Source organism: Hordeum vulgare, chromosome 2H (genome assembly GCF_904849725.1).
Source record: "Hordeum vulgare subsp. vulgare chromosome 2H, MorexV3_pseudomolecules_assembly, whole genome shotgun sequence".
Lineage (NCBI taxonomy): Eukaryota > Viridiplantae > Streptophyta > Magnoliopsida > Poales > Poaceae > Hordeum > Hordeum vulgare.
Genome location: NC_058519.1, coordinates 79,507,747 through 79,579,249, shown reverse-complemented (window position 1 = coordinate 79,579,249; position 71,503 = coordinate 79,507,747). Strand labels below are relative to the sequence as shown.

The 71,503-nt window shown below is 47.8% G+C and overlaps 2 protein-coding genes and 2 non-coding genes across 5 annotated transcripts; 1 reads left to right on the top strand and 3 right to left on the bottom strand.

The window, feature by feature from the left end:
* Positions 1-21,464: 21,464 nt before the first annotated feature.
* On the bottom strand, positions 21,465-21,582 carry LOC123433646. Its single transcript, XR_006624985.1, has one exon. It is a non-coding gene; the product is annotated as a U5 spliceosomal RNA (small nuclear RNA).
* Positions 21,583-34,827: 13,245 nt separating this feature from the next.
* Positions 34,828-34,947, bottom strand: LOC123433642. The gene has a single exon (XR_006624982.1). It is a non-coding gene; the product is annotated as a U5 spliceosomal RNA (small nuclear RNA).
* A 608-nt stretch (positions 34,948-35,555) lies between these two features.
* On the bottom strand, positions 35,556-40,286 carry LOC123425161 (DEAD-box ATP-dependent RNA helicase 36). The gene is made up of 6 exons (XM_045108843.1): positions 39,495-40,286; positions 37,300-37,622; positions 36,744-36,947; positions 36,553-36,634; positions 35,921-36,019; positions 35,556-35,765 (listed from the first exon to the last, which is right to left on the bottom strand). Exons 1-6 carry the CDS (start codon positions 40,191-40,193, stop codon positions 35,643-35,645), a joined length of 1,530 nt encoding a protein of 509 aa, XP_044964778.1. The 5' UTR covers positions 40,194-40,286; the 3' UTR covers positions 35,556-35,642.
* Positions 40,287-40,541: 255 nt separating this feature from the next.
* Positions 40,542-43,237, top strand: LOC123425162 (lysine-rich arabinogalactan protein 19-like). 2 transcript variants are annotated; one of them, XR_006621789.1, is made up of 3 exons: positions 40,542-41,242; positions 41,847-42,204; positions 43,000-43,237. XR_006621789.1 is itself a non-coding variant. In XM_045108844.1 (2 exons), the coding sequence occupies exons 1-2, from the start codon at positions 40,664-40,666 to the stop codon at positions 41,832-41,834; spliced, it is 669 nt and encodes a 222-aa protein (XP_044964779.1). In that variant the 5' UTR covers positions 40,547-40,663; the 3' UTR covers positions 41,835-41,840. The 2 variants fall into 2 exon arrangements, 1 of the variants encoding a protein (XP_044964779.1); XM_045108844.1 differs by lacking the exons at positions 41,847-42,204; positions 43,000-43,237 and adding an exon at positions 41,745-41,840 and having other exon boundaries at positions 40,547-41,242.
* The last annotated feature ends 28,266 nt before the right edge of the window (positions 43,238-71,503 follow it).

Sequence of the window (71,503 nt, the reverse complement as noted above, 5' to 3'; positions counted from 1 at the left end):
ACTTCTTTGCACCATATACTTAGTGCCATGAATATTTCCATTATTGCATCATATCATTCATGCACTTTTGCTTCTAATTATTATGTGTAAGAGAAGAGACCCATCATGCTGGATGAAGTGTTTGTCTACCATGCACATACATTACATCCTTTGTTGTGTGTATGTGTAAGATACTTTGATTACTCGTCAACCTCACAATCCCATGAGTTGATGAAAAGAGATCTTGAGAGAAAGACATCTTGGGATTCATTGGAATGTGTCTCCAACCATTCCCCTTGCGCAAGGACTATGCGCACCTCTTTTACTTGGTTCTCACATGACTATGGGCTATATACCACTTGTTATCTTATGCCCATCTTTTCGTGTTCACTTTGCATGTTATGCCTCTTCCTATGCTTTTGACATGCTATTGTGACCCTTGCTTGCTTTTACCCATGAGTCACCATTGTACTAATAGTGTGTGTATTTGCATGCTTGGTGGAGATCCTAAGTGCTATTACCATGTTTCTATTATGAACTATGCTATTGTTGCATCTTGTGTTGGGAGAGTCATGATATTAACTTGATATTTACATAGGACTTATTGCCAATACAATGATGATACTTTTCTCATATCTTGTTTTCATGCTTGTGATATGTCATGTGCATTATATATGCCCACTATTTGCACACATGACATGATTGCCATGATTACATCGAGTATGTTGCATCTTCGCACTACTAGTTATTATGCCTTGATTACTATGATTACTCGCTTTGTTGCATCGCACATGATACATAATTGCTCATTTCATTGGGTTTATGGCATACATGTTCATGCCCCTCACATGATTTTTTTGATCACTGTCACGTGTCTCCATAAGATGCCTCTCTCATATTCACTTGTAGTGAGGACAACCATGTTATGATTATTGATATTGGAGACTTGGGCATATTACTTGTGAAGCATGTTTGTTTGAATGAGCTTCACATCTTTGGTTGCATTTGCATCATATGCTTACATACCATGCGGCATTCTCTTGTTCCTTCTTATGATAAAAATGACAACAAGACTTATTGGGTACATTGCCACCTGAATGATAGGTTTTGCATGCATGTTAACCTCATTTTTTCCGAGTATTTGTCATGTTGTTTCATTTTGAAGGATTCACAAAGTGGTACCGTCATGCGACACATTGATCATGCGAAGATGTACACAATGCGCGATAACAAGATCTTCAAGAACCTTCCACGGTGAATTCTTTCCCTTTGTGTCGTTTGCCCATGCATTATTTGAATGAGTCACATTTCCATTGGTGTTTCCTCCTTGTTGTTTACATGATATATCTCATGGATGGATAATCAACATATCTTGTGCATACGATTAGACTTGGGTACTTCCCGGTGCATTTGGAAACTTACAACACACTTTCACATTTGTTGTCCAATATGCTAAATGGAAACATACTTTCAACAAGAAACTTTCTCATTATGAATGGATTGACTCATATTTGGATTGGCTTCATGCTTCTTGTCTTTCCATCTCATACTTGATATATGAGCTTGTGCACTTTCTTAGAAAATTTGTTGTGATCTACCTTGATGGACTGTTTATACATGATGATCATTTTGTCCAACATCAATTGCATGATAACACAATCATTATGAGCCATATTTTTCGTGTTCATGATTTTGATAAATCTTCTCTCTATAATATCATGCTAAATAATGATAGAATTTGTCACTTCGTGCACAACAAACTTGATCACATGAATGCTTTGCATATCATTCTCATTCATTCTATTGAGCTTCATGATACTTGTCATGCTAGTCCGACGCACTCGTGCTTAATTGATGGACACCTTGTGTCTGCTAACCAATGTATTTCCAAGTGTACCTTGTGTTTGATCTTTTTGCATGTACGCCATCTCGGAGACATCTTGGAGTACTTTTCTAGCACCATGACTTGCACTCCGTCCAACTACAAGTTTCCAAGGTGATGAGGTTTTTGATCCAAGGACGGATCTTTCCCAGGGGGGAGGGGATGATGCGGACACCCTACAGACATCACCATGGAAAGAGTCCATTTTTCCAAGTGACACGTGCTACATTTGCTTCATACATACAAAGGTGAATCGTCTCCATTACACGTGTCAACTTGTGCCCTTCGAGGATGGTATACTACATGACCCCTCTCTCGTGTGCATGCATAGGTGTGAGCGGAGATACACACTCATAGAGAAGGAGTCCAAGCTCAAGAGTACGACTACACCATCCACGAGGGAAGCTTGGAAGCGGAGACAAAAGAAGACGGAAATGTGGAAGTCTACAGCGGCTGGACGCCCAGAAGCCACCGGACGTCCCACATTTTACAACGTCCGGACGACCGACGCCCTCTGGACGTCCGACATACTCCGGCCTCCGGACGATCGAGCCACTCTGGAAATCCAGAGCGACCATACCCGAGCAGAAATCATCGGACATCCAGCCTGCTCCGAACATCTCGTCCCTTGAGAGCCGTAGGATGACCGGAACCACCTGCGCGGATTTCAAGACCCCTTCTAAGGATGATCCATCGCGGATTTAAGACCTCATATCCCTTTGGGATTTGGGATGAACTTCACCATGTATCTTTGTTTCCCTTTGTTGTTCATGTACCTTTGTGGATCTTGTGTGTGGTGAGTCTAGTGGATGTGTGATTGGACTTGTTCTTGAGTATTTTATCTTATGATTTCTCCGTGTTTTTCCTCATGTTCTTCGTGTTCTTGTTGTTTCCCCCTCCAATTCGTGAAAGATCGACACCTAGGCGTTTTACCCCTTATCACGTCGTTTCCAACGGTGATGGTGGTGGAGGCATAGAAGAAGTCCATGTCGTGTTCATCACTTGGGTTTCCATTCCCACCCAAATCTTGGTGGGCTCCTTCCATTCGTACCACGGCTGATGCAAACGAAGGGCCCTCGTAAACTTGTCAGTGTTGAGCACCGTGAACCCAGCGAACTCACGAGGTTGACAAACAATCTCCCAATCCACCTTGCATTTTTTTTCGTTGTCTTCTCTGATCCACACCAAAGGAAGGTCCTCTCAAGCTTGTTTGCGTTAAGGAGGATGGTTGGCAGCATGACCAAAGGGACTAAGGGTAGATCACTTGGGAGGTGATCACGAACTTGACAAGGGTCGTACGACCGATGGTGGTGGTGTTTAGGCCATCGTACGTTGATGTAGCAAAACAGCCTCGAAATCCAGGGGGTTGTTAGCCAAAAGCAAAGATTAAACCTGATCTGAATATCTAAACACTTCTGCTTCGATACACCCCCACCCCTAACACAATGACGGCCGAGATGAGCCGATACCTCTTCATAACAAAGGGCAGGATGGTCCTTCGAAAATGTCGGCGACGTATAGCCGTCGGGGTGACGTGTCGTCAGTGCGCCAACCGTCATGACGTGGCACATCCACGTCATCTCGCGACGGTTCCAGTTCGTCTGTCGGTTCCCGAGGCCGCCGCCTTCAATCGCGCAGCCGCGTCGCCAGTTCGTCCCGTCGTTTCGGGGGAGCAGTTAATACCTACCCGCGTCAGTGCGCCCCGTCGTTTTGCCGTCTCCCAAGGGCGCCATTAATGGCGGCAGGATCGTCAGTGCCTCGGGCGCGTCGTTTCGTGGCGGCACCGCCAGCTGACCGTCGGTCTCCGCCATCTCCCGAGGCGACGCGGGCTATTGACCATGGGTCCGCCGCGTTCCCGAGGCCGCTGCGCTCCCGAGGCACCGCGTTTAATCCCCCGGAGTAACGCCGGCCACCTACCCCGTCGCCTCCCCTCCCCCCCCCCCCACTACGCTATAAAACCCGGCGCCCCCAGCACGTCAGCCACCATCTCTTCCCGACGTCCTCTCCCCCTTGCTGCCCGACGTTCTCCTCCCTCCCTCCTCCGACGATGCTCTCTGTCCGACGTTCTTCTCCCTCCCTCCTCCGCCGATGATGGCCCACGCCGGCGGGAGCAGCTCCGACGGCGCCTGTGCCCTGGAGAGCAACTAGTCGAATAGCCTCGACCAGCCGGCGACGGAGGAGCTCCACCGGCTCGGGCTCCTCGTCCCGCCAGGCTGCCGCCTTGCGAAGCCGTGGCGGATCAGCAAGGACGCCTACCCGACGAAGGGCAACCCGCCGACGGCGGAGGAGCTTCGCACCCACCGCGGCAGCCGGTATAACGCCCGCGGCCATCACGCCTTCTGGGACGGTAAGAGTTACTACACCGTCATCGCGCAGCTCCGCCCGAGGAGGCGGGCGGCCGTCCCCCAGCCCCCGTCGGCGGCCCCGCCGATTCCCGAGGAGTTCGACCTGCCGTCGGAGCAGATTGTCCTCCGTGAGGACGGCGACCCCGACGACACGCCGGGGCTGCTCGTCGCCCTGCGCGCCTCTCAGGCGGCGGCCGCCGCCGCCGCGGCAGCGGAGGCGGCGAGAGAGGAGGCGGAGATCGCGCGTTCATCCAAGCGGCGCACGCCATGGGAGAGGCGGACCCGCAGCCCGTCGCCGGCGACGACGACGACGACGGCTCGGACGGGGGCGGCGCGGGGGTTGGGCAGGACGGCGTCTACGTCGACGAGTCCGATTAGTTTTTTTTAGTCATTTTAATTAAAATCGAGTTATATACGAATGTAATCGTGAACTATGTTTTATTAAGTTATGTATCTAATTTTATTATATTATCTAAGTTATCGAAGTTATTATGTATTATTTTTCGTAATATTTAAATTTGTTTGACTATTTTTAAAAAATTAGAACTTCCATAAATTATTAGAAATAAATGAAAATTTTAGAAAACGATAAAAAGAAAAAATAAACAGATTATTAAAAAAATCAACAAAGGTGGCAAGATGAAGGATTTGCTACCCCACGTGACGCCGTTTTAGAGAAGTCGATTGTAAGACCAACTCCAAACGATCTCAAAATTGGATACGCCGTTGATGTTGGTATTTTAGGTGTGCATGCCAAGCGGGTGCACGAGTTTCAACAAAGGTGGCAAGATTTGTCACGTTCGGTCGTTTTTCGGTCATTTTAGAAGAAAAATACAAACTCATTGAAATTTTGCATGCTTGGTTTGCATGATGGTGTAGGATGTTTGTAAGGCTTTTCCTAACATGTTGGAGGTGTAATGAAGCAGTTGCTACCCCGTGTGGCGACGTCTAGGGGGGTAGATGGCCGGGGGACATTTCTGGGATTTTTGTACAAAATAAAATAAAATAATATGTAACTGGTGTAAAAAGTTGTATAGAATTGTGCATGTGATGCTGTTTTCATCATGTGAGTCTGTAAACAAACATGGGGTGATGTCTTGACTGTCGAAAAATGAAGGTGCTCCAAGACGGAGCCTACAAGGCTAGTCTGAGAGACCCGTTTTAGAGAAGTGGGTTTTTCGACCAACTCCGAACGATCTCATATTTTGGTAGGCCCTTGGTGTTGATATTTTTGGTGTCATGCCAAGTTTGAACGAGTTTCGACAAAGTTTGCAAGATTTGTCACGTTCGGGACTTTTTCAGGCATTTTAGACGGAAAAAATGCAGAAAATGGATAATCATTGCAAACACATTGAAATTTGGCATGCTTGATTTGCACGATGTAGGTAGTCACTATAAAAAATTACACATCATTCTGAGTCTCTGAGGATCCAGTTGCTTCAGAAAGTGAAGGGTGCGGGAGAAAGGTTCATGCGTACACTACGGATTGATCGGAGTGAATACACGGTAATGCTCACATTGATCATCAGGATAGCATGATGGTGTAGGATGTTTGTAAGGCTTTTCCTAACATGTTGGAGGTGTAATGAAGCAGTTTCTACCCCCATGTGTCGACGTCTAGGGGGGTAGACGGCCAGGGGCCATTTCTGGGATTTTTGTACAAAATAAAATAAAATAATATGTAACTAATGTAAAAATTGTATAGAATTGCGCATGTGATGCTCTTTTCATCATGTGAGTCTGTAAAAAACATGGGGTGTTGTCTTGACTGTCGAAAAATGAAGGTGCTCTGAGACGGAGCCTACAAGGCTAGTTTGAGAGACCCGTTTTAGAGAAGTGGATTTTTCGACTAACTCCGAACGATCTCATATTTTGGTAGGCCCTTGGTGTTGATATTTTAGATGTGCATGCCAAGTTTGAATCAGTATAGACAAAGTTTGCAAGATTTGTCAGATTCGGGACTTTTTCGGGCATTTTGGACGGAAACAAATGCAAAAAATGGATAATCATTGCAAACACATTGAAATTTGGCATGCTTGGTTTACACGATGTAGGTAGTCACTACAAAAAATTACACATCATTCTGAGTCTCTGAAGATCCATTGCTTCAAAAAGTGAAGGGTGCGAGAGAAAGGTTCATGTGTACACTACGGATTGATTAGAGTGAATACACGGTAATGCTCACATTGATCATCAGGATAGCATGATGGTGTAGGATGTTTGTAAGGATTTTGCTAACATGTTGGAGGTGTAATGAAGCAGGTGCTACCCCCATGTGTCGACGTCTAGGGGGGTAGACGGTCGGGGGCCATTTCTGGGATTTTTGTACAAAATAAAATAAAATAATATGTAACTAGTGGAAAAATTGTATAGAATTGTGCATGTGATGCTGTTTTCATCATGTGAGTCTGTAAAAAACATGGGGTGCTGTCTTGACTGTCGAAAAATGAAGGTGCTCCGAGACGAAGCCTACAAGGCTTAGTGTGAGAGACCCGTTTTAGAGAAGTGGATTTTTCGTCCAAATCCGAACGATCTCATATTTTGGTAGGCCCTTGGTGTTGATATTTTAGGTGTGCATGCCAAGTTTGAACGAGTTTCGACAAAGTTTGCAAGATTTGTCACGTTCAGGACTTTTTCGGTCATTTTAGATGGAAAAAATGCAAAAACTGGATAATCATTGCAAACACATTGAAATTCCGCATGCTTGGTTTGCACGATGTAGGTAGTCACTACAAAAAATTACACATCGTTCTGAGTCTCTGAAGATCCAGTTGCTTCACAAAGTGAAGGGTGAGGGAGAAAGATTCATGTGTACACTATGGATTGATCGAAGTGAATACACGGTAATGCTCACATTGATCATCGGGGTAGCATGATGGTGTAGGATGTTTGTAAGGCTTTTCCTAACATGTTGGAGGTGTAATGAAGCAGTTGCTACCCCCATGTGTCGACGTCTAGGGGGGTAGACGTCCGGGGGGCATTTCTGGGATTTTTGTACAAAATAAAATAATATAATATGTAACTAGTGTAAAAATTGTATAGAATTGTGCATGTGATGCTGTTTTCATCATGTGAGTCTGTAAAAAAACATGGGGTGTTCTCTTGACTATCAAAAAAAGAAGGTGCTCCGAGACGGAGCCTACAAGGCTAGTGTGAGAAACCCGTTTTAGAGAAGTGGATTTTTCGACCAACTCCGAACGATCTCATATTTTGGTAGGCCCTTGGTGTTGATATTTTAGATGTGCATGCCAAGTTTGAACGAGTTTCGACAAAGTTGGCAAAATTTGTCACGTTCCGGACTTTTCGGGAATTTTATGAAGAAAAATAAGTAGGTTTTTTTCCAAACGTCGGCTGTAACGACGTGGTCGCATCGGTTTTCGTCGGGTCTACCGACGTGTCCGCATCTTTGGGGATTTCCTTCCCTTGTCGGGTCTAACGACGTGGTCGCGTCGGTTATCGTCGGGTGTACCGTGATTGTTGGGATTTCCTTATCACGTCGTGTCGCCTCGACCCCTCACCTAGACATACCCTCCCGCGAGGTCGCAGATCCATCTGAGCTGAGGTAACGCCACCGCCGCCGTCATAGGTAAACCTAACGCCAACGTCCGTCCGTTTAAACCTAACGTCCACTACCGTCCCGACGCGTGTGGGCACGTTAAGGTTCACCTTGGTGTTCTCGTCACGTGGTCGGGTGTGTCGCTGCCGCGCTGCTTCACGGGGGTCTCACCGAGCGTCATCAGTACTGACGTCGGGGTCTCGTCACCGCGCTGCTTCACGAGGGTCTCGCCGAGCGTCATCAGCACTGACGTCGGGGTCTCGTCACCGGGTTGCGTCACGTGCGACGTTGAGTCGCGAGCCGGGATCGGCGCGTCCCCGTCCGTTGGGGTTTCTGCCGCAGTGACGTACGACGTCGACGCGCCGTGATAAACTCACCGACGGCATAAGGTACTAATTTTCAATGTTTGTTAATTTTTAATTTTCTGTAATTTCTAAAAAATATATTATAAATTAGTAATATGTACTATAATTTTGTTTGTGTAGTATGGAGGAGCACAATGCAATATATTGTTTGATTGAAAAATGGTGTACATTAGTGGAAAAGTTGAATCCGAAGCAACGTTTGCGGCTACGTGGTACTAGCTTACAAAATATGTTGCGTATTCCTAGTGTGCTTATGAGAAAGAATCTACTTCAATAGTCGATTAAATCGTATGATGTGACTAAAAGAAGCTTTGTTTTGCAACCTAAAAAGGTTGAGATGACAGTACGGTCCGCTGATGTGTTTCACATTTACGAATTAAAAAATAAAGGCAAAGATGTGATAAAACATTTAGCAACACTAGAAGAGGGGTCAAAAGATTATGTACCAAGTAGATTCTTGAATGAAAAAACTGGTACAATAGTCATAGACGAGTTGATCGATCACATTGTTAAGTCTGGATCATTTGATGATGATTTTGTGAGGAGGACCGTACTCGTTCTTATTGGCACCGTCATAGCACCACACTCCACGAAGACTGTTCCTCGTCACTTGTATTCATTGGTGGAGGATGTAGACACTATCAAGTTATATAACTGGAATGCGTTTGTGTTACACGTGTGCATTGATGGAATAGCAAAGACAGTTAAAGATCAGCACAAATTCAAATGGTCGGTCGGCAACTTATCGCTAATTCAGGTATTTTATTAATGCATTTTAAATTTTGTTTATAAACTTGTAATAGTGCTAATATTTTATGTACCATGCAATACTCATACTGAGAAAAAGTGCAGCCGACAGGTATAGACGAACCTTTGTCATATGAGTATCCACTAGTGCTTAATTGGTCTGAAATTAAGGCCAAGAAGCATGACGAGTACGACTGAGAAAACGGGTGTGGCCATGGGAAGGTAATAAGTTATGCCTTATTGTCAAGTTATCTCTTTTGTTACTGTTTATGTCATTTAATTGAGTGTCTTTCGACATTATACAGTTCGATGATGTAATTGGGAAAGATCACAGAGAAGCGAAGGTAGCCAAAGAAGGAACACTTTCGGAGGTGGAGGCACAGACATCAAAACGGAATGAAGGTGCAAGTGGAGTCATCAATATCATGAAACAAATTCAGAAGGATGTTCTTACCCTTCCCACAAAATATGCCGAGGTAAATATTGCATCATCACTTATTAATTGTAAGATGCCATGTACTGAAGGTGTTCAATTTATACAAACCTTCCTTCAAGGACATCAATCCTCAAGAAAAAGGTGTGGATGAAAGTGAGATTTGGATGAAGAGGAAGTACGCTCCCAAATATTTTCCAGAAGTTGACTCATCTCCTTTGGGTGAACGTCGGGAAGAGAAAAATAATGCATCTTTCACGAACATACCTATTGATGAGGAGTTGAATGATGACACCGGCGCACGCATCAATGGATCGGGGATAGGTGCCCCAAATGATCCTTTCATTGTTAATGGTAACAATTCACCTGTGAGATCGTCATCTTCGTTACCAACAAATGAATTCTCTAAGGTTACACGAACCACAGAGAATGGTGGCATTTTAATACTGGATGATATGCAAAATGATGTTTCTCCAATGGGGTCTGAGGCTACCATTGACAAATTAAATGAGGATGTACACGATGCCAAGCGGGTGCGCAAAGCTTCGAGATGGCTACAGTTTCCTTATGAACAAATGGATGGGCCGAAACGTGTAAAGAAATGTAAGTATTACTTAAATTACAATTGTTAGTTTTTTCATAGTTTTATGTGACTGTAACTAATTTGTTATGCAGCTTTGTTTGGAAATTATGTTGTTATGGTTAGTACGGAGTACCTGGATGCAGAGCACGTAGAGGCTGCAAATGCTTATATTAACACTCTCATAGAAAATGGTAAACATAGGGAAGATTTAGAGGTTAATATACCCACACCAGATGTAGACATTTGTACCGCAGATATGCTTGGAGACATCATAAAAAAGAAGTGGTTGTGTGGCGCTGTAAGTGCTACTACTTACAATTATTTTTCGGTTCGCGTATGACCATGAACTTATAAGTTAATATTGCATTGTTTTTACAGATTATAAATGCTTATTGTAAACAAATTAAGTAGCGTTCTAAAGTAACAGATCGTCATATATTATCGACATGGGTGTCGAAATGGCTTCTAGACTAAGCAGTTGGTCGCGTGACAGGCAGGAATACCAAGATGGAGCTTTTGGTAAAGAGAACAACAACTATCACTAGAGTCATGGACGAGTATTTCAGCACGGACAAGGTATTGTTTTCTTAATAAAGTTAACATTTATTTACAAAGTTAATATGATTTTTTTTCGTAGGCTTATTTTCCTATGAACGTCATGCACAACACTACGAAAGAGTTTCAAGTTCTTGATTCACTTGGTCCAATAGACAGAAATATTCATAAAAACATTCACACTCCGGTATGTTTTCTTTTCTTCGTTACATACTTTCTACCGTGTTGCAATATGTATCATGATAACGTTAAATTTATTTTTATCAGAAAACACAAATTGCTATAGATATTGCGGCCGCCAATAAACAAGTTAAAAGTAATTTTCCTGATGTCTCTGCATGGCCTATTGTGGAGTATGAAATGCCAAAACAAACTGATGGGTAAGTCATAAATGCTATGACACTTTTATTGTAATAAGCTTAATTCAATCATTACCTAACATAACGCTTTTTTAGAGTTTCTTGCAGGTTGTTTGTTTTAAGATGTATCGAATATTGGGATGGAGAAAAGTGAACATCTACATTTGACCACGACAAAATTAATGAATCAAGGAGTAAAATTCTTGCTGAACTTATATTTTCAGAGGACAACATTCTTGAGAAAGTGAAGCACAAAGTATTGAGACTTATTTCGCAAGCTTAAGTTGTAGAACACAGAGGGGTTTTGTCCCGTAGAAGGTTTCCCTGATGTGTTCGATACTTATTTGAATTGTAATGATACAATATGCTTTGAAAGATAATTTGTTTGGTATTCCATGAAATAAGTTCGTATTGATTTTATGGTCGTCGTTGTGCCGTTCCTGCCCCTCTAGCGACGATCTGCGCCAGCCCCGTCGTTGTGTTGTTCTGGTCGTCGCTGTGGTGTCCCTGCCCCTGTAGCGACGATCTGCGCCAGCCCCGTCGTTGTGTTGTTTTGGTCGTCGTTGTGCCGTCCCAGCCCCTGTAACGACGATCTGCGTCAGCCCCGTCGATGTGTTGTTCTGGTCGTCGTTGCGTCGCTGCGCCGTCCCAGCCCATGTAGCGACGACCTGTGCCAGCCCCCGTCGTTGTGCCCTGTCGCTGCGTCGTTGTACCGTCCCAGCCCCCTGTCGCTGTCCAGTCGCGCTCCCCGACGTCATGTGAAAAAAATATAAATAATCCGTCGCGGGCGACGGCTGGAGTCGACCCGACGACCTCGCGGTCCGTAGAAAGGCACTGGGCTACCGCCGTTGCGCCAGCGAGCATGTTTATATTAACATCGCGTCGCGTCGTACATAACGGTGGTCCAGCGGCCTCGCGTCGTACATGACGTCGGTCCAGCGGCCTCGCGTCGTAAGTAACGTCGGTCCAGCGGCTGTAGCGACGGACCAGCGGCTACAGCGACGCTCAGCGACGGTACAACATAATATCAACACTATTAATATAAATCAGAACATCATAATCAAGAAAACACCTCAAAAATGTCTCATAGATAAATATAAAATAGATTTTCAGTACAACGACGACGCACTGTGATGGTACATTTCTCACATCATACAAAATATAATATTTCAAGTACAACGTAATTTTATTGATATAACAAATGTCTTATATTGTCTTCTTTTAACAAATGAAGCATCATGTTTACCGTTCGTACCTACATAATAAATATGAAATATTTGTTAGAAAATAAAGTCAATAAAATACATCATTTCAAAAACTTAATTTGTGTAAAACGTACCTCTTGCTGCATGTTGCCTTGTTATGACCCGGATTGTGACATAGGCTACACAAAGGACCACAATATTTTTCGTTAAAAGATTTTGGTCTACCATTTTTCGTAACTTCTGGACCACCTTTCTTGGTTTTTTAGGTGCACCCTTGGACCTTATATTCGCAGGATCACCAATAGTAGCTCCACTTTCTTCAGGTGCATTTGCAATCATCCTCTTATACCTTATGTGGCCTATTATTTCTTCAAGTGGGATCTTTCTTTGTAATATTATATTATTCAGACACTTCATCAAATCATCGAACAAGAAGGTATCATTTGATGCAACATGGAAAGCTTGTGCGCCTCTTATGCTAAGCCTACTATACTGAGAACGTTGTTCTTCCCCTGACCAACCCCAGCCAAACAGATCACTCTTGCGCTACGCAGGCAATCCATGTCTCGCATGTTTCGTCAACCGACGTAGCACACAACAATTTGGTATTTCAGACAATTTAAGAACATTCACCAGCACAAAGAAAATATGTTTGCAAGGCAGCCCTTTTTGAACCATCCTTCCACAACTACATGATATCGTTTCATCTGAGTTACTTGGTTCATATATAAGTAGACCGCTGAACTCCCACAAGCGTCTCAAATATCTCCAATTCTGCTAGCTTCAAAAGATCTTTTTGCAGAATATAAAAATTAGCTGGAGTGAAAACAAGGGCAGCATGATCCCCAATAGCCTTATATGCAGTAATTGATGGTGGAAGTGACTGATTAGCAGTGCAATCATCTTCCACCTCGTTCTCACGTAGGCGATCTAAACAGTTCTCACAATGTACTACCAGATCAACAATAGTCATACCATAGTCCAAATGGAGATGAAGGGAGGAGTTCAGACTTTCGCTTCTCTGATTGCTACGCATACCAAGAAAGAATCCATCTGAAAGATATGATGCTGCCCATAGTGTCTTCTTTCTGTACATCTTGTTAAGCCAATGTTCAGTTTTAGGTGTCTGCCACCTAACAATGAAAGCATTCCATCTCTTCTCAAAGTTGGCTGGCGAGGTCGCATAATAAATCAGTGATTTGAACTCCATAAATGATTTGTGATAAAGGTGCCTCTGCATATTTTTCTCCACATGCCATGAACAAAGTCGATGGAAAATATCCGGAAGAACAGTACGAATAGCTCGAATCATTGAAGTGTCTCCATCTGTGATTACTGATTTCGGTTTTACCTGACAATTTGCTTTCAGAAAGGTCTCGAGCAGCCACACATAGGTTCCTTCGGTCTCGTTGGACACAATGGTGCAAGCAAACACGGTGGTGCAACGATGATTATTAACACCGACGAATGGGATGAACGGTATACCGTATCTGTTCATCTTATACGTGCTATCAAACACAACCACGTCTCCATAATCCTGATAGTCTCGCCTAGACTGTGTGTCACACCATAACATGATCTTCAATCTCCCCTCTTTATCCAGCATATACTCAAAAAAGAAGTCTGGATCTTTCTCCTTTCTACTCCTCATTATGCCAATCGCCGTGTCAGCGTCACCTTTAGCAAGGAGCTTCCTTTTATCTCTGCAACATAGGTTGTACACATCACGCCACACAAGTCCGCATTTATCATACGAACCGTGTCTGCTGATAAAGTTATCAACTATGATGTGCTTTCGGATCCCCTTCCCTGATAGCGCTAAAATCTCCGCCTTCTGGAAATCATCTATCCGTCTATGTGACCATAAAAATGGCACCTCATCGGGTCGAGCGAGGTCATGGTTGTGCTCATCAAAAAATGCCGCGACGAACCAAACTCCACGGGCTTTATCCAGTTTCACCACCAAGTGTGCACCGCAATCGCAACGAGTCTCCCCCCTTAATCTGCGGGTGCGGCCATCCATGGTTATGAATTTCCTCCGCCGTCTTCCTGCTCTGAAGCAAACAAACCGCATGAAGCTTATAATTCCTGCAGGACTTTTTCCTCGTTTCACCTTCTCTTTCCTGATGCCGAACCCACGCTCTTTCGCGTGATTCTTGTAGAATATGTACGCATCCTCTTGAGATTTAAATGTCATTTCCATAACCTTACAATGCGTATCCAGCATCTTTTCTAGCTTCTCAGTCTCCGCAATGTCAATCTCTACTTCACCGTCATCATCGATACAATCATTTATGTCCTCCTGAAGAAATACATAAAAAACCATGTGAGTTATGCTCTATCATAATCTAGTTCACACTACTGGCTACCGTACAAAAATGATTGAACATACCTGATTTACATTATCGTAGAAAGAGTCATCCTTATTATTTTTCGCATTCTCAATATCCACATCTTCCTGTACAATAAATACACACATGAAATAAACATTGTGTTGTATTTTACAAACTTCAAAATCTAAATATATATCACTTACGTTTTCAGTGCATGTATCATCTTCATTATTTTGAAAATCCTCCGAAGGTAAATTATCATATGAAGACCATGATTCATTGGCGCTATCATAATCATCATCATTAATAGAGTTGTTATCAGTTGCATCACCGGTATCTATATCATACTCATCCTTTGAATAACCAGTGTACTCCTCCATTCAAACACGTCAAGCACTATACAACAGTAAAGATATAAAAAATTACAATTAAATATTTGTATAAGACTCGGTTTTATTTCAACAGCTTAGGTCGCAAACCTACGATGACTCCGGCGGCAGGGGATGATCCTTGACGGGGCGGCGGCTTGGTGATCGGGAACGAGGTGGCGCAATGGCGGTCGGGAACGGGGTGATGTCGGCGGCGGCAGAGTGGTTGCCTGGAACGGGGCGGCGTCGTAGGCGGCGATGTGTAGATGGGTGGTACTCGCGAACGCGTGGACGGACCGGCGACGGGGTGATCCGCGACGACGTGGTGGTCCGAAACTGGGCGGTGTCGCCGTCGGCGATGTGGAGAAGGTGTGGCGGGGGCTGATCGTCACGGGCGTCGGCGGCGGCGAGGTCAACCGCGGGCGACGTGAATTAGGTCAAGCGACGGGTTGGCCCAGCATGAACGACGAGTCAACCGGGGTCGGGGGCGTGGGGTGCGACGTGACGACGCGACGGTTTTCCACGTCAGCGGTGCCGACGTGGCGGCGTACGTATATACTGTACACAAATACGTTTGAAGGAAATGACCTTCCTATCCTTCTACGTTTTGTGGGAGGTGTACCGAAGCGGGGCTCATATCTAAATTATCATAATCCACTTCGATGCCAAACACAACCTTAGTCTGAATAAATTTGAAATCGTTTTGTACTTCCTTTTATTTGGGGGCCTATTTGTTATTTTATCTTTGATTTGACCACTGAAATCCAAAGCAGAAGTAGACAAATTCCCACTTTATCAAGCTCCCACTTTGTCAAGCTAGCTTATGAACATGAATCGATCTAACATATCCCTATGGCCTGCTAGTTTAATGCAGTGCACACAATTATTTTGCACAGGTCGATCCAGATCAAGCAAGTATCCGTGGCATATCTGTAATGAGGCTGTATCACTGTACAGGTGTACGTAGCTCTGGCCTATGGGTACGAATTATTTATGGGAGTTGGTTCAGCTTGATGCTGTCGTTGGTGTGGTCCTCTCTGGTGGCCAGTTGTTCCGGCTAGACGTACGGCCACGGAAGATCCGGGCGCGTCGTCCTTGCACTCGCAGCGCCGACGAGTTCAGGTGGATCTTGAGTGGCACAGGAGTTCTTCATCCTCTACGTCGCACGCGCATTCCTTTATTTCCTGGACCAGGGGGAGAGAGCAGACGCCGTATATTAAAGACTGGCTTCTGCGCCTCCCTGATCATCAGTAATACTAGTAGAAAATTGCCACTCTGAAAAGAAAATGGGAAATTGTCCGGCTCTCGTGGAAACTAATTATTATTATTTTGCACGAAACTAACTATTTTTTAGACAGATAAAAAACTATTCATGTGAAAATCCTGGAAGAAAAGTGTAGCTCAACCTGACGATCAAACAAATCATTCGAGGTAAGGTAGCTAGACTAGGTGTGGATGGAAGGTCAGGAACTTGACGCGTGCGCGCGGTGGTCAAAACCCAACCCAAGAGGCAGATGTGTAGATGTGTTGGTCACCTTTGCAAAGACGATGATGAGTTTGAGCCTGTGAGCACATGAAACAGCAGATCCGAGCTGGTGTTCGATCCAAAGGCCAGGGTTGAACAAGTCAAAGCTCTCGCCGTACCCACCGTGGTACTTGCACGTACTACCCACCTAGGCCCGTACGACCAACCGGCGACGTACGTGGTGCTGCAATCGTGCGGATGCTCGATCTGGCCGCAGGCGCAGCTGGAAATCACGTTGCATCCCCGTAGAAAAAGTTGCAGTAAGTCACTAAAGCTCAGCTCCTGGTAAATCAAAGGGAAAGAGCACAGGTTTCCCGGACCTTGGGAAGACTTCTTTTTTTGAGAGAGAGAAATTCTCAATCTATTCGTCGTCTGTAAACAATAATAAACATAGTAAAAATTACATCAGGGTCCATCCACAGCCTAGTTCAGTGCAAAGAAATAGTGTCTCAACTCTGAGCACAATTTGATGTAGGATCTTTTTTGTAAGGAACATGTTTGTGTTTCTAATCGCATGCAATAATTCCTGGAGAAACGATATATGCATTGATTTGGGCAAAATTAAAGAAAAACGTACTCTAGAAGGTACTTCCCTTTATAAACTAATATAAGTATGTTTGGATCATTAAAGTGGTAATCTAAACGTTCTTATATTAATTTACAGATGAAGTAAGTGTTTAGAGGACTAAGTTTGTTTTCCTAGTCACACAATTGTTTATTCATGAAATTAAGTCTTTAATGGTATGTAGAAAGTTTGTGCCCCAGATTATTCATAGTTCTTAAAATAGGGTTGTTGATTATCTGGTAAGGTATAGTCACTTTGAGCGAGCCACGGTTATTGGATTGACAGAAAAAAAAACCCATCTATTGAGCATCTCATGCCTATGGATTGTAACTCTATCATCTTAAAATAAACTACCATTGATCTCGCAAAAAAATATGAATGTCTTTATTTAAAAAAAAAACAGGTTTTGAATTTATTGCTCGGATACGAGCATGTGAGCTTGGAAGCCAAACATTTTCCTTGGGACCAAGTCAGGGCCAGACCTAGTGCGACTAAGGCACAATGACCTTAATAGAGTAATGTATGTACTTTCAACAACATATATTGTGTATCATGAAAAATATGAAGGTATAAAACATTAAAAACTTAATTTTAGTTAGCAAATAAAGTCTCAACACACAATTTATATGTGGTTATATGATGCAAATATTGTTCAGAAAAGGTCAGAAAAATAGCACTGAAGCCTCTCCCTCTCTCTTATCTTTTGGGGTTGTCTGGATAGGAAGAATTAATTTCCATGTGTGTTTACGGCTGTAACAAACTTTATAAGATAAGTGTACTCAATTATAAATAATTATTGAATAAACACAACATGGTGAAGTGCATTTGGGGAGGGGGGATATGACATTTGTCCATGTTGATTTTATTTTTGAAAAACATGTATTTATTTATTTATTGAAGTATGTAGACATATTGCACACTTATTTAAGATGGGCCCTAGGTCGTTGCGCCTTTTTCCATGCCCTAGGGTCGTCCCATGATCAAGCAGATATTTGGGTTCATAATATTGAAACATACTAGTCTCAACATGTAAAATCTCTTGGCAAAATATGAGAAAAATTTCACCTTTCATATTTTAGAAATAATATCAGAGAAACATATGAAAGTGGGTAATTGCTAAATTCATGCCCATGTGAATTTTGCTTAAAGATAAAATTGTTAGCGAACGTTCAAACTTGATGTAGAAAAATTTCATCTTAATATGGATAGCATGTCCTATTGCAGATACTCATTTTATGACTTCTGCACAACTCACTAAAATGGTCATGTGTTCCAACTATAATTTACATGGACAACCCCACAAAAAATGATATAAGTGTATCATGAAATGCAATGCAACTATGGTATGCAGATGTGTGTATGTATGTGAATTTTCTATGAAATTGCTATGAATTTTTATTTTGAAGGCTGCAAAGACACTTTACATTCCAGCCATGAAATTAAAATACTCCCTCCGTTTCAGTTTATAAGTCCGGCACGTGTATCTAGGTCATCAATTTGACCAACTTAATAAAAGGCATATATTACAAAAAATATATAATTAGAAACTTTAGATGTTCTATTTTATAATGATATAATTTTTATGTTAAACAATATATTTTATATAAGTTAAATTGATGATCTAGGTACATGTGCATGCCTTATAAACTGTGAAGAAGGGAGTATATGAGATTCTACATTAGAAAGCGTGTGCAATACTAGCCAAGGCGGTTCATGGTCAGAAAACTACCTTCAGTGAGAAAGTAAAAGCATGTGGTTCTATAACCGCATTCAATACCCATGACTAACATGCTTGGAGGCGAGACTCGAAACCACTACAGGTTATTGTCTGAAAATCGTATTCAATGTTCTCGGTTCTCGTAGTAATAGCTATGCACTAACAATTCATATACTCCTATATGGTCAACGAGTACATAGGGTCGAGGCTTAATCTCTACAACTATTAAATGGAAGTTTTTGGTTTCGCTTCCACTCCTTTCATTGATAAATGCTCCCTTTCACCGATTTTTTGAAACCACGTGATAACCCATAATATTTTTATTTTTCAAACGACGCCCACCTCCTCGTTTCTAGGGAATGAAATCTCATAATTGTAAGTACACGATCCCAATCACATCATGTTTTTCCTTACCTTTGCCTATGAATTCCCTTCCCACGGTATATCTCAATCTCAATCTAATCAAAAAAATAAATGTACGTCGAACTGCTAGAATAAAGCTGCTTCCGTTGCAACACACGGTATATAGCTAGTTAAGACGAATGTGCACTGTCATTTTATAGCAGTCATATTTGTTTGGATTGTGGGTTTTTCGGGACCATTACATACGGGTTGCTATACTATGATGTGGCAAAACAGCCTCGAATTCAAGGGGGGTTTGCCAGCCAAAAGCAAAGATTAAACCTGATCTTACTATATAAAATATCATAATCCACCTTATTGCCAAACATAACCTTAGTCTGAATACATTTGAAATTGTTTCGTACTTCCTTTTATTTGAGAGTTATTTTATCTTTGATTTGACCACTGAAATCCAAAGCAGAAGTAGACAAATTCCCACTTTCTCAAGCTAGCTTAATGAACATGAATCGATCTAATATATCCCTATGACCTACTAGCTAGTTTAATGCAGTGCACACAATTATTTTGCACAGGTCGATCCAGATCAAGCAATCACCAGCCACCACCTCTACACAGTACAGCTGGGAAGGCAGCTCCAGCATTCATCTCCAACCCACTGTTCCAAGATATGGGTGCCTGATCTATGCATGCATTATCCCCAAGAACTAGCATATACATATATATATATATATATATATATACACTAGCAAAATAGCCCGTGCGTTGCAGCGGGAGAAAAAAATACCACACGCTTTTAATCTTTTTATAATTATTTTGATTTATTAAAATAATAAGCTAACTAACTAATGTAGTTAGTCCTATCCTATTTTGTTGAGAAATCAACCCGTCCATTGTTAATTTCAACATAATGAGAAATTGAAGCGCGGGTTGAATAACAAAAATACAGGGGCTTTTTTATAAAAATGGTGTGGTGGGTTTTCCGACGGAAGCAATAGCCGCTTTATTATTAGGTATAGATATGTGTGATGTTAGGTTAAAAGTACACCTCTAACGCCTTTGACTTAATAATACACAAAAGAACACAATTAAATCCCAGATGAGTAGGCAGGCAAGAGAGGGGGATGTGGATTGGATTGAGCCATGGGGCCTGCCCTCTCCATGAACTGTTTCATTGGGCGTACGAGTTTAATTAGTCACCACCACCACTGATAACAACTGAAAGTGGTATTAAGCAACTGCATGTAGTAGTAGTATAGGAGCATGATTAGGCGTTAAGAATGGCGTGTGTACGTGGGGATCAAGAGGCTCCAGCTTGGCCAGCGACGAGTCCAGCTGTGGGCACCATTAATCAACGATTAGAAGCCCCTTCTTTTCTCGAGCCGTAGACTAATCGCAGCGTGCAGTACGCAGTTTGGATTTATTTATTTCGCGGAAAAGTAGGCATTTGGATTTTGGGGCGGGGGGCAGTGATATCCTAGTGACATGTGCAGCGAGCCTCATACGCTTCCCAATGTTATTCTCTCTTGGGAGACGACCCGTGTGTAGAAAACGCATTAATTCCCCGTGAGATTCGTATGCGTTGTTCCGATCATCCTTTGATTCGGTAACACATACAAAATCATGTGACTATATATCCTTGTCTACGGATCGATCTCGTACTACGTATAATACTGGCTACGTAATAGGAGTATTATACTTTGGCTTGATGCCGCCGTACACGCCATCGAGAGTCTGCCTGTGGTTTAGAAGTACGGCCTCTGGAATTCCCTTGGCAACAGAGCATTCTAGACCGGTCCATCGCCTAATTAAAGATCAAATGTACAATTACTGGAAGAAACTCTTCACGCTTAAAGTTGAACGCTAACTCATCAGCCTACCTGTCTCACTCTCACACCGCAAGCATCACGTACGTCGGCTTCGCGGATAAATCAACCAATTAAGCCGTCCTGTCTCACTCTCACACCGCAAGCATCATGTACAATAAGTAATGTGACCGGCCTCCATCAACAACCGCGTTCTACGATGGATATAATGGTTGAATTTGCCAAGACGAGGCTAGAAATTCGCATGAGGTAAGCAGATGACAGCGACCCTCATCGCATTATCCTCTGCATCTTGTTTTGTCTTTCAGGAAAAAGCTTATCCTTTGGCATCGGAGACGATGGATGGATGCTAATGGGGCAACTAAACGAATTGACCGAATCTCTCGTCCGATGAACGGCATAAGCAGGGTACCCGGTACCCTTTTAGTTTGAATTTTCATAATTCACATTTTAGTTCATTTGGTTGACCCTACCTGCTGGCTTGCTGCTCTAAGACCCGGTCAGAAGAGAGCTGTCCAGACGAAGAACCAAGTAAAACTTCGGTGCTTCTTTTCAACTGATAAGCATAACATTAAACTAGTAGGAGTAGTTTGCTTGCCATCCCTCGGTCAACCATCCAATTTGTCCAAATATATAACAAAAAAAATGAAACTCAGATTTGGAGGGGGCTTCTCACAGAGAAGGGACCATTCACAAAGTTAGCTAGTTTCGTTCAAATGAACCAAGGAACAAAATTTAAAATTCATAGTACTTGGTGGGGCCTTCTCACAGAGAGGAGACACCCTTCAAAAATTAGCGTATGCTGCTTAGTATGGCGTGCACACGGTATTCTTTAGTAAAAGGCGAAAGAATAGTTCGCTTTGTGCTCACCACGCAGCTGCGTGCCTATCAACCCATGCGCCACCCGCTCTTATGTAGCCCACCTCCCCCGCACTCTCTCCCCTAGCCAGCCGAGGTGGGACTAAATGAAACCATTTGTGCATCCACTGCTTGCCCCCTACCCGTTCCCACGAACGCACGAGCAAAGCCCACGTGGTCTTGGCCATTCCGGGTTGGCTGTCAACCCAGGAGCAGTGACGCAAACGGCCCAAAGCAGCTGTCCATGACGGCCTTTTCACGATCGTGCGACGGCGCTTGCGCGTGGAAAAAAATCTGTCGCCGCCTCTTTTCGTCATGCACGCTGTGCTTTGTTGTGTCGATGGTGCAGATATGTTCATGCTTATTGTGTTCATCATGCAGAAACCCATGCACCGATCTTGCAGGAAAGAAAAACATTCATGTGTAGCTATTCACCTTTTTGGTCAACAAGAATTATTTTCTGTGTATAGGAGAGTTGAGCTTAAAATGCAGAAGCTGAAAATAAGATGACAGCATTTCAGCTTGGACAGTTTGGATCCTTTTTTGTCGACCAGACTTATGTGCTGTTCTGCTGACAGCATATACCCCAGCCCAGTGTTGCCCGCAACGGATATGCAGAGTCATATTTATTTATGCGCTGAATAATCTAGTGCAGAAGTACAGAATCACACACACAGTTTGACATATCTTGCTGATACATGACGGCAATCTTCTCTACATAAATCCACAGATAGCACGGTCCACAAAAGGGATAGCAAACTAGATCACCGCGTGAAAGTCTCTTCTAAAACCCCGAGCAGAGCTAGTGCCACTACTGGATTTCAGAATTTTACCGTCTGCCTGGCATTTGCGCTGACGCATGGCAAAGAGCCGTCAGGTGTCACAGTGCTAACGAAAAAAAGGTGGCTGATGGCAAAAGTTTATTTTACCGTCGGTCACCTCTTTACCGTCCGCTGGCGAACGACAAAGAAGCCATATGCGGACGGCAAGGCCCCCCCCCCAAACGAAAGAAACCCCACCCCCACCCACCCCTCCCCTTTGCCGTCTGCCTGGGGGGGCTTTGCCGTTCGCCTGGGAGCACGGCGGACGGCAAAGGGGACGGCGGTCCACCAACCCCACCCCCACCCGATGCCTTAACCACCCGGCCCCTTTGCCGTCTGCCTTGCAGGCCTTTGCCGTCTACGTGGGAGCACGGCGGACGGCAAAGGGGCAGCCCACCACCCACCCTCACGCCCGCCCCCTCCAACCGACGCTTCCCACGTAGCCCACCAGTGCTCGAATCCCCCACCGCGTCGGTGCCTGCCGACGTCCCGCTGCGCCGCGCCGCCTGCCGACGTCCCGCTGCCCCGCGTCGTCTGCCGTCGTCCCGCTGCCCCGCACCACCTCCTGCCCGCGCCGCTGCCCCGCACCACCTCCTCCCCGCGCCCCCTCCTCCTCTACGGGTTGTCCTCCGTGCGCCGTCCTCATCGCCCGGCCGCCCCCTCCCGTGAGTCCCTATTTTTTCCTTTTTCGTATAATTCGTTAATTAGGTTAGTTGTTAATTACCTACTGTTAATTAGGTTAGTTGTTAGTGGTAATGCACATTCAAATTTTGGATCTTGTTCGTGTTAGTCGTTAGTTTGTAGGTTAGTTAATTAGTAGATTTAGTGGTAGTTTAGTTAGTTGGTACACTCTGTTTAGTTAGTTGGTAGTTTAGTTAGTTGTTATATTTAGTTAGTTAATTAGTAGATTTTTTATACCCAAGGCCGACAGCATACAAGTTTCACTACGAAGCTCCCCTACACTTACCCTAGCTAGCTTATGCGCGGCCATATTACCCGAACGACAAATCCAACTGACCTTGAACTCATCAAAAGAATTAAGCATTGTCTTGATATCTTATATCCAAGGCCCGACAACAGACAAGTTCCTATCTGGATGATTAATCTTCACCACCAGTGCCCTGCTATCCAGTTCCAAATGTGCTCGTTGGATGTTAGGACCAACAGCCACCTATAGTGCCCTTTTGCACGCCAACGCTTCTACCGCTTCGGGATCAGCAATGCCTGGGAAGAAATGGCTAACTACGGACAAGAACATCGCATTATGATCCCGGAATACTGCCCCACCACCACTGTTTGTTCCTTGCTTCGAGACCGCGCCATCGGAGTTTATTTTTACCCATCCATTGACAGGAGGCTCCCATTTCTGGATGGTTTTTGGCTCCGGCTGTGACACCCTTGTCCCGTTCGCTGCTTTCCAATCTGACAGTTGCACCTTCAGAGAATCTATTATTTCATGTGGCTGCTGCAGCTTCCGCCCCTCCCTTGTGTTGTTTCTGGCGAGCCATAGCCCGTAAGTAGCCTGTAGCATGAGCTCCTTCTCATGGTCAGCAGCGGCAGCGACCATTCAAGCAACCAAGATGAGAGAGCCTTCTGGGAGGTCAAATTAACCGGTGGACTAGCCACCATCACGCCCAGCTCCTCTTTCATCAGTTGCCAGAATGTGACCGAGTGTTCACTAGTGGTAGATTATGTTAATTAGTAGATTTAGTAGGTAGTTTAATGGTAGATTCTGTTTTGTTAATTAGTGGTAGCTGGATTCTTTTTTAGTTACTTAGTGGTAGATTCTGTAGGTTAGTTAATTAGTGGGAGGTCAAATTAACCGGTGCACTATGTTGTGGTGTGTGTGCTTTCACCGGACAAAACAATGAAATTTTGAAACATCCCTCTCAACCATAATATTCTCAACAACCCCTGACGCCACTCACCCTCGACCCCCGACCCCCGACGCCACTGACCCCCAACTCCCGAGCCCCGACACCTCTTCGGCCTCTTGTTGACCGAAAAGACCCCAACCCCCGACGCCGGTGGCCCTCGACCCCCGACGACACTGACCCACATAGTTATGAGTTAGGTCACATAGTTATGTTAATTATAAAAACATCGTATTTGTGTTGATCGTGTGAATTTCAATGTGCAGTTGTTCGATGACCTCCACGTGCGTTGGACGAGCTCCTCCCTTGCGTTTGTTGGTGAGCACAAATGACTTCTCCTCCTACCCCCTTAATTTGCTTTGTCCCGGTCTTCGTGTCGATGAAACTTGCTAGCTATAGGTTTCTTCAATCATGAGTATGCTTGACCAGTATGTGTCTCCCGTTTGCATATTTATAACCGCCATCCTTTCGAATTGTCCAACATTATCCATGGACAGTCCGAGTATGTGTAGATTGGGTTCGTTTTCCCATATGTTGTGCTCTGGATCCGATGCAGAATTTCGTCAGTGCCTCCCTGTTGTTCTCCGGGTACACATCCTCTCTGCTTACTGCCGAGACGTGTATCAGGAGAACAACGGGGAGGTGATGCCGAAATTCTGCGCCGCATTTGGAGTAGAGCATGGGAAAACGAACCCAATCTACACATACTCGGGTGGGATTAGGACCTATCTTTACCTATTAGCGTGTAGGTTGCATGGACGTAATAAAACTGACAAACTTTATTAGCGTATGAATATAGATGATGAATTATATATTTATTTCTTGTGCCCCCATAGGTAGCTAGGCAACATGAGTGATCCTGCTTGGATGTACACTGGTCACCCTAGTCAGAAAGACATGACCCATGAATGCTTAACAAAAACCAGGGGGTTTGTGAGAGCCGCATTTACAAATGGCCAGCAAAAAACATGGTGCCCCTGTCCCAACTGCGACAACTGGAAAAAGCAGACAGAGTTTGAAATGGGTAAACACCTGCAGAAGTGGGGTTTTACGCCTAATTATACGGTGTGGACTTTTCATGGTGAGTCTGACCAACGTGCCAGAGCTGAGGTGATTCGTCGTCGCACCGACGAGCATGGTACCGGGATTGAAGACATGGTGCAAGACTTTGATGATGCTCGGGATTCAGACGATGAGATGGAGGAATCTGCAAAGGCCTTCTATGAAATGTTTGAGTCTTCAAAACGTCCTCTCCACGAGCAGACTGGGCTTTGTCAGCTGGATGCCATCGCGCAAGTAATGGCTCTGAAGGCTCAATTCAACCTAGGCAGAGAATGCTACGACGCGATGATGATGATATTTGGACGCTTTCTACCCAAAGGCCATGTACTGCCTACAAACCTGTACCAGTCAGAGAAAATCCTCCGTGTACTTAAGATGCCCTATGAGAAGATACATGCCTGTGAGAATGGATGTGCCTTATTTAGGCTTGAGTATGCGGCCTTGAACTATTGCCCCATTTGCAACTCTTCCAGGTATATTGTGGTAGACAACGGTATGGGTGAGAAGAATCAGACCAAAATCCCCATTAGTGTTCTTCAGTATCTGCCAATCGTACCAAGACTTCAACGTATTTTCATGGTCGAAGAGACGGCCAGACACATGACATGGCACAAATTGGGCAAAAGAACCGAACTAGATGCGGATGGGAACAAGATGCTGGTACACACTTGAGATGGTTTTGCGTGGAGGCACTTCGATGCATTACATAAGGATAAATCGGAAGATCCAAGGCAACCTAGAGTTGCCATCAGCACGGATGGGTTCAATGTGTATGGTATGACGGCATCACAATACAGTTGTTGGCCTGTATTTGTCATTCCACTAAATTTGCCACCCGGAGAGATTATGAAAAGAAAGAACATTTTCCTGACGTTGATAATTCCAGGGCCCAACTATCCGGGGAAGAATATGAATGTGTACATGCAGCCGCTTAAGGATGAGTTGCAAGAAGCCTGGGATAATGGGATAAAGAGCTACGACGCGGCTATCAAAAAAAATTTCAAAATGCATGTGTGGTACATGTACTCGACGCATGATTATCCGGCGTTTGCGCTATTCGCTGGCTGGTGTGTGCATCGAAGGTTCCCGTGCACCACATGCAAGGCAGCTCTTCAGTTTCGTTGGCTGCAGGCTGGTCTTAAGTATTATTGCTTCGACATGCATAGACAATTCCTGGATCCTGGCCATAAGTTCGGAAAAGACAAGAAGAATTTCATCAAAGGTAGAGTTGTCAAAAACACTGCACCAGCTACGTTGACAAGCCAACAGACCCTTGATCAGTTAAACGCTCTCGAGCCTGATCCTTTGCGTCCAGGATACTTCAAAGGGTATAATACGGAACACGCCTGGACTCACAAGTCATACTTATGGGATCTGCCTCACTTCAAAGACCTCCTTTGCCCACACAACATCGACGTGATGCACACTGAAAAGAATATTGCGGAGGCCATTTTTGGTACATTGTTCGGCATAGAGGGGAAGTCAAAAGATAATCCTAAGGCTAGAATCGACCTCGAGGCTCTATGTGATAGACCGTTGCAAAACTTGCGAGAACGGAAAGGAAAGCAAAGCATAGCGAAGCCAAAGGCATGGTTCAATCTTGAAAGGCCAGCTATGAGGGAAATGCTATTGTGGGTGAAAATGCGGTTGATGTTCCCCAATGGGTATGCTGCGAATCTAAAGAGGGGAGCGAGTCTTGAGAAACTGAAAATATTTGGTCCCAAGAGTCATGATTGGCACATATGGATTGAGCGGGTAATGTCGGTGATGTTGCGTGGCTTTATCCCTGAGGATGAATGGCTAGTACTGGCAGAGCTGAGCTATTTCTTCCGTTCTCTTTGTGCGAAAGAACTATCGCCTGGCTTGCTAGATGAAATGGAAGAGTTGGCGTCGGAGTTGATCTGCAAATTAGAAAAGATCTTTCCACCGGGCTTCTTTAATCCAATGCAACATTTGATTTTGCATCTCCCGATCGAGGCAAGAATGGGGGGCGTTCAAAATCGATGGTGCTACTCAACTGAGAGGATGCAGAAGACACTTCGAGCTAAGTGTAAAAGTAAACATAGAATTGAAGCATCGATGGCCGAGGCATTCATTACTGAGGAGGCGGCAAACTTCGTGACAGCACACTACGAAGCCAAAAATCATCATTTGCATAACCCGAAGCCTCGGTGCAATGATGGCGATCCAAAAAAAGTTCGATCCAACCTCAGCCTATTCAAAGGTAAGCTCGCACCATCCGGTGGTTCGAAAGGGAAATCGTTGGATGTCAAAGAATGGTGGACCATTTCATTGTATATCTTCACCAACCTAACAGAAGTGCGGCCGTACATCGAGTAAGTTCTCGGTAAATTATTGTCCCGCAACTTCTAATTGCTTTGAACTACTCTTATTCCCGGATATTTGATATAGTCGATACGTGCCGAATTCTCGGATGGAGCGGTCATCGAAAAGGATTCCGTCGAAGAGTATGAGCTTCTCGCAAAGCATGGAGGCGACTATCCCGGTTTCATCTCTTGGTTCAAACAAAGGGTAATTAATTACCATTAAGGGCCCATTTGATTTCTTGGTCTAATTTGCGGCTAATGCATCCATTCTTTCATATTAAACTTGTAGGCTGATGCAGAGTCTATGGACGCCGAGTTGAGACAAGTCGCTAATGGTTTTGCGTCTAACAGGGCCATATACGAGCTCTTCGTGATAAGTTTCTTCTTCATGTTATTTCAAATCTTGCATTTTAATGTTCGTTTCATTAATAAATAAAAAAGTTTGACTTGTCGAAACCAAACGTACAGTCTATGTGCGAGAAGAGCGGCCAAGTCCCTCCGCCGATGCCAGTCATTAACATGGCGGCAACGGTGAGTTTCATTTGCGTGTAGTGATCTTAAGAGTGTCCTCATGCTAACGACACATTGCAAACGATGTTTGGTGCAGAATATCTCCCGAAACGCATCGCACGACCCTTCTACAATGGGGCCTTCTCCAGGGCAACCTTCTCCAGATGAAACAAGCCAGAGCCACCGTGCTTCACCGTCGTGATGACGACAATGGTATGTTATTTCTAGTGTTTTAATAAAAAATTACATATACTTAGCTAAGTTCTCTCCTAAATGACATAATAAGGCTTAGGTAGCTCGAAGATGACCTATTCCCCCTAACTTAGGTATTAAATGGCCTATAATTAGCTTAGCTAGATCCAAAATGGCTTAATAAGCATAGTTTGCTCCGGAATGACCTAATTTACCCAAATTAGCTCCGAAATGACCTATAGTTAGCTAGGCTTCCACCTAAATGACATAATTAGCTCCAAAAAGACATTCTTAGCTAATTTAGCCCGAAGAAGGGGACAAGAGGAGAAGAAAGAGGAAAAATGAAAAGAAGGAAGAAGAAGAAGAAGAAGAAAAAGAGAAGAAGAAGAAGAGAAGAAGAAGGATAAGAAGAAGGATAAGAAGGAGGAGAAGAAGGAGAAGGAGTCCTTCTTCTCCTTCTTCCTCCTTCTTCCTCCTTCTCCTTCTCCTTCTTCTTTTCTTCTTCTTCCCCTCTTCCTTCTCCTCCTCCTCCTCCTCATCACCCTCCTCCTCCTTCTTCTTTTACTTCTTCTTCTCTTCTTGCTTCTTCTCTTTCTCTTCTTCTACGTAGCTTAGACTCATTCAAGAAAGACTAAATTGGCTAATTATCCTACAAAATGACATAATTAGCTTAGTTAGGTGAAAACATCATAAGAACCTTGGTTAGCTCATTAAAATGACCAATTTAGCTAAAAATGAAATAATAAGCTCAAAATGGCATAAGAACCTTGGTTAGCTCATGAATATTATATACTTAGCTTGGCTTCCACCTAAATGATATAATTAGCCAGTTTAGCTCCAATATGGCTTAATAAGCATAGTTAGCTCCAAAATGACATTTTTAACCCAAGTGAGCTCCGAAACGACCTATAGTTAGCTAGGCTTCCACCTAAATGACATAATTAGCTTAGTTAGCTCCAAAATGACCTATTTAATAAAAAATGACCTATAGTTAGCTAATTTCTCTCCTAAATGACATAATAAGGCTTAGTAGCTGCAAGATGACCTATTCCCCCTAACTTAGGTATTAAATGGCCTATAATTAGCCTAGCTAGATCCAAAATGGCTTAATAAGCATAGTTTGCTCCGGAATGACACATTTTACCCAAGTTAGCTCCGAAACGACCTATAGTTAGCTAGGCTTCCACCTAAATGACATAATTAGCTTAGTTAGCTCCAAAATGGTCTATTTAATAAAACATGACCTATACTTAGCTAATTATCCTCGAAATGACATAATTAGCTCCAAAAAGGCATTCTTAGCTAATTTAGCCCGAAGAAGGGGACAAGAGGAGAAGAAAGAGGAAAAATGAAAGGAATGAAGAAGAAGAAGAAGAGAAGAAGAAGGAGAAGGAGGAAGAAGAAGAAGGAGAAGGAGGAGAGAAGCTCCTTCTCCTTCTTCTCCTCCTTCTTCTCCTTCTTCTTGTCCTTCTTCTTTTCTTCCTCTTCCTTCTCCTTCTCCTCCTCCTTCTCCTCCTCCTCCTCCTCCTCCTTCTTTTTCTTCTCCTTCTTCTTCTCTTCTTGCTTCTTATCTTCTTGCTTCTTCTCTTTCTTCTTCTACGTAGGTTATTTTCCCCAACAAAGACATACTTAGCTAATTATCCTCCAAAATGACATAATTAGCATAGTTAGGTAAAAACATCATAAGAACCTTGGTTAGCTCATTAAAATGACTAATTTAGCTCAAAAATGACATAATAAGGTCAAAATGGATTAATAATCATAGTTGGCTACAAAATGACATATTTTATCCAAGTTAGCTCTAGAATGACCTATGCTTAGCTAAGTTCTCCCCTAAATGACATAATAAGGCTATGTAGCTCCAAGATGACCTATTCCACCCAACTTAGCTATTAAATGGCCTATACTTAGCTAATTTCTCTCCGAAATAACCTATATGCTTCTTCATATAGTATTATTCTTCTAACTTTCTTATTTGTCATTTTGCAGATTACATTCACTTCACGGGAAGCTTGGATTATATTGATGGAATGCTTGAAGATGATTTCTTGTACCATGGCTTCACGGAAGCTTGTATTGAAACTATTGTAGTATATGGATATATATGAAACTTTGTATGCATGTGGATGAAACTGGTGTAATATATGGTTTGGTACGGATGGAACTTGCATAATATGTATGTACTATGGATGAAAGTTATTTTAATATGGTTATGAGTACGGAAACAAATTTATTTTTGTCAAATATATATATACATATCCTGATTATTGTAAAAAATGCTGGATATAATCAGAAATAAAATAAAAAGGGGCTGGTTCCCCCCTTTGCCGTCTGCCCCCACATGGCAAAGGGGGATGGCAGACGGCAAAGAGGGGAGGGAGAGGGGCTTTGTTCCCCCCTTTGTCGTCTGCCCCCACATGGCAAAGGGGGGATGGCAGACGGCAAAGAGAGGAGGGAGAGGGGCTTGGTTCCCCCCTTTGCCGTCTGCCCCCACATGGCAAAGGGGGGATGGCAGACGGCAAAGAGGCGAGGGAGAGGGGCTTGGTTCCCCCCTTTGTCGTCTGCCCCCACATGGCAAAGGAGGGATGGCAGACGACAAAGAGAGGAGGCCTGCGGTTAACACTTAACGGGACATTTGGTCTATCTGCCGTCTGCCCCCTCATGGCAAAGATTCTTTGCCGTCCGCTTTAAAAAAGCACACAGCAAAGAACCTCTTCACCGGATTATTTTTTTGTCGTCTGCTGACCGACGACAAAGCCTTTGCCGTCCGTGGACCTCTCTCCTCGTGAGGACCTGCCGTACTTCCCATCCAATGGACTCGCGCTCCTCGATCCGCTGTCCACAGGCGAACGGGAGCGCAAGGGGGACTCGTCTCTGAATCTGCGCCTCGCGGGCCAAGGGGATGGAGACTTGTCAAAAGGTAGCAGGTTTGGCGTGTCATTAAGGGGCGAAGAATCTCAAGCCTGGCAGCTAGGATGAAGATGCAAGGAGATGCGTACCTTGAGTAGCTTCGGCCACGGTAAGATGGACGGCCCCTTGGAGAAGGGGAGTGGCGTTGATCGTAAGACCGACCCCTGCTACTGCAGGAGGTGCAAGCAAATAGTGAACTGAGCGTTCTTGCACTTTGAGTTTAACTTATTACGAGGTACATGTGGTGCGAAGAGCAAACCTTTCTCTGGTTCTCATCTCAGCAGGCTTCTTTCTGTTCTCCTGTGCAAAAACAACTGTGACTTCTCTGCCAAGACCGACCCGTGCAAAAACAATTGTGACTTCTCTGCATCATCGGGATCAAAGTACTGAACCAAACCAAATCCCCGCGGCTCCGTGCAACGGACCCAACAAAGTAGAAATATCATATCCGTCCTTAAAAAGGGTTATTAAAAGCCTATGGTCCTGAGCAATATAACAGAATTTCTTCAAAGTACTACACAACAACCAAACCGTGTTATCTTCCAATAGTGAAAGACACACACAGATTAAGTAAAACAAGTAATAAAGTGCACTCGCTGCTGACCTTGCACAGTTGCACTTCATAAGAGTTCTAATACAGACTTCGAACTCTTCATGACGACTTGCAAATCTCTTAAACCTGTAACTATATCTTCCATTCTCTTCAATAGTGATCTTAGTTGCATTTGTATGTCTCTTAACTTGCAAGTCTCTACTCCTTCCATTCTCTTCAACAATAATCTTTAACTGCATGTTTCTTAACTTGCAACTTCTCTATCTTTCCTTCTCTTCAAGAGTATTCTTAACAAACGTCTTCAAAAGATTACTTCCACTGTTAATTCCAAGGGGTTGACAAAAGTATTTAATGTATGCTGATACAACTACTCCCTTCGTCCCAATATTCTTGTCGGGTACCTAGTTCATAGGTAAATTTGCAAAATCAGCCTTACAATCTGAAAAGTGTGTCAAACAGACCCCCTTAGCCCCGTCTTCTTCCTTTGCTCGTCGCCTGCGCGTTGCCACGGCAAGCGCCGGTCAGCCGCGACCCTCTCCAGTCGTGATTCCCTATGGGCGTAGATGCCATCGCCGCCAAGAACTGCTTCGCCGTTGCCGCCCACACCTAAGCCGTCGCGACCCTTTCCCGTCGCCCAGACATGCTCTGTCGCCGCCACCCAGACCCGCTCTTCCGTCGCTGTGCAGACCTGCTTTGCGGTCGTCGCCCAGACGGCCAGACCTGCTCTGCCTCTGCCACCCAGACCTGCTATGTCACCGCCGCCCAGACCCGCTATCCCGCCGCCGCCCAGACCCGCTCTCCCGTCGTCACCCAGACCTGCTCTGCGGCCTCCGCCTAGACCTGTGCCGCTGTCCGAAACTGCTCTCCCGCGTGCCCTCGAGCTCCCGCTGCTAGTTCTCCTCGAGCTCCGGCTACATTTTCTCCTTGTGCTTCGGCTGCTGCATCTCCTCGAGCTTCCGCCAGTGAGGTGTGGAGCTCTGCTATCTCCCGTGCTTCTTCCGTTCCCTTGCTACTGCTCATGTGCACTCTGAAGGTACAGAGTAAATTCAATCAAATTCACTGTTAATTTTGGAGCAAATCAAAGTCAGACATGATTGCTGGGACTGCTGGGATGTTTGTTCACTTCGGCCCTTGGGTTAAGGAGCTTTGTCCTCAAATCTTTATCTGGCAAGCATAATTTGTTCCAGTTCCTCCTAGGCATCAACTAGAGCTGAACAAAATGGGGACTGAACAAATCTTTCCCAGTCAGTTTGCTGAACAAAATGTATGATAACTACTCCAAAATTCAAAATGGTGACTGAATTTAATTGAATTCAGTTTGCCCAGGAGTAGATGGAGTTAGATGGAGTTGTATGAAGCACTGTCAAAATTCAGAATGGTGACTGAATTTAACTGAATTTTTTCGTAAAGTATTCAGTAAGTCAATATAATTGAAATTTTAGCACATATAGAGATGAACTTTATACAACATGACGATTTTAACACTAGGAGTATTTTAAAAATACTCCAGCAAGGAATAATGCATAAATTTGGAGTATGGAGTAAATGACAGTACTTCAGAAAATATGGAGTAATGCATAAATTTGTACTCTAGCAAGTTTACTGCATACTCAAGTTAAATTCAGTTTACTTTTAAATGACAGTAACTCAGTTTATTGTTAAATGACAATACTCCAGAAAGGAGTAATTCAGTACTTTGATTACCTTGGACTAACACTGATCATGCAAACATCAACACCCATTGTTGAAAACAGCAATCCAATTATTTGTCCTTTTCCACCGGTAAGCAAGTACAGGCCCTGAACCCAGTTGCACTTGGGGTTATCTAGCTGATGGATAAGCTAATCAGCCTCACATTTCACTTTCTTCCTCCTTTGCTATGGACTTGGGGTTATCTCGCAGATTTCTATGCATTGTTGGTTGGTGCGAAAAATAACTAACCCAACAAAGTCTCATGTGGCTCTAGATTAGCAGTAAGTCTGTTAAAATGTTGGTCAAGATGGCAAGATTTTGCGAAAGGAAGTTGGCACATCTATCATGTGAATAACTACAGAAGGAAGTTATTTTTTTCTTAGCAAACATAGAAGAAAGTGAGAAGCAGGACGAACGGATAAACTGCATTTGATAGGGATGACAGTAAATTCAGTTAACTATTGTGTCAAAATTCAGTTAACTGACTTTTAGGCTGAAATTTTAAACTTGCTTGCAATAAGCAGTACACTTTATATTCAGAGCAGGATAAAAAACTGATTTTTTTAGCAAAATAACTAAATCTGTTGAGAAAGATTCAGTTTGACAAAATCTTACTCCAAATTTTCATCGTTGAGATGATTGCACAGTGGCTGTGAGAGATATCTCTTGCTGCAAAATCCTGCTCTAAGTTTGACAAAATTCGGCTGCAATTTCAAAAGAATAAATACATGACCAAGTAATTCATTTCCTCAGCAGATCTTGTGGCGTCGGGCATGGAGGGTCGACCGAAGAGAGCAAGACGGCTTAGTTGCGCCCCTCGTCCTGCTGCTACCCTCCTTCCCGTCCAGATCGCCGTGCTGCTCCAGGACATTGCCGCTGTCGTACTTCTCATTTAACCTCGCAAGGGGGAGCCTTTAGCTTGCTGCCGCCGGCGGGTTCACAGGTTCTCGCAGCAGCTGCGGTTCCCGTCGTCTCCGGTTGTTGGTGGTCCAGATCCGGTGCGTCCGGCCTCGCAGCCGCAGTCAGCCTCGCCGGATGTGACGCAGCCTGAGCAGAATGCGTCAGTCCGTGGGAAATTGAAGGTTTTTCACTGTATAAGGGAGGGGAAGCTGCGGGAGGCAAGCTAGCGGGAGCTGCTCGAACAAGAGGGAGCAGCTGCACCGGTGGAGGAGGATGCGGCTGTGGCGGGGAAGCAAGGGAGTTTCGACGGAGAGGGCATGGCAGCCGTGGCGGCGGACTACGGGTGTTGTCGGAGGAGGCGGACTACGCTTTGTCCAAATACCGCTAAAATACAACAAAATTTAAAATTCATAGTACTTGGTGGGGCCTTCTCACAGAGAGAAGACACCCTTCAAAAATTAGCGTATGCTGCTTAGTATGGCGTGCACACGGTATTCTTTAGTAAAAGGCGAAAGAATAGTTCGCTTTGTGCTCACCACGCAGCTGCGTGCCTATCAACCCATGCGCCACCCGCTCTTATGTAGCCCACCTCCCCCGCACTCTCTCCCCTAGCCAGCCGAGGTGGGACTAAACCAGACCAGCGCCTACGTCCCATTCCCACCCATCCTTCCTTCTGCTGCAGCCGTCGCAGGCTTCACGCGAAAGGCCACAGGAGTTGGTTGTGTTGGGTTTGGGCCTTGCATGCAGGAGGTCGGCCCATGGACTGACGCCGCCCGTCGCCCGCACTGTGCGAGCCGTTCGCCAATTCGCCGCCGCTGCTACTCCGATCTGTCTGCTAGGAATCGGATCATAGGCGCCTTTTTTCGCCCTTTTTGTCTTTCATTGAAACTACAGGCTACAGATTGCACATCAAACAACACTGACAAAGATCATAGGCGCCTTTTTTCACCCTTTTTGTCTTTCATTGAAACTACAGGCTACATATTGCACATCAAACAACACTGACAAAGATAAAAGACGGACAATTTACCAAGGTTAGACGGGACCACGACAGACTGCCACAACATCATCTGCTCAATTTTACGACTGCATGACTAGATATTGTGATATACAACATGAACTAGCTACTGGTACAAAATTTCGCATCTAGGACGGAACTGACTGCCCGATGTCTGCGACGGGGCACACTCCGTCCACAAAGCAAGTCGTAAAGCGTGAGCCATCTCTAGCCAGGTTCACTTCACTCGTCGTGTTTGCGCTTTCTCGCCTGGTCTCTCTTCTTCTGGTCTTTCCTGTCTTGGACCTTGTCTTCGTGGCCCTCGTCTGCCATCCTCATGTTTGCAAGACGCCTCGCTTTGAATACCTTCAATGTTCAGTCAGCAGTAAAAATATAGTCGCCACAAGAAATCTCTGTCATAAACTAGGGTACCACAATAGCTGTCCAGATGCAAGACTAAGAAGACAAGCAAAGATTTGTGCATTCGGCCATATGCACAAATAAGAATCCAGCTATCACACCTTTGTAATATCTTTGGTGACTTCTTTGTCGTCGCACTCGTATGCACCAAATCGATTTCCCACGTCATCTTCTATCTCATGTAAGAGACATATATCCCTCTGCATAGACATCCCAATCAGCATGCAGGTTTTAGTAAGAAGTACACAGTTTTCATTGGGAATCAACAAGTTAACATAACGCATGAAAACAAGAGTACTGTTTCATAAGGAAATTTGGTGAATTCCTACTGTATACATTTCTGATTTGATCACTTGTCACATACATGTTCCCATATACAAGAGCCAACTGGTAGGTAAATTTCTACTTTCAAAGAAGTGATTTCTGTGAGGTAAAATTCATAACTGGCAAAGAACGATTTCTGCTAAACGTGCATCTTTGGAGGTTAGTTGCTTCTGCCATTGAAGTATTTCAAGTTACTTAGAAGTAGTTTCAAATTTTCATAGTTTGTACGGAAAGCTCCTCCATATGTTTTTATCGGTGCATATCAAATTGCAATCAGCTGGATCCGTTACCCATCAACGTTGACATGAGGAGAAGACTCATAAAGGTGGATTTTTCTTTCAAATACAAGAGGGCAACTGAATAATAGAACCATGGGAAAACATCATCTAAACTCAGGCATTCAGCAAACCTGGGTCACAAAGCTTATTGAGAGCCCTCTCCTGGTAGCTCTTGCAGTTCGCCCAACCCTATGGATATAATCACGTGGGAACCTAAAAGAAGTAACCACAAGCATCAGTCAGGTATTCACATTCATCAAAATGTTTTAGCGACGAATACTTACTAAGTTATTATTATGAATATAAAGCTAGTACAAGATACCTTGGAATGTCATAGTTGATAACAAGATCAACAGTTTGGATATCCAACCCACGACTAGCCACATCGGTAGCAATCAACACAGGGACCTGACCAGACTTAAAACGATGCAACGCTGAAAGCCTGTGTGACTGAGCCTTGTGAGAGTGCAAAGAAACAGCAGGTCGACCAAGCTCTTGCAACACAAAGTCCAAATATTGGCATGTCCTATGTGATAATATAAGTGACTTCAGCAACTTGTCATAAGAGCATTGAACTTTAAACAGTTTACAAATTAAACGTAAAGAGTAACACAGCATTCCATTTCCATCAGACTGATCTAACCAGCAGAATAATTCAGAGGGACTTCTGAATACAGGTATTAACAATTGCAGGAGTGGGTAAAATGAAATACGCGTAGATGGGTGCATAACAGAGAAAAAAATTCCCGATTTGGCACTCAAAACAAAACCAACAACATACTTCTGGTTTACGTAAATAAAAGGTTAATGAGAGGATCTATGCCCCTATGCAACCTATTACTAGGAACAACGAATAGTTATGGTACAGGGGAGCATACCTGCAAGTAGAAACAAATACAATGGCTGAACGTATATTATCTTCCTTCATTTTTGACAGGAGATACAGAAGATGGAGCTCTTTTCCATCCGGAGGTATATGGATATACTGTTGCTTTAAGTTCTCAACCGTCTTGAACCCTTCGTATGCCTCAAAAAAATATGACTTGCTTCCCGAGAGCTCGAGCAAAGATCGCAGATTATCCGACATTGTTGCAGAAAATAGAAATGTTTGCCGCTTCTTTGGCAAACAATCAAATATCACCTTAAGGTCCTCCTCAAAATTGGAGTCTACAACTCTATCTGCCTCGTCCAACACAAGAAACTGCAAAGAAAAGACAGCATACCTTAGAAACCTGAAACTAGCAAGAGAGAAAATACTAAAAATTCAAGGATGCATGGATACGGCAAAAATATGGCATATTGGAGGTTAGATACGTCTGGATACGGGGATACCTCCAGATGCCCCAAGATACGTATCTGCCGATTTTCTATTTTCCAAAAAGTAAAAAAAAAAAAAAAAGATAACAGTGGGATACACCCCGATACCTGTGGGACACAGGAAAACCCTAACCCATCTATCCATACCGATGGCATGGCCCTCCCTCTTTCTTGCCTTGTTCTGATCTATCCATACCGAGTGCCACGCGGCCACCACACACGCAAGGAAGAGTGGCCTTCGCTATCTCCTCCCCTGATCTGAGCACCGCCCCAGCGGAGAAGGAGAGCTAGGCAGAACCGCATCGACGTGGAAGAAGAGGGACAGCCTTTGGCCCTCCCTGTCTGCATCTGTGCACCGCCACTGGTGCTCCCTCCCAACATCTGATCGCCCCCACTGGCACTCCCTCCACTGCTTCCTCTCCCACATCTGGCTCCTCACTTGAGAAGAAAGGGCTAGCAACTGCTCCACTGACAGACCTGAGTATCGCCTCCATCTCCTTCAGTTCCTTCCAGGCTCCGAAGCGAGAGGCAATATTTTCTGGGCCATTATGAGTTGAGACTTCACCTTTCTAACCATTGCTTGCTGAAGTTGGTCTTCTCATTGTCTAATATTGTATGGGTTTCACACTACTTTAGGATGTGCCGGCAAATGATATAGGTAACAAGCCTTTGTGGAATCATGTGGATATCTTAGAAGGAGGTGGACAAAATGTGTGATTCAGATGCAAGTATTGTACTCAAGAATATAAAAGTAGCCACAGAAGAATTAAAGCACATTTGCTTAAGATGTCCGATAAGGGGATCAGATCGAGCCCAAATGTGATGTGCCCTACTCTTCAGCAGCTTCAAGTTGAAGTTTCAGTGGCTGAAGAAACCTAGGGTAATGTTTACGGTGCATTTCCTTGGTAGCAAACTGTCCTGTTTTCATATATAATTATTGTTGTTATATTATAAAATGTTTATTTCATATATAAAAATGTACCATGGTACCTGCACTATTCAGAAAAAATGTTGTATTGCAGCATTGGTATCCGGGCAACCTAGCTAAGATTCTAGATGTTTGAGATGCAGTTAATTGCTTACTGTGAGAACAAAGATCGCTCAAATAGGCATGCCGGTGATCACACATACTCCCTCCGTCCGGAAATACTTGTCCTAAAAATGGATATAATGGATGTATCTATAACTAAAATAAGTCTAGATACATTCATCTTTAGGACAAGTATTTCCGGACGGAGGGAGTACCTAATTATGAACCACTTAAGAAGCATCATGATATTACACAAGGAGAACGATAGAATTCACATAACACTTATGCCCCACAACCACAAACACACACAAAAAACATAAGGAGCATACATCAGACGTAAGCAAAAGAAATCTACTAAACCTCAGTGGAATCACGTATTTCTAACACAAAGGTGTGCTACCGATAGTTTCTTTGCATCATGATATTAACAGAACACCTCAATTCACACACAAAAAGCAGCACATCATTTCTAGGTTCTTATGAAGGTCCAACAGCATAACATCACTACCACTATTTGCAAGATAACACACCACTAAAATTCCCTACACAAATCTCTACTACATGGGCATAATGTGCTTTGCTATTAAACGACATGCATTTTGAGTCAAGTTGAGAATCTCAATGTACGGTTGTACATGACAGCAGGTCATATAGCACAACTAAACGAGCAAGTAGTTGATATATCTTCCCGTATGACTGCTCCTAAAAGAGTAACCGAATGCCAACCTTGGTGCGGGCGAAGACTTTGGCAAGGTCAGGGTCGTTCTTGATGAGCGTGGCAATGCGGCCGGGGGTGGCCACAACAACGTGGGGACGGCGCGCGAGGCCCTTGGCCTGCGCGAGCGAGTCGAACCCCCCAATCGCCGCGAGGCACCTGAGCCCCAGCGGCGAGCCGAGCGCGCGGAACTGCTCCGCGAGCTGCGCCGCGAGCTCCCGCGTGGGCGCGAGCGCGAGCGCGGCGACGCCGAAGGGGTCCTCGCCGAGGCGGTGCAGGATTGGGAGCGCGAACGCGGCCGTCTTGCCGCTGCCCGTCTCCGCAATGCCGAGCACGTTCTCGCCGGCGAGCGCGCGCGGGATGCACCGCCGCTGCACGGCCGTGGGGCGCCGCATGCCCAGGGAGGTGCACACGTCGACCAGCCACTCCGACAGGCCGAGGTCCGCGAAGGAAGCGAGCGCGTCGGCGGCGGCGCCGTCCGCGCTGCAGGTGTCGCCGTGGTCGATCACGATGTTAGGCGCCGGGTCGGAGTCGGAGTCGGAGCCGGAACCGCCGGAGTCTGAGTCGCCGTGGTCGGTCTGGACGGCGGGAGTGGGGTCGGGTTTCGGAGGTTTCGGCTGGGCCTCAACTTGAGGCTGAGGCTCAGTCCGGCGATTGGACTTGGGCTTGGAGAAGAGGAGAAACGGGCGGGCTTCGCCGTCTACCTCCATAGGCACCGTGCTTCGTGGCGGCGCCGGCGGCGGGAGAGGGGGGGTCGGGCAGGGAGGGGGAGGCGCGGGAGAGGCGCGGCGGCAGAGGAAGTGGGAAGTTTAGGGTTGGGACGCACAAACTAGAAACACAAGTAAAAAAAAAAGTCTAACCAGCATCATCTGATTTCCATTTTGATATCAGTCAGATTATATATATATATTTACTCTTTACCTGATAATACTAAAATGGTTATTGCTTTCGTCGAAAAAACTATCATGCCTTTTTACAAAAAAGCCCCTGTTGTTTTTTGTATTCAACCCGCAGTCCTTTCCTTAGTGGATTCTAAGAAAATGTTTCACTTTAAAAAAACTCTAAACTCGCCCGGCTGAACCGACCGCACCGTCGCCCGCAGGTCCCTCCTGTCCGAGCTTCCCTCGCCCCCTTCCTTCGCGCCCGCAAGCAGACTCGTCGGCGATTCCGCACCTCTGCCATGCCAAGCCATCGGCGACCTTCCCTGTTGGACCTCCGGCCGCTCCTCTCCCTCGCATCTCTCCCTTCTTCACGTTCTTCTCAATCTCCTCTCAACTCTCACCCTCTTTCTTCTCAATCTCCTCCCACTCTCTCCCTCTTTCTTGCTGAACAGGGACCTCCAGGAGGGCCATGGCGCCGCCGGCCCTCAATCTCGCCGGATCCGACCGCCTACACGCCAAATCCGTCGGAAATGGATCCACCCAGACCAGATCCGACCGGATCCAACCGAGCCCCGTCGTCGTCGCCACCGGAGCTCGAACGGGCCGAACTGCATCGTCAGGATGCACCCGCCCCGCGGTATGCTCGATCCGGTGATGCGCGAGTCGCCGGCCGACGACGAAGATCGCAGCACCCGCACCATCGTTCCGCCTCAGGTCATCCTCTCTTCTGCGCGCATGACCTCCTTGATGTGCTCCGCCTGGGAGGGCTCGCGCTCGCCGCTCGACCAGAGCCAGACGCCCAGTTGGTCGTCGTTGCACTCGCCGACAACCTTGTCGTCCCCTCTGTACTGCCATCCACCTCAACTTCGGACACACATGTAGGTGCCCACTCTATGCTACCAGAGGAAACCATAGGCCAGTCTCTTTGGATGGCTTTTATTTTGTGCTGAGGATCAAGTTTGCACAGTTTCGTGATGTCAAGTTAATAGGGATAGATAGAATTAAGATGTTCCCATTTTTTGCACACAAGGTGTCTGTGTATTTGTCCGAGCCAGATTTTTTTTTTGCACACAAGGTGTTTGTGTGTTTGTTCGAGCCAGTTTCAGTCATAGATGCTTGAGGTAAACTCCCACATAAATACATCATGAGACTAACTCTCCTTTCATATGATTCAAAAAATGGTATGATGGTGGGAGTCAATCTTGTAACTAGGCTAATGTCACGTGAGTGTGTGCATGTGGATGTGCGTCAGTTTTTCACAGCCAGATGAACTGGGTTGTTGCAGGCAAAGAAGGATTTGGATAAGTGTGTCACGATTAGGATAGTTCCCTTGTCATTTATCGGAAAAATTGATAGTTTCCTTGATTTGTTTTGTTCTAGATTTGTAAAGCAGTGCACTCATTTGTTTTTTGGTGCGTGAGCTTCAAGACAGCACGGGCAACAGGCTTCACTCAACATATTCATCTATGATGCTTCATGCAGTATTGGAAGTGAGAAAGTTTGATGTATAATCAGTGTCGCCTCCACTCTGCCCCGGCCCTCTACATTTTCTCGATGGCAATGTGGGCCATCATGCTACTCATTTTGGGTGCAACCACTTCATCTCCAACCTGACGGAGGAGAGGATTGCAGACCGAGCAGACAAACAATAAGGCATAGAGCAGAACCATGCCTCTTCCCCTTACTCTCCTTCACAAGCGAGCCAAAAACACCCCAAGTTGTGGCACCCATCATGTACGAATGGGTTGCGAGACAAGCATGTAGTGGATGATGTCAGGCTTGCATGGCATACATGGCTGCAGACATGTGATGGGAAACATGCAGGGAAGCTTGGGCCTCGGTATGCAATTATGCCTTCCTAATTTTTACTGATGCAACTTCTTTTTGAAAGATCCCTAAAGTTATTTACTCTTTTGATTTTGAGAATTGTTTACTATTGTGAATTGTACTAATGGTCGAGATGGTTAGTTAACGACATAGACCAAGATTCCATAAAATACCTTCAGTAGATCGACTGAAATACGAAGATTCTTGACCCAAAGTTACAGCATTACACCAATTAATTGCTAACCTCTGGGTTTTAGTGATAATTGTTCTACCATGTGATTTTCTTCTACTAGCATCCCATCCATAATGTCAGTTGTAATCATATATATAACTTAGACATTTACTGTGATATATTATGCGAGATATGTTCAAATCACTCTATTTTTCCATGGTATTAACAATTTTTCTTTGAATATTTAAGTGAACGTTCTCTAAAGTTTCATTCTCAGTTAAGTTTGTTATTTCTTTGGGTAATTTATATAATATGGTGTGCAAGAATTGGATGTAGATCCACTATTTCCCCCCTATGTATTTACTGCAATGCATATTTACCTGGAGCTAGCATCACATACTGTGTGTCAAGTGCCAAGTCAGTTTTCACTAAATACAAAATTAAAAAATATATGAACCTTTTCATTACCTTTGGCTGCACGTTTCTGGATAATGCCAATATCAATATTTGCAAGTACTCTTATGAACTCATATGATGCATCTCCCACTTTTTTATTTGTGAGGTACCTGACATAGTGTTTGAAAAAACTTATTTCTGGTAGTAATTTCTCCATTGTGAAACTACTTTCGACTGCAGTAGCTCAAGGACAATGTGGGCTACTACAAGACCAAGACATGCATTAAAAGATGATTACATTTAGGAGTGGATGGTAAAGAAGCTTCTGATTTTGTTCAAATTGCAGGTATATGTTTGAAAAATATTTATTCATGTTCAAAGAGTGTCCTCTAGATGATAATGTAGAAAATAGTTCATCGTGCACATTTTTCTCGACAAGCTGGAACTTCCAATTATACTGGTTGTACGTTTAATATTATTTATGGGTTATAGAGTTTTAGATGAAATATTCAAATGATTAGATAGTTTTGTAGTTGTAGTTCGATAAGTGCCTAAAACTGAAGTCTGCACATTTTCACTAGAAGCTATGCTCACTAGCTTGATTTCTCCTATGAGTGTTAGTGAATACTCACAACATATGCCATAGGTAGGCTAAAGTCGGTGAGAACCGAAGGGACAAAGGTGGACGCTGGGAACGAGGTTGGTACACGCATGGAACGCACGATGTACCCAGGTTCAGGGTTCTCCGTAGAGATAATACCCCTAATCCTGCCGGAGTGTTTGATGTGTATGAACAGAGTACAATGTTGCTCCTAGAGCTGTGTTGAGAGGAGGAAGAGGGGAGCAGTCGGCTCGTCTCTGCCTCTCTCTCTGTGGTTGGTGAGTGTGTAGTGTTGTATGACTGGTGAATGATCGCCCCCCTGCATGGAGGGCGTCCGGGGGGTTTTATAGACGAACCCGCCGACCTACAATATGGATAAAGGGTACATGTGTGGGACCCGGCTGGCAGCCTCGCCGGCTGGCCAGGGGCCCACAAGAGTCTTGTATTGTCACTTGAGGGGCCCGCCGGCTGCATGGTCTCGATTGGCTGTGGGACCCACCGGCTGGCCAATGAGGCTCTCGCGTAAGGTTGATGTCGAGCACGTGTTGTACGTCAAGCGTCGCCCCGCGAGATTCGTCATGGGCAGGTAGTACGGCCGCCTCTACTGTTCCCCACACCGAGTGCAGTAATGGAGTGGGAGTGTGACGGTCCGACACTATGCTAGGTGATGGATCAGAGTCGGGGTAGGTCAGCGGCGTGGCTGCCGACGCTCGTACTTGCCGTGCGCCTCGATCCAGTACCTTTGCTGACGTGTAGCTACCTTTAATCGTGAGGTCTTATCCTGACCGACGATCTGATGTGACTTGTGATCTTCGGCCGGCTAGCCTGCTTGGCTAGCCGGCTTATGTGCGGCCGCCTCATCCCTAGCCGGGCCGGCGGGACCAGGCCGGCTCAGAAGAGGAGGCCGCCTTGACTCTAGCTGGCAGGGGTTGCCTGGCCGGCCAGAGGGATGGCCGCTTCGTCCTCTAGCCGGTAGGGGCTGCCTAGCCGGCCAGAAGACTTAGGCCTTGGGAATCTGTATACGTTCATGTCCATTGGGCCGAAAATGAAGGAACATGCTTGATGAGCCTACCCCGGGGTTATCCCCCCGACGGTAGTCCCCGAAGCTGGCGAGGCCTGCCGCCTGCGGGCGGGCGGCCTCACCGGCTTGTCGATTGGTCTTGATATTTTGGCCGCTGCTCGCGATGAAGGACGCCGGCTTCGAAACCGGTTGGCTTCGAAGCGACGCTTCGGTTTCGTCGCAACTTGCTCGGAGAACGCCACGTGCCAGGCCCCGCCTGGCGTAATGATGGTGATTACTGATGACGGGACCGGGCCTGAGCCCTGGGTCCCGCCACGACGCCCCCTCGGCCTCCGTGCGGGGGATCCTCTGCGGATTCACCCCGCGACGGTTGGGCTTAGGGAAGCGTTACCGCCCGTAATACACGGGATTAATGGAGCCCCGTGCGCACCGGATCCCCTCCCCACGACGCTTCGTGGGGGTTTAAATGGGATGCGGGGGTTCCGAGGAGGCCATTCGCCCCCTTCTTGCCCCGCATCCGCGCTCTCTTCCTCCCTGCGCTCAGAGAGAAAGAGCTCGCACCCTTCGTCTTCTTCGTCTTTGTCGCCGCGAAATCGCCGACCCCTTCGGGTTCTCGTCACCCGCAGCCATGGTCGGCGATTCTTCTTCGAAGAAGTCCTCGGCGCAGAAGGCGTCCTCGCAGGGAGCCTGGTTGGGCAGCTACGTCGACGAGGGGCACATCGAGGCACTTCGTCACCACCGACTGCTGCCCCCGGCCTCCCAAATGTTGGTGCGCCTCCCTAGCGCCGAGACCGCTCCCGCACCCGCCGCGGGAGAGGTCGTGGTCTTCGTCGAGCATTTCTACCGGGGCTTCGGGCTCCCGACTAGCTCTTTTTTCTCTGAATGGCTCCACTTCTTTGGCTTGCAGCCGCATCACCTGGCGCCGAACGCCATCCTGCAGCTAGCGGCCTTCGTGGTCCTGTGCGAGGGCTTCGTGGGGATCGAGCCCCGCGTCGATCTATGGCGCAGCCTGTTCTTTTTTAAACGGCAATCCATCACCATGGATAAATCCGAGGTGGAGAAGCTCACGGGGCCGCGCCCAATGACGTCGTGCAGGGCCGCGTTGGTGCATCATCGCTCGAAGTCTGGCTTCCCCCAGATGCCTCTGCAAGAATCCATCAAGCATTGGCAGAAGGGTTTCTTCTACGTGAAGAGCGCCAACCCAGCCCAGGACGCCCTCCACATGCCCCCGTTCGACATCGCCCCGCCGACGCGGCGGAACTAGGATGCGAAGACCCCCAAGCCGATTCCTCAGGTGGCGCTTATTTGTGCCCACCTCGATATTTTGGATAAGAGCGGCCTCCTCGGCCGCGACCTTCTCACCACCATGGTGGCCTGCCGGATCCTGCCCCTGCAGAGGCGGCTGCATCCGGTCTGCCAGATGAGCGGCCGACATGATCCATGCCGGCTATCCACCAAGAGGTTCACCCCTGGCGCTGTAGCGCGAAGGTGAAGTTGATCTCCATCACCCGCATGGATGAGAGCGGGGAATGGACGTGGGGGATGTCCCCATTCAACAGGGTTCATCCACCTCCGATGGTAGGTGGCTTCTTTCTTCTTTGTTGTTTGCCTTGAAGCCGGTTGTGTTGCTGAGCCGTTGGTTGAATCCTTTTCCGTAGCTGTTCGAGAACCTACAGGGGTCCCTCCGTCCGCCCGCTCCCGATGTGGAGGTGTCCGATGCCTCGGAGATTGAGGACGAGGGCGTGATGGAATCCAGCTCGGACTCCTCCGCCGGCTCGGAGAATCCCCTGGAGTCGGAGGGGACAGAGCCGTCTGGTGAGTACGCACAGCCACGACGAGATAGCATCATTCTGTTCTGGTGTAGCCTTCGAGGAGGACTCTGATGAGGTGGAGGAGGTCACCAGCCCGCCACTGATGCACGGCAGGCGTCAAAGGGGCGGAGCGACCGCTGCTGGCGAGGCAGCCGGGAAGAAGGGCAAGGGTGCCACAGCTTCCCGGCCGGCTTTTAAGCGGCCGGCGCCGGGTCCTCCAGCCGGACAGCAAGCAGGCGGCGTCAAGAGACGCCGTGGTCCTGGCCGGAGGCAGGTCCCCGTGGTAGCGGGGTAAGATTTCCTCCTCTTTTACTTCGTCCATCCTGTGAGGGGCCTCGTTCCTTAGGAGTTTTGCTTGACAGGGAGGCGGAGGATGTGGATGAAGACACTGCCTCCGAAGCCGAGCGGGCTGGCTGGGCAGCAGCTGATGCTGCCCAGAGGGAGCTTGAGACAGAGTCCAAGCACCGGTGGGACACGGCTGCGGGGGAGGCCGCCGTGGGCCAGCCTCGCCCTAGCCGGGTCGAGAGGCCGGTGGAGAAGCGTGCGAAGGCTAGACATGACCCCTCCGCACATGCTCGTGCGGAGGAGCCAGCTAGCGAGGCCGCCTCAAGGCCGGCTCCAAGGGCTGAGGAGGCCCAGCCATCAGGGCCGGAAGCCTCGACGCAGGTGGACCTGGAAACAGTCCCTAACTCTGCCAGGGCCGAGGCGGCACCCGACGCGCCGGAGTTGGACCTAGCTGTGCCGGACACGGCTCCTAACGCCCCAGGAGCGACCATGGATGCGCCAGACGCGGCCCATCCGCCTCCCGCGGAGGAGGTAGCACCAACCGGGATGGCGCCCGAGCCGGCACCGGGAGCCGATGCCATCGTCATCCCCCAGCACGGCCCTGTTGCGCCAGGAGCTGAGGGCCGGGCTGGGGGCCGGCCCATGAGAACATGGCGGGCGGCAAACCTGGCCCGCCTGCGCCTGCCCGCTGGCACCGTGCTTTGCGGCGTACCGGAGCTGGTGACGATGTTTGCCAGCAACCGGTCCAAGGTGGAGCAGTCGGCCCGCGTGGTGTGCAGCGACATGGAGCGCCTGGAGGCCCGCACCTAGGTAGGTCTTTCCTTTTTTGCTTTTTGTACTTTTTTCTCTTCCTTTGACGTTAGTGGGGGCGCGAAAGCGCACCCACTGGGTGTAGCCCCCGAGAATTGGGCCGGTCGATCGTCGACCGGTTCGAATCTCTTGGAGGCCCTTTTCCTGTATGACTTCTTCAGTGGGTGCGCACTAGCGCCCACTGGGTGTAGCCCCCGAGAATCGGGCTGGTTAATTCTTAACCAGGTCGAATCTTAATCCTGCTTCTTTTTGCTCTTCTGGCAGGAGCTTTCTGATGCTTAGGCGCAATCCTATAATGAGTTGCGTACCCAGCACCTGGGGGCTGATAGCCGGATCGCCAAGCTCGAAGCCCGGCTGGGCGAGGTTGTCACGGAGCGGGACGCCCTGTGTAATGCCGGCAACCGGCTCCAGGAGCAGCTGGACCTTCTACAGACGGAGAAGAAGGAGCTCGAGGCGGCCGACCGGGTCGAGCTGGAGCGGCTGCGTGCCACGTTGCAGGAGAAGGAGGCCTCCTACTCTGCCGACGTGGATCGCCTCGCGTCGCTTCATCTCAAGGAGATGGACCTCAAGGACGCTGCCTTGAGGGAGAAGGAGGAGGCCTTTGTCCAGAAGCAGACGCAGCTGGCCATGGCCTTGGAGTCTGCGGCGACTCTCCAGGAGGAGGTTGCCCGCCTTACTCATGCGAGTAAGGTGCGGGAGCGCGAGGTCCTCGAGGTCTCCCATGAGATCGATGGCGCCTTCCATCGTGGGTCTCTCTTCCTTGTCTTTGTTTTTGGTCTTTTTGGCCGTCTCCTCTTTTTGTTGTGTTCTTACATCCTGGCTGCCGCCATTCGAGGTCTCTTCCCTGAGACCCAGATCGTGGCCGACACCGCCGTCGAGGTGAGCCGCGAGGAGCGCCGCGCTGTCGGGCAGGAGGTAGACACTACCTCCGGCTGGAGCGTGGAGGAGATCGGGGTGGGCCTTCGGGCCGGCCTACGCGCCCTGGGCGAGTCTGTGGCTCACTCCAGGCCGTAGGCTCGTCGTTGGTGGCGGCCTTGTGGCTGGATGGCGTGGAGCCGGCGTCCATGAGCCGGCTCGACCGCTGGCTTGCAGCAGGCGGAGAACGCCTGGATGCCTTGCGCGCCTCTACTGCGCGGGCTGGGGCTTACATGGCCCTACGCTTGTCCAAGTCCTGGTATTGAAACCCAAACTTGGGCAAGCTTGTCGCCCAGCGTGACGGCTCAGAGGCGGAGCTGCAAGGCATGGAGGCGCTTCGTGTGAGGGCCAGCGTCGTCGCCAAGTACGCAGCCTGGGACGACTTCATTTTGGAGCGGGGTGAAGATGGCGGTGTGATCGCTGAAGATCTGCACGACCTTCAGCTCTATGCCTCTGACGGCATCTCCGAAGAGGCGCCCCGGGCTATGGAATCTCCTGCCGCCTCCAGCGGTGCGGCGTACGCCGACTCCGGTGTGGACGGAGCCGGGAGCCCTCGCGAGGAAGATGGCGCAACCGCCTCGGGAGCAGCAGGAGATGGTGATGCTACCACACCAGGAGCAGCGACCGGGCCGACCGATGAGGCCGCAACCCCGTAGCCGGTGTCCTTTTGTGTTTTGTTCTACCCCCGGAGGGATGTAATGAACGTGGGCCGTGGGCCAATGCTTTTGTGAATGTATATATTCAGCATTATATTCGTATGGCCAAGCGTGTTGTCTTATGATCTTGTCTTTTGATTCCTGATTGACTCCTCTTTGGAAGCCATCAAGACTTAAAGAACAAGACATAAGCCAATCAGAGGCCGACTTGAATGAGATCGTATATATGATCGAGCCAGCCCGAGCCGACGACTCTTTGTAGCCGAACTTTGCATATATCCGACCTGACCTGGCGTCACCTCGCAAACCAGGCGGCCGGAGCCAGCCCGCAGGCTCGTACGAGGTGGCCAGGGATCAATCGGTTACACTATGTGTTCATTTACAATAGGGAAGGCGTCCGAGCGGCTAGCGAGCCCCCGAGCTTGTTAAAGCCAGCAAGGGGCGTGCGCTGCATAGCCTCCGAGCTTGATAAAGCCAGCAAGAGGTGTACGCGGTGTAGCCCCCGAGCTTATTGAAGCCAATCAGAGGGCGTACACTGAGTGAAAACTCTTAATAAAAAGAAACATGAAGCATGCTCTTTTTATTGCATTTGTTGTTGTTCCCTGAAGAGGGAGAAATATACATGTGCATGCTCTTTCCTTTGCTTGATTCTTGCCTTTTAGCAATAGAACGGGCGAAGCAACGCCGCGTTCCATGGACGTTCTATTTCTTGGCCGGAGTCGTCCCTCTTGCGCTTCCTTGGCTTTTGGGCATCAATCAGGTAGTAAGCATTGTTGTGCAACGCCCTACTCATGATGAAGGGTCCCTCCCATGGGGACGAGAGCTTGTGTAGGCCGGTAGTGCGTTGGATTCTTCTGAGAACCAAGTCTCCCTCCCTGAAAGAGAGAGGTTTGATCTTTTTGCTGTGATAGTATCTCACCTTTTGTTGGTAGATGGCCATCCGGCTCAAGGCCAAGTCCCTTGCTTCTTCAAGGAGATCCACACCATCTTCTCTTGCCTCCTTCGCCTCCGTTTCTGTGTACAGGGTGATCCGAGGCGAGTCGAACTCGATATCCGTGGGATAATAGCCTCGGACTCATATACCAGAAAGAATGGAGTGAAGCCGGTCGACCGGTTGGGCATGGTGCGGAGGCTCCATAGCACAGCCGGCAGTTCTTCAATCCAGCAGCCGGCTGATCTGACCAGTGGTGCCACCAGCCTTGGCTTGATGCCGGCCAGAATCAGGCTGTTGCCCTCTCTGCTTGGTCGTTCTACTGAGGGTGTGCCACTGAAGCCAAGTCGAGCCGGATGCCTACCTTGGAACAGTAGAGTGCTAGAGCGCCCTTGGCGAAGTTGGTGCCATTGTCGGTGATGATGTTGTGGGGAACGCCATATCGAACAGAGATGTCTGTGATGAACCTGACAGCGGTGGGGCCGTCAAGCTTTTTGATAGGTCTGGCTTCGATCCACTTGGTGAACTTGTCGACGGCCACCAAAAGATGTGTCATCCCTCCGCGAGCCGTCTTGAAGGGCCCTGCCATGTCCAGTCCCCAGACGGCGAACGACCATGACAGGGGAATGGTTTTGAGGGCCGAAGGCGGCATGTGGCTCTGTGTGCTGAAGCATTGGCAACCTTCACACTTGTCAACCAGATCCACGGCCTCCTCGAGGGCCGTGGACCAGTAGAATCCATGACAGAATGCTTTGGCCACCAGGGTTCTGGAGGCAGCGTGATGCACACACTCCCCCTGGTGGATGTCTCTGAGGATCTCCTGCACCTTTTCTGATTCGACGCAGCGTTGGAACACGCCGGTCGCGCTGCGTCGTACCATTTCGCGATTGATGATGGCGTAGGCGGCGGACCTGCGCTGGATCTGTCTCACCTCCGCCTCGTTCTGAGGAAGTTCGCCGCGAAGAAGGAAGGCCAGAATAGTTTGAGCCCATGATGGATCCGACACAAGGGTCGCCTCCTCTTCGTCTTGACTGTTGGGGGCTTCAGCAGCCCCCGAGCTTGATGGTGTCTCTGGTGCTACCATGGCAGCCGGCTCACCGTCTACCTTCATGACCTCCACCCACTGGGAGGATTCGAGTCCAGGCAGAGCTGAGGTTGTTGTCGTAGCCGGCGCCGCCATTGGAGTCGGTGGGACTGATAGAGTCGGCATAGGAACCACAGCCGGTGTAGTTGGTGGAGCCGACGGTACTTGCGTCATGGATTCAGTCGGTGCCGCTTTTGGAGTCAGCGCAACCGGTGTGGGGTCCGCAGCCGGCGTAACTGACGGGGCCGACGGCCCTTGCACCGTAGAGTCGTCCGGCACAAAGATCGATGCCGACTCGGGAGACGGCTTATGGAGTTGCTCGAGAGAGACGCCGGCTGGGATGGCCTGTCTCGTGGAGCCAATCTTTGCCAGTGTATCGGCCGCCTCATTTTTTGCCTTGGGAATGTGGTGAAACTCACAGCCCTCAAAAGGACCGCTGAGCTATTGGATGAGGAAGCGGTAACTCGCCATGTTGGCGTCCCTGGCGTCCAATTCGCCAGATACCTGCTGCACCACTAAGTCTGAATCGCCGAAGCATATGAGTCGCTGGATACCGATCTCCTTGGCAAGCCGGAGGCCATGAGCCAGTGCTTCGTATTCGGCGACGTTGTTGGAGGCGACGAAATGGATCTGGAGAGCGTACTTGAGTTGGTCCCCTTTCGGAGACGTCAGGACGATGCCGGCTCCCAGTCCTGTCCGCATCTTCGAGCCGTCGAAGTGCATTCGCCAATGCGTGGAGTCTGGAGGCGGTGGCTCAAACTGGGTCTCGGCCCAGTCGACTAAGAAGTCGGCCACCACCTGAGATTTGATGGCGGTGCGAGGCTCGTACCGAATATCATGGTCCGCCATGGCGATGGACCATTTGGCAATCCTGTCCATGGCATCATGGTTGCCCATGATCTCTGAAAGCGGAGCAGTGCTCACCACAGTGATGGCATGCTCTTTGAAGCATTGCTTCAACTTCTTTGCAGCAAGGTAAACACCATAACACATTTTTTGATAATGTGGATAGTTCTGCTTAGAGGCGGACAAGACCTCGCGAAGGTAATAGACAGGGCGCTGCACTGGCAGGGCCTTGTCTTCCTCTTTACGCTGAACTACCAACACCACGCTAACCACGTGAGTGGTCGCCGCGATATATATGAGTATGGGTTCCCTTTCAGACGGTGCTGCCAAGATCGCGAGGCTCGAGATTACCCGCTTGAGGTCGCGGAAGGATTCGTCCGCCTGGTCGTTCCACTCGAACTTCGTTGTCTTCTTCATGAGCTGGTAGAGTGGAAGAGCCTTCTCGCCAAGCCGGCTGACGAACCGGCTAAGGGACGCCAAGCAGCCGGCGAACTTCTGGACGTCGAGGATTCGAGCCGGCCGCACCATCCGCTCGATGGTGCCGACCTTCTCGGGGTTCGCCTCAATGCCTCGGGCAGACACGAAGAACCCCAAGAGTTTGCCGCCTGGAACCCCGAAGACACACTTCTTAGGGTTGAGCCGGATCTTGTACTCGCGCAGATTGGCGAACGTCTCCCGCAGGTCGTCGAGGAGGCTGAAGTGCTGCTTCGTCTTGACGACGATGTCATCCACATAGACGTGGATGTTTCTGCCAATCTGTGGCAGTAGGCATTGCTGCATGCAGAGTTGGAATGTCGCACCTGCGTTCTTCAGACCGAACGTCATGGTGGTGTAGCAGTAGGCCCCGAAGGGCGTGATGAAGGAGGTCTTCAGGCGATCAGCTGGATCTAGTTTGATTTGATGGTAGCCTGAATAAGCATCCAAAAACGACAGCAGTTCGCAACCTGCAGTGGAGTCGATCACTTGATCTATCCTAGGCAACACGAAAGGGTCTTTCAGACAGGCCTTATTCAGGCTAGTGTAGTCAATACACATTCGCCATGTGTTGTTCTTCTTCAGCACCAGGACTGGGTTAGCCAGCCAATCCGGGTGGAAAACCTCCATGATGAAGCCGGCTGCAAGGAGCCGGGTGATTTCTTCTCCAATCGTGCGTCGCTTCCCTTCGGCGAAGCGGCGTAGGGGTTGTTTCACCGGCTTCGCATCTGGTCGCACGTGAAGTTTCTGCTCGGCGTACTTCCTCGGAACACCCGGCATGTCCTTGGGGGACCATGCAAAGATGTCCCGATTCTCACGGAGGAAGTCGATGAGCTCGCCTTCCTATTTGGGGCTGAGGCCAGCCCCGATGGTGACGCACTGCTTCGGGTTGGCAAGGTCGAGTGGGACCTGCTTGGTCTCTTTAGCCGGCTTGAAAGAGCCCTCGCCGGCCGATTGGGACGGAGGAGAAGGAATCGCCGGCTGCTCGATAGCCTGGGCCATGAGCCGGTCGATCTGCCGCTTCTCCTGAGCAATCACCAAGGCGTCGGCGAGGCGGCTGCTATCTTGGGCACACTCGAGCGACTTCTTGTAGTCGCCAACAACAGTGATGATGCCCTTGGGACCCGACATCTTGACCTTCAGGTAGGCGTAATGTGGAATAGCCATAAACTTGGCCAGAGCCGGTCTTCCCAACAGCGCGTGATACAGGCTACTGAGATCCACTACCTCGAACCATATGGACTCTCGGCGGAAGTGGGCTTTGTCGCCGAAGAGGACGTCTAACTGAATCTTGCTAATGGGCGAGCAGGACTGCCAAGGCACGATGCCATGGAAGACAGTACTGGTCGGTAGGACGTCCATCTCCTTGAGTCCGAGCTTGAGGAGAGTGTCGAGGTAGAGGATGTTGATGCTGCTGCCGCCGTCGGCTAGCACCCGGGAGAATCGGCAGGTGAGCCTCTTGGAGGCGAAGGTGGGGTCGAGGACGAGTGCGTATGATCCCGGGTTGGGCATCACCGTAGGATGGTCCACCCGGCTCCATGTGATTGGTTTGTCAGACCAATGCATGTACTGGGGAACCGGGGGGACAGTGGCGTTTACCTCGCGCCGCCTCTGGCGCAGGCTGTGCTTGTCATCGCCTTCGCTGGTGAAGATGACGAATGCTCCGTCTTGGTGAGGGTAGTCGTCTTGGTGGTGGCCGTCGTCGCGAGGCGGCGGCAGCGGAGCCAAAGCGTGGTTGGGAGTCGGTGCACGAGGGGCCGCCTACGTACCCGGAGGAGCCGGCAGGCCATCTCCTTGCGACAGCCGGCGCGCAAAGCTACACTGTCGAAGGGTGTGGGAATACGGCTGCGCCCCAGAATGTATCTTGCAGGGGGCGTCGAGCAGCTGCTCGAAGGACTGCTTGGGCAGCCAGTTGGTGTTGCTTCTGTTGGGACACTTTCGTGGAGGGCCGGCTTGAGGAGCCGATGCTTCGCCCTCCACGCTGGCCACCAACTTGCTGTTGGAGCGGGGATCCATCTGATCCGCCTTGCGCTTGTAGTTGTTCTGGCCGCCTCGGTTGTCCCCAACCGGCTTGGGAGTAGCCGTCGTAAGCACAACCTTGTCCGAGGCGGTCACCTTGACGCGCATCGCTGAGTCGGCCGTGGCGTATTTGTCCGCCTTGGCCATGAGCACCGCCACAGAGGTGGGCTCAGTGCACATGAGCTTGTGCTTGAGGAGGGTGCCGTCTCGGCAACCGTCGATGAAGTACTGGATGGCCTGTACCTCATGCACCCCCTCGCAGGAATTATGGAGCTCAGTCCACCGGGTGACATAGTCGCGAAGGGGTTCGTCGGCCTTCTGGACGCACATGGCCAGCTCGCGGGGCCGGCCAGAGCGCTTGTAGGTACCAGTGATGTTGCGGACGAACGCCTCCTCGAAGTCCACCCAGGAGTTGACACTGCCGGCCGGGAGGCTGTTAAGCCAAGTCCGGGCCGAGCCGGTCAACATGAGTGGCACGTAGCGGACAGCTACGTGCTTGTTGCCCCTGGCAATGCCGACGGCCGTGGTATAGTCAATCAGCCAGTCCTTTGGCTTGGCTGTGCCATTGTATTTTGGCGTGTCCCGAGGTAGGGTGAAACCTCGGGGGAACGGCTCCCCTCGGATCCGGGGGCCGAAGCATGCCGGACCGACGGGGCCGTCTTCCTCTAGGAGGGCTGACTGGGCCACGACGATGAGACGCCGGCGGGCGTCCCGCTCATCCTGGGTGGCGTGAGCGCCAGCCCTGGTGGCGAGAGGGGAGGTGCCTCGTGAGCCAGAGATGTGAGTTCTTCACGGGGGAAGAATCTCACACTCCGAATCGCCCTCATCGCCTCCGTGACGCAAGCCCGAAGTGTGATCGCTCTGGCGCTGAGAGCGCCGATCTTGGCTTCCCTCGCCCCTCCGGCCGGAAGGGCGATGCGAGGAAGATCCTTCTGCATGATGCTGACCGCTAGGGTTGCGGCGTGCCCCTGAGTTGGGTGCCGGGGACTCCGATTGAGCCTGATTGGAGTCAAGCCGAGCGTGTTGCTGGTTGGCGGCGTCAAGGAGGTCCTTGACCTGCTTCTCTTGGAAAGCGTGCTCCTCGCCTTCCAAGCTTGCCATCTCCTCCATGGCTGCCTGCGCCGCTCGCATGTTGGCCGCAGGAGTCTCGTAGGTGGGCAGATCGCCGCCTAGGACCTCGGCGATGAACCGACCGCGTTTGCGGACCGATCCAAGCCGGCTAGGGGCCTCGAAAATCGGAGTAAGGCCGTATGCGGAGTTATACTCGCGCTGCGTAGCCTCCAACTGACGTTTCACCGAAGCTACGGCGATGCCCTCCTCCAGGATATGCTTGCGAGCCTCCTCCAGCGAGGCCCGAGCGTCAGTAGGGTTTGCGGAAGCGGTGACGGGTGTCTTCAGGCCGGCGATGGCATCCCGAAGAGTATCGGCGGCGGCAGCAGCGGGCTCGCCATCGCTTGCTGAGGCCTTGCCGGGAGTCGTGCTGGTGCCGGCGCCGATAATCATCACCTCCACGGTGTTGGAGACGGCAACAACGTGGTATGGGGTGAAGAACCCCACCGACGGCGGAGGGCCGTCGAAGATGAGGATGTTGCTGGGATATACATCGTGGGCAGGCATCTCAGTGATAGAGAGCCTGCTGAAGCTGGCGCAGAGCGCCTCAACGTCGAAGTCCTCGCCGAAATAGCGCGGGCCGTCGTTGAGATGAAGGTCGCTGAAGAGAACGCTGAGGTTCTCCATAGCAACGACGACGCTAGGGAGCGCCTCGTCATCAGAATCTTCGTCCGAATCCGCATGGCGGACGGGACGTCGATCATCATGGGTGTTGCCTCGTCGAAAGCGGGCTCCACGGGCATGCAAACTGATCCGGACGCAATGCATTCGGTGGTGTAGGTGCGGGGCCCCGCCCAGTGCGTAAAGCCAGCCGATGCCGCGATCCACCCCACGGTGGGCGCCAAATGTCGGTGAATACTCACAACATATGCCATAGGTAGGCTAAAGTCGGTGAGAACCGAAGGGACGAAGGTGGACGCTGGGAACGAGGTTGGTACACACATGGGACGCACGATGTACCCAGGTTGAGGGCTCTCCGTAGAGATAATACCCCTAATCCTGCCGGAGTGTTTGATGTGTATGAACAGAGTACAATGTTGCTCCTCGAGCTGTGTTGAGAGGAGGAAGAGGGGAGCAGCCGGCTCGGCTCTGCCTCTCTCTCTGTGGTTGGTGAGTGTGTAGTGTTGTATGACTGGTGAATGATCGCCCCCCGCCTGCATGGAGGGCGACCGGGGGGTTTTATAGACGAACCCGCCAGCCTACAATATGGATAAAGGGTACATGTGTGGGACCCGGCTGGCAGCCTCGCCGGCTGGCCAGGGGCCCACAAGAGTCTTGTCTTGTCGCTTGAGGGCCCCGCCGGCTGCATGGTCTCGATTGAGTGTGGGACCCGCCGGCTGGCCAATGAGGCTCTCGCGTAAGGTTGACGCCGAGCACGCGTTGTACGTCAAGCGTCGCACCACGAGATTCGTCATGGGCAGGTAGTACAGCCGCCTCCACTGTTCCCCACGCCGAGTGCAGTAATGGAGTGGGAGTGTGACGGTCCGACACTATGCTAGGTGATGGATCAGAGCCAGGGTAGGTCAGCGGCGTGGCCGCCGATGCTCGTACCCGCCGGGCGCCCCGATGCAGTACCTTTGTTGACGCGTAGCTACCTTTAATCGTGAGGTCTTATCCTGACCTACGATCTGATGTGACTTGTGATCTTCGGCCGGCTAGCCTGCTTGGCTAGCCGACTTATGTGCGGCCACCTCATCGCTAGCTGGGCCGGCGGGACCAGGCCGACTCAGAAGAGGAGGCCGCCTTGACTCTAGCCGGCAGAGGTTGCTTGGCCAGCCAGAGGGATGGCCGCTTCGTCCTCTAGCCCGTAGGGGCTGCCTAGCCGGCAGAAGACTTGGGCCTTGGGAATCTGTATACGTTCATGTCCATTGGGTCGGAAATGAAGGAACAGGCTTGATGAGCCTACCCCGGGGTTATCCCCCCGACAATGAGATGTAGAATGTTTATTTCTGGAACGTTGGTGTAGTTTCCTTTTTTTGCAGTAGCTGCTTATCTATCAAATTTATTTTGCACAGTATCTATGCATGTGTGGGTTATGTTTCACTATATGTCCTATAAATAATCTGAATTTCTTTCAATTGGTTCATTGTTTTTGAAGTTGGCCCATGTCGCACGACATAGTTCCTTGACACCGGGTGATTCCTGGTTTATAACAACATCGGGAGTTTGAACCATGTAGTCTACTTATCCGTAGTGAACCACATGCGAACCATGCATTCTGAACCCGATCAACCATATTTCTCCGTAAGTTGACGAAATATGAGTGGGACCATGTCTTATGTTGTGGAAATGTGAGCCCAACTAGGAAGTTATTAAGGACGCCTCTTTCCATTTCTCCCGTTGCAACGCACGGGCATTTTTACTAGTAATACTAAAACGGCTATTGCTTTTGTCAGAAAACCCGTCGTCACCGTTTTGCAAAAAAACTCCCGTTTTATGGTAATCAACGTGCAGTACCTTTCCTAAGTGAGAAAACGTTTCGAGTGAGAAAAAAATTGAAAAACTGAAACACACACGGGCTCTCCTATCTCTCCCCCTTCGCCTCCCAATCCCAGCCGCCATGAGTCACCCCACTCCGGTGCTCGATCTAGTGCCGCGCCGATCTAGCGGCGGGTGCGGCATCTTGCTCCGGTGGCGACGACGTCCTGCTGATCCAGAGAACAATGGAGACATGGCGTGAGGGAGAGAGGAAAGGTATGAAGAAAGGAGAAGGAGAAGGGGCACAAGGTGAGGGAGGCGATAGCCAGTGGTGGCGGCTCTGGTGACCGGCCGGTGGACATGGAGACGAGCTCCTGTTGAGGCGGCGGGGCTCGGTGCGGGCTGGTCCCTCCAGATCGAGCCTTTGCTCTCCCGAGATGTGCAGTTGCAGGCTTGGATCCACATGAACCTTCTCCCCCGCCCTCCCCCTCCATGGCCAACGACATGAGGTGCGAAAAACTCTTCCGCCCCCGCCATGGACCTCTCCCCCTCCCCAGCTAGCGCCCTCCTCGCCCCTTCCCCACTCCCAACTGAATCCCAAGGCTGCACCCTCCCTCTCTCATAGATATGGTTCGGACGATCACTGGACCGAGCTCGAACCACACTGTCTGTCTTGGATGGATGGAACATATTGTGGCCATCTCACATTCAGGTTGAATGCCATTGGATGTGCCCTGTGAAACCTACAACATTCGAACATTGTAAGCGACGGTATGGTAGTCTGAATCCTGATGTTTTTGGGAGTGCACGTGAGGACAATCCTAATTTGTTAGCTTCAGACAAACAAAAAATGAATTATGCCCAGATTCAGGAAGAATTTTTTGAAAAGTTGGATAAGGTGGGTGTATATCATATCCGGTAAGTTGCAGGATGCTACTGAGAGATTTCAAACATCAGTAGGTTATTAGCAATCATGTGTCCACGGTATAAATTTTGCCACACTCACAAGTCCGATGTTTTTTCCTTTTTTTCCTTCCAGCTGATGTCTGTTGTAATAAAAAAATACTACGCATTATGGATTTGTGGGAAAGTGTGTTGTTGCTTTCCTCGCTGTTGTTTATCGCAGCAATGGTGAGGCTGGGGAAAGAACATGCCTTTCCCTGTATTTTCGTTATTGTGTTAACTGTTTTATATCCAACTTACAAGCAGCAAGATCATAGATTGTGTTGGGGAACGTTGCATGGGAAACAAAAAATTTCCTACGCACACAAAGACCTATCATGGTGATGATCATCTACGAGAGGGAGATCGGTTCCACATACCCTTGTAGATCGCTAAGCGGGAAGCGTTAAGAAACGCGATTGATGTTGTGGAATGTCTTCGCGATCCAAATCGCCGCCGTCCCAAGATCCGTTTTGATCTAGCGTCAAACGGATGTCACCTCCACGTTTAGCACAAGTACAGCTCGATGACGATGTCCGCCTTTTTGATCCAGCAAGAGAGACGAAGAGGTAGCTGAATTCTCCGATAGCACGGCGGCATGGCGGTGATGATGGTGGAGTTACTCCGGTAGGGCTTCACCGTGCCGTACCGAACTAGCTACGGGGTGTCACGAAGTAGTGGAGGGAGAGAGGGATGCACAAAGGCTTGAGGTGCAAAAACCCTCTCAAACCTCCACTATATATAGGAGGAACAAAGTGGAGGGTGGCTTGCCTCCTACTCCAAGGAGGAGTCAGCCGAGCCAAGAGGGAGGAGTCCTCCTCCAATTCGATTTGGTGGAAGGACTCCTTCCCATCTTGTCCACCTCCTTCCTTCCCTTTTTTTCCTTTCCTTCTTTATTTTTGCCTTGGCCGAAATAGGCTTATTGGGCTGGCCTTACCAGCCCACTAAGGGATAGTGCGCCACCCATGGGCCTATCAGGTCCTCTCTCGGGTGGGTGGCCCCTCCCGGTAAAACCCGAGAACCCATTCGTCACTAACGGTACTTTACCGGTAATGCCCGAAATCCTTCCGGAAGCCAAATGCAACAATCCTATATATCAATCTTCGTTTCCGGACCATTCTGGATACACTCGTGACATCCAGGATCTCATCCGGGACTCCGAACAACATTCGGTTACCATCATCAATAATTCAACTATACCGAAAACGTCACCGAACCTTAAGTGTACAGACCCTGCGGGTTCGAGAACTATGAAGACATGACCGAGACACTCTCCGGTCAATATCCAATAGCGGGACCTGGATGTCCATATTGGATCCTACATATTCTATGAAGATCTTATCGGTTGAACCTCTATGTCAAGGATTCACACAATCCCATATATCATTCCCTTTGTCCTTCCGTATGTTACTTGCCCGAGATTCGATCGTCAGTATCGACATACCTATTTCAATCTCGTTACCGGCAAGTCTCTTTACTCGTTTCATAACACAAGATCCCGTGGCTAACTCTTTAGTCACATTGCTTGCAAGGCTTGTTTGTGATGTTGTATTACCGAGTGGGCCCCGAGATTGTAAGTGCATCTAGTGCCCCTTAGTGATTTTGGTGGTTTGAAGACTTATAGGTTAAGAGATTGATATGTTTGTGAGTGTACACAGGCTCTATAAGTCGCTGAGGAGTTTGAGTTATTCGATGAATATCGACCCCTAAAAATGTATGTCTCCGGGTCAAGATTTTGGTCCTTCCTTGAAGACTTTGACCGTGAAGAAATTGCAAAGAAATTGACATTCCTCATGGAGACATTGAAGATGAGGAATTTGGTGTGTCCTGAAGAAAATACTCTGAAGACTTTGAAGCGTGAAGCTTTACTCTTTCTGTTTCATTTTCTTTACACTTGAGTCATAGGAACACCGTACTGTTAAAGGGGGTTGAGGTAAAACTAGGGAATGATTTTCCTCATGATGCTCAACCCAAACCTAAATCTACCAAAGCCTCAAAGTGAGGAATATGAGAGACATGAGGACTTTCACAGTTGAAAGTTTCGACCGTTGCCGCGCCACGCGCCACCTCACTGATCTTATCCACCCAACGGTCATATTATTTAAGGGCATTTATGTCAAATCATGTCGGGATGCTCCCAGGCTCTAAATAGCCGCCCCCACAACCACTTGCTGGTTGGCTGCTCCGAGAGAAACTGACACTTGTCATTTAGAGGAACCGAAATTCCTCAGAGTCTTCGAGAGAAATCATCAAGTGAGGAAACACCCCAAACACCAAACCCAAACGAAAAACCCAAGTGATTGAGCATCACTGAACAAGTTGTTCATGTGTGGAACCGACGCTTGTTACCTTTGAGGACTGTGCATCCTCCAGATGGTTAGGCGTCATGGTCTAGAGCATCCAGCAGTCAATTGTGGATCGCCGGGTGACCGAGTTTGTGAGGGTTTGGAAGTCTGCCCTGAAGACTTACCACGAGTGTTGGCGAGGACTGTGTGTCCTTAGCTCAAGGAGAATACGGTAGGGACTGTGTGTCCTTTGGTTTCAATACCAAGCCGCTCTGAACCAGATGTACAACTATCACAGCAGTTGGAACTAGGTCATCAACAATTGTCTTCATCGAGCTACGAGTTCTATTTCTTCAACTCTTTCATTTCCTCAATTGTATGTTGAAGACTTTCATCTGTACTGTTTAATGAACTTGTCTGAAGACTTTCTCTGAATTTCCTCAACCTCAAATTCTTGAATTTAGTTAATCTTCACCTGCTTACTTTGTACTTGCAAACTGTGCAAACAGAATCTCTGAAATCTCATCGAGTACTTTGTTGTAGACATTTTTGCACACCCGATCATGTACTATTTCCGCTGCACTCAGTTCATAACTGAGGACTTTCCTCACACGGAATTTCCTCAGTGATGAAATTCTAAAAATCTCCTATTCACCCCCTCTAGTCGATATAATGCACTTTCAATTGGTATCAGATCAAGGTACTCCCTTGTTCTGTGTGATTTTGGTTTAACCGCGTGTAGTTTTAGTTATGTCAACCGCAGGTATGATCAAGGTTACTATAGGATGTCCTACCTTCAAAGGAAAGGACTTTCCCTACTGGAAGACCAAGATGCAAATGCATCTTCCAGCTATTGACAATGATCTCTGGTATATTGTGGAAAATGGTGTCCCCTCCATCACTGCTACTATCTCTGCCACTAATGTGAAGAAGTTCAAGCAACTTGACTCGCAAGCGAAGAATATCATCTGTGGTCATCTGAGCAAAGGTCAGTATGGCAGAGTGAGTGCTTTGGGCACAACTAAGCTTATCTGGGATAGGCTGTCCAAGGTCAATGAGGGAGTCTCAACACAGCGTGACTCTCGTGTCGATGTTCTTCGAAATCTCTTCAATCGCTTCAAGAGGCTTGCCAATGAAAGCTGCCAAGATACCTTTGATCGCCTCACTCACATCTCAAACGAACTGCAAGCACTGGGAGCTAGAGACATCACTCACCATGAAGTTGTGAAGAAACTGCGACGATCTCTTGATCCATCATTTGATACACTGGTTCTGATGATTCAAGAATGAAGAGACTACAAGATGCTTGATCCTGTTGATATACTCAGAGACTCAATACTCCTGAATTCCAAGAAGAAGAAAAGATAGATCTGTATGGACCAAGCTACTCAAGACCTCGTGCGCTGAAGGCTAAGGCTATTTCCTCATCTGAAGAAGAAGACTTAGATTGCAGCATTGGTGACCCTGAAGAACTTGGAAATGCATTTGCAATGCTCGTGAGGAAATTCCATAAGTTCACAAAGCGTGGCCAGTTTGGTAAATCTTCAAGAAGAGATATGAGGAAATTAGAATCTTCATCTGAGGACTACAAGAAAAGAACCTGCCACAAATGCAAGAAATCTGGTCACTGCATTGCTCATTGTCCTCGCTGGGTGAAAGAATCAAGGAAGAAGAAATACAAGGATGAAAGTTCTGATGACTCAAAGAAAAAGAATAAATCTTCAAAATCCTCATCTTCAAAGTTCTCATCGCACAAGAAGACCAGTTTCAGAAAGGCTCGGGCACTCATTGGCAAGGAAATGGATTCTGAAGAAGAATCTGAGGAATGTGATGAAGAGGAAGGTTCTGAAGTGGAGTCAGAGTCTAGTGTGGCAAGTCTTGCACTGGCTACCACATTCGTCAGCAAGTCAATCTTCAACCTTGAAGAAGATGACAACGCTATCCACACTGATGAATATGCTGATGACTTCACTCCAACCTATTGCTTCATGGAAAAAGGTTCAAAGGTACCAAGACATACTTCCTCCTCTGATTGTAGTGACCGTGAACCTGATGATTATCAAAAACCCAGTTACTATAAACTTGCCAACATTGCCACTAAGCAACAAAGTGTCATTGAAAAGCTTCAGAAACTGCTAGACACAAGCGATGATCTGTTGAATGATGAAATGAATCGTACTCAATTCCTCACTGAAGATGTGAAAAGTATTCAGTCTAGATTTGACAGTCTTCAAGATCGTTATGGCACACTCTTGGCTCATCATGAAAAACTTCCCTATGAATTTCTTTAAAGGAAGCTTGATCTTGAGAAGTTAAGAATGTCTCATGATGATCTTCAAATGGAACATGATTCATTGCTTGCTCAACAGATCAGTACTGCTCAGGTTGAATTCATTCCACCATGTTTAAAATGCATCGAGCGTGAAACTGCTAATTCTTCACCAGAATCATCAAATGCTTCTATCGCTACAAATTCTTCAATTGTTCCTGTGGTATCAAATTCTTCACTTGAAGAAACCACAAATGATACTAAAGAAAATGTAGGGTTGAAGGAATTGTATGTGACAGGCATAAACAAAGGTTTCAAAGGGCATCAAACCCTTTGCGATGTGCTCAAAAAGCATATTTTGAACAGGAACCCGAGGAAAGAAGGCATTGCCTTCAAGAGGAAATTAAATGTCGATGGATCATAGTGGAAACCTGAGCAGTACCCAAAACCTCATGTGTTGCTGCTAAAGGCCCTCCCGTTGATCCATCCACTCTAACAGGATTTGCATGTGAAATATCCTATTCCTCAGATGAGTCATTTGACTCCAACTACAAACTATTCAAAAATCAATCTCGTGAAGTATTTGCTCGATATGTTGGAACTAACTGCAGGAATGGACCACCCCTGAGGAAAATCTGGGTCCCCAAAGTTGCTTGGAAAATCTTCAGGTGAATATCCTCATGACACCACCAATTAAAAATCAAAACCCCAGATCAAATTCCTCAGGTGGACCAAAGTCTTCACGGGGATCAAATTCCTCAAATGGTCAATATTATGCTCGTACTCGCTCTAATGCTTCTGATATGCAGGGAAACTACAAGGGACATGAATATGAGCATTATTCCTCAAATCATTATGTTCATAAGTCCTCAAAGAATTCCTCTGCCTATTCATTTGAGTACTCTACCCTCCTACTATGAAAAGAAGTGCATTAGCTTCAATGCCTCCATTCTCATATGGTGCTCGCAGGATGATGAAATCTTTGCCACCCCTTCAGATGTTGGTGGTGAAGAAATTGAACTCATCACCTCTGCAGGTCAGGTCTCAAGATGAAAGTCATCATCCGAAGAATTTGCTGGAGACCTGAGGAAATTGCTTGATTGGACGCAGGTTAAAATTGATGAAATGATAACATTTCACACGTCCTCAAATTTACTGTTTATGATGGAATTCTTATCTGATGAAATTGATATCATATTCTTCAAGTCTGAAGCAGTGCAGGATGACAAACCCAAGAATACAGAATGGGTTCTTGACAGTGGTTGCACAAATCACATGACTGGTGATAAAAGCTTGTTGATGAATATGCCACTGACTCCATCACCACTGAAGCAAATCACTTATGCTAATAAAGGTAAAAGCTAGGTGTTGGGACTTGGCAAAGTGGCTATCTCCAAGGACAGGCACATGGACAAAGTCATGCTTGTCGAATCCCTTGGGTTTAACCTCATGTGAGTCTCGATGCTTTGTGATCTTGATATGGTTGTCATCTTTGGAAAATATAGATGTGTAGTCATCATGGAATCTGACAAATCCGAAGTCTGTGAAGGATTTAGGAGAGGAGATTTGTATATTGTTGATTTTTCCACAGGTCCTCAACCAGCCACATGCTTACTAGCAAAAAACTTAGAAGGTTGGCTATGGCATCGACGACTTGGTCATGCAGGTATGAGGAATTTGCATACACTGGCGAAGAAAAAGCATGCCATTGGCATCGAATCCGTCAAATTCCTCAAGGACCATCTGTGTGGTGCTTGTGAATCTAGAAAAATAACCAGGTCCAAACACCCCTCGAAGACTATCATGACTACTACTCGTTCGTTTGAATTGCTTCACATGGATCTGTTTGGACCTACTCATTATGCTACTCTAACCAATGCAACATCTTTATATGGCTTTGTCATCGTTGATGACTATTCTCGCTATACTTGGGTACACATCATTCTGTGTAAACTAAAGTGCAGGAAGTCTTCAAACGATTTTTCTCAAGGGCCTCGACGAACTTCTACGTCAATATCAAACACATCAGGAGTGATAATGGGACAGAATTCAAGAATACTGGTCTTGATGATTATCTTGATGAACTTGGTATTACTCACGAATTGTCCGCTCCTTATACTCCTCAACAGAATGTCATCGTTGAACGCAAGAACAGAAATCTGGTTGAAATGGCTCGGACTATGCTTGAAGAATATCAGACTCCTCGTCGCTTCTGACCTGAAGGAATCAACACTACGTGCCACATCATAAACTGGGTATATCTTCACAAATTCCTCAAGAAAACCTCATATGAACTCCTCACTGACAAGAAAACCAATGTAAGTTATTTCAAAGTCTTCGGTGCAAGATGCTGGATTAGAGATCCTCACCACAACTCAAAGTTTGCACCTAAATCACATGAGGGTTTTATGCTTGGTTACGGAAAGGACTCGCACACCTACAGAGTCTTGAACACCTCTCACAACAAGGTTGTTGAAACTGTAGATGCACGGTTCGATGAAACTAATGGCTCGCAAAGAGAGCAACTGCCTCCTGTGCCAGATAAATTACCTCCTGAGGAAGCCATCAGGCTCAAGGCAACTGAAGATATCATTCCTACTGAGGAACAACCCCTTGTTGAAGAAGTCGTCCCCAACAGTGAGGAAATACAAGCAGGTGCTCCTGAGGAAAATGCTACAGATCAAATTCCTCGGCCCAGCCAAAGTATTTAACCATCTCATCCATGGATTGCAATGAAGTGGAACTTGACAAAATCCTCAATGACATCAATGCGCCAGGTCCTCTCACTCGCTCAAAAGCTTCACATTTAGTTAACTTTTGTGGGCATTCCTCGATTATGTCTACCAAAGAGCCCTCAAAAGTAGTTGAAGCCTTCATGGAACCTGAGTGGATTCAAGCCATGCAAGATGAACTTCGTCAGTTCAAGCTAAATGACGTGTGGGAACTCGTCAAAAGACCAGATCCTCGCAAGCACAATATCATCAGCACCAAGTGGATCTACCGAAACAAGCAAGATGAGGATGGTCAGGTTGTGAGGAACAAGGCATGACTTGTAGCCCAAGGCTACACACAGGTTGAAGGAATTGACTTTGATGAAACGTTTGCACCTGTTGCTAGACTTGAAGCTATTCGAATGTTACTTGCTTATGCTAATCATCACAATATTACACTATATCAAATGAAAGTGAAAAGTGCATTCCTCAATGGTAAGCTTGAGGAAGAAGTATATGTTGCTCAACCCCCAGGTTTTGAAGACCCAAAGCATCCGGACAAAGTCTCCACACTAAAAAAGGCACTCTATGGCCTCAAGCAAGCCCCTCGGGCGTGGTATGCGATATGTCCATTTTCCATCATGTTTTCATGTTGATATTTATCGCTTCTTGGGCTGTTATTTCACTTCACGGCACAATACTTATGCCTTTTCTCTCTTATTTTGCAAGGTTTACATGAAGAGGGAGAATGCCGGCAGCTGGAATTCTGGCCTGAAAGTGGAGCAAGTTTGAGATACCTATTCTGCGCAACTCCAAACGCCGTAAAAATCAACGATGATTTTTTCTGGATTTATAAAAAAATACTGGGCCGAAGAAGTGCCAGAGGGGCGCGATGTGAAGCCCTCGATTTAATCGTACGCTAACCATACATGCAATTGCGTACGATCAAACCCAAGGACTCACGGGAAGATATCACAACACAACTCTAGACACAAATAAAATAACATCAGCTTCATATTACAAGCCAGGGGCCTCGAGGGCTAGAATACGAAAGCTCGACAAACACACGAGTCAGCAGAAGCAACAAATATCTGAGTACAGACATAAAACATGGGGTGCCTTAGAGAAGGCTAGCACAAAAGATACAACGATCGAACGAGGCGAGGCCTCCTGCCTGGGAACCTCCTAACTACTCCTGATCATCAGCGGCCTCCACGTAGTAGTAGGCACCGTCGGGGTAGCAGTCGTCGGTGGCGGGGACCTCCATCTCCTGGGCTCCATCATCTGGTCGCAGCAACTGATCGAGGGAACAAGGGGGAGCAAAGCAGCGGTGAGTACTCATCCAAAGTACTCGCAAGTCTTACATCAAAACTATTCTAATTATGCATCAGTATCAAAGAAGGGGGGGGGTTATATGTGGACTGACTGCAGCAATGCGAGAATAGAGAGAGAAGGCCTAGTCCTATCGAAGACTAGCATCTTCAAGGTCTTGCAGCAATAGACGAGAGTAGAACAGGGGGGGGGGGGGGGGTAACACATTAATAATCATATTGTTGCAGCAATATTAAAGTGAGGTCACGCCTAAAGATCCTCCCTCGACTCCCTGCGAGGAAGTAATCCTGAGGCAAACTAATTCCAGTTATGTAACAATTGTAGTTGTATAAGATCGGGGCACAACTCCAAGTCGTCCTGTAACCGTGGACACGGCTATCAGAATAGTTAATTTTTCATCCCTGCAGGGGTGCACCACATGTCCCGTCATGCTCGATAACACTCTGGCCGGACATACTTTTCTGGGTCCTGCCCGGCCTCGGAATATCGACACGTCGCAGCCCCACCTAAGACTAATCAGAGAGGCCAGCCCGCCGGTCTAAATCCTAAGTGCAAAGGGTTCATGGGCCCAGTTCCCCTTCACGCTCCTGCACGTGGCGTGGGCGGCCGACGTCAGTCCTAGCATCCCTTAATCACAAGCGCGATGCATCTCGGGACCACTCGGGCGCGCGCCGCTACATTGCTGGCATCTGAAAAGCTTCGGCTGATACCGCGACGCCGAGTACCCATAATTCTTCCCGTGTAGCCGGTTAGTGCGAAAAGGTCTCCGACCAACCCAGATCAAATACCCAAATCCATTAGCATTTTAATTAGGCCATCAACACAGTCTCACGGGAATCCACCCGTCTTACAACTAATCACCAATGATCCCAGTAACCTGGTCTAGTAACTGTGTGGTTGTAACATCGGGGGGAATCCGAGGTATCACCCTCGTTGGATTCCGAACGATGTACCCGTCGAGGTGGGCTTAGAGGAATCACCCTCGGGGGTCCCACACTTGCGGGGTTGCACGACAGAGGCATCATCGGGAATGGTGAAAGAGGAATCACCCTCGATAACCACGACCGACTAGCTATACTACAGAGATATTATCAGGAGTACTTAGCGAGGTGTCACCCTCGGTACCCGATAGTATCCCTATAGCGTCGTACAACGAAGGGGGTGTATGTGCTGTGTCGGGTCTGGCTCGTCGATCAGAGATCGAGATTGAAAACAAGCGGGGCAATTGAACTACGGGGTCAGAGGGGATGACTGCTCCACCTATACTAGGCATTTTAAAGGTACAAGACTGCAAGTAGCAGTTCATCAAAAACATGCTATGCATCAGATATAGGAGCTAACTACAACCGTAGCAAAATACTAATGCAAGCAGTAGGAAGAAAGGCATAGGTGATATAGGAATGGTCAAGGGGGGTTTGCTTGCCTTGCTGCTGTGCGGCAAAGGGCTGATCGGCAGGGTCGTAGATGTACCCGGCAGCAGCCTCAGTCTCGGGGTCTATCGGTAAGAAGAGGGTGAAGAAACAATAAATAATAGCACCGATGCAACACAAAGCATGACATGGCAAGATGCAGGCTAGGCATGAGCTAACGCAGAAACAACCGTCATAGACGGGTCGGAAGAATATCTGACGATATTTTTCGGGTCTCGGGCTACTACCGGATATACTGGAAACGATGGAAAAGTTCCACGTTTGCTATGCTAGGGACGCGTGACAGACGAATGGACCGTGTATCCGGGCTCGTCTCGTTTTGCTGATCAACTTTCATGTTGAAATTATTTTGATCTGACTTACGGATTATTTAATATTATTTTTAAAGTTTTATTTAATAATTAGGAATTAAAAACAGATTTAATTATTTTAATAAAATCCTATCATGACATCATCGCGATGTCATGCTGACATCAGCAGTTGACTGGTCAACTAACCAGCGGGTCCCGAACGTCATAGGCACAAGTTTTAATTAAGATTAAATATTAATTAATCAGATTAATTTAGTGGGGGACCCACGTGACATACTCTAATTATTCTAATTAATTAATTTAACTAATATATCTACTTATTTATTTAATAAAAACATTATTTTTATTTTTATTTTAACTATCGCGTGGGGCCTCCCTGTCATAGACAGCGGGTGCGTTGGCCCCACCGGTAAGTGACCTTAGGCCAAAATACTCGATTTTACTCATAGATATAAACATGCAAATATCGTATTCCTCCAATACCTATATACGCAATACATACATCGCATCTCATACATACATACATTCATATATACGGAATACATCATTAGTTTTTATTTTATTTTAACTCTCAACACTCATCTCTCTCTCTGTTAACAGAGAGACAGAGAACAACTCTCTGCTCCATCTCAACATAGAAGAACACCTTCTTCGAATCCTCCTACCGGTCACTACCGTCGACGGATCGGGGTCCCGTTTGCCGGAACGGAACCGGGACGGTGAGGGGAACGCGACGGTGGGAGGAGCCCGAGGAGGGGCTCACCAACGTTGATGAGACGGCCCGATGAAGCCGGAGTTCGCGGGAAGCGGAGGTGACGGCGAGGAGGAGGACGAGGCGGTGACGGTGACGGCGCGGTTCTGGTGGTGAAGGGGACGGCCGTTCCGGCGAGGAAGAGGTGTAGGGGAGGCCCGATGAGGGAGGGGCTCGCCGGCGGGGTGAAGGGGCCGAGGGGGCCTGTCTCCCTGCCCGGTCCCTCCTGGACCGAGCGGGAGGAAGGGGGGCGCGACGGGGGGGGGGGGGGGGGAAGGCCCCTGGCCTGGGTCGGTCGACCAGGGAGGAACCCGGGAGGGCCTCGGCCGCCGGAGGGTGTTGGAGGTCCGGCCGACGGGGGGGTTCCTCGGTGGGGAGAGGCAGGGGGCCGCCGGCGGGAGGGGAGGAGGTGGAGAGGAGGGCTGGTGGGGGAGCTCGCCGGCGGGAGGACGCAGGAGAGCTCGCCGGCCAAGGAGGGGGTGGATCTGAGGGGGGCGACGGGAGGAGAGGAGGGTCGTGGGGGGGGGGTCTGGTGGCTGGATCGGGAGGAGGGAGGAGGCCGAGAGAGAGGGGGGCGTGGGGGTCTCTCGTGGGGAGGGGGGACGAGAGGTGGGGAGTCGGTGGGGGTGGGGGCCCCCACGAGGGGAAGGATCCCCTGGAGGCGGCGCAAGGGAGGAGGGAGGGAGCGAGGCAGGAGGGGCTCCCTCGCCACGGGGAGCGCTAGGGTTCGGGTGGGGAGCGGTTGGGGACTGGCCGGTTGGACCTCTTGGCCCAGCTGGGCCAGGGGGTGGGGGTTCCTTTTCCTTTTTTTATTAATTCTAATCCTTTTTATTATTCAATTTTTATCTACTTTCTTTTATAATTTACAATTTATACTTTTAATTCTTTCTTTTATATATTTATTTTCATTTACTATCTTTCTTTTATTTATTTGATTTAAAGCTCCACTTTCAAATATATTGGGATTATCAATAATTCTAAAAGTGCCCGATTCGATATTATAATCCGTTAGGGAATTTTTGATAACTCACCGACGTTTTTATTTCAACAACACAAAATCTTTTCTCGTCTGACTTCATTTTAAAGCTTCGAATTTGATTCACTGTCAACCAACACGAGATCATTGATATCACTTGCGATGACGTGGCATCATTAGCGCGAGATCAGTGTCGCTTAATTACAATCGTTACTGTAGCAAAAGTCAAGGATGTCACACGCGAGCAGGTGGCCACAAGCCTGCTAGGCGCGACCACCCCCTGGCCGCGCCTAGGGGGCTTGTGGGCACCCAGCTGGCCCTCTGGCCCCCTCTTCTGCTATATGAAGGGTTTCGTCTGGAAAAAAAATTCAAGAGGAGGCTTTTTCGTGGATTCGCCGCCGCCACGAGGCGGAACCTGAGCAGAACCAATCTAGAGCTCTGGCAGGACGATCCTGTCGGGGAAACTTCCCTCCCGGAGGGGGAAATCGTCGCCATCGTCATCACCAACACTCCTCTCATCGGAGGGGACTCATCACCATCAACATCTTCATCACCACCATCTCATCTCCAAACCCTAGTTCATCACTTGTAACCAATCTCCGTCTCGCGACTCCGATTGGTACTTGTAAGGTTGCTAGTAGTGTTAATTACTCCTTGTAGTTGATGCTAGTTGGATTACTTGGTGGAAGAGTTTATGTTCAGATCCTTGATGCTACTCATTACCTCTCTGGTCATGAATATGATTATGCTTTGTGA

What these genes read in the sequence shown, in the direction of transcription:
- LOC123425161 (XM_045108843.1), bottom strand. Translation starts at nt 40,193, where the DNA reads ATGGAGGTAGACGGCGAAGCCCGCCCGTTTCTCCTCTTCTCCAAGCCC. An exon ending in CAATAAGCTTTGTGACCCAG is followed by an intron (nt 36,020 to 36,552) that starts GTTTGCTGAATG and finishes ATGTCTATGCAG; the next exon opens with AGGGATATATGTCTCTTACA. An exon ending in TCACCAAAGATATTACAAAG is followed by an intron (nt 35,766 to 35,920) that starts GTGTGATAGCTG and finishes TGAACATTGAAG; the next exon opens with GTATTCAAAGCGAGGCGTCT.
- LOC123425162 (XM_045108844.1), top strand. Translation starts at nt 40,664, where the DNA reads ATGCCAAGCCATCGGCGACCTTCCCTGTTGGACCTCCGGCCGCTCCTC. An exon ending in CCTCAACTTCGGACACACAT is followed by an intron (nt 41,243 to 41,744) that starts GTAGGTGCCCAC and finishes GTTTTGTTCTAG; the next exon opens with ATTTGTAAAGCAGTGCACTC.